The sequence below is a fragment of the Salmo salar genome, chromosome ssa28, assembly GCF_905237065.1.
Source record: "Salmo salar chromosome ssa28, Ssal_v3.1, whole genome shotgun sequence".
NCBI classification, from domain to species: domain Eukaryota; kingdom Metazoa; phylum Chordata; class Actinopteri; order Salmoniformes; family Salmonidae; genus Salmo; species Salmo salar.
Window position 1 is genome coordinate 14,976,691 of NC_059469.1, and position 72,089 is coordinate 15,048,779.

General features: G+C 43.0%; 2 protein-coding genes across 2 annotated transcripts; one reads left to right on the forward strand and one right to left on the reverse strand.

Moving 5' to 3' along the window:
- Positions 1-6,221: 6,221 nt before the first annotated feature.
- On the reverse strand, positions 6,222-37,407 carry ubald1a (UBA-like domain containing 1a). The gene is made up of 3 exons (XM_014179674.2): positions 37,102-37,407; positions 36,404-36,463; positions 6,222-8,209 (listed from the first exon to the last, which is right to left on the reverse strand). Exons 1-3 carry the CDS (start codon positions 37,207-37,209, stop codon positions 7,883-7,885), a joined length of 495 nt encoding a protein of 164 aa, XP_014035149.1. The 5' UTR covers positions 37,210-37,407; the 3' UTR covers positions 6,222-7,882.
- A 19,702-nt stretch (positions 37,408-57,109) lies between these two features.
- On the forward strand, positions 57,110-61,227 carry foxj1b (forkhead box J1b). The gene is made up of 3 exons (XM_014179675.2): positions 57,110-57,478; positions 57,660-58,321; positions 59,122-61,227. Exons 2-3 carry the CDS (start codon positions 57,731-57,733, stop codon positions 59,971-59,973), a joined length of 1,443 nt encoding a protein of 480 aa, XP_014035150.1. The 5' UTR covers positions 57,110-57,478; positions 57,660-57,730; the 3' UTR covers positions 59,974-61,227.
- Positions 61,228-72,089: the final 10,862 nt, after the last annotated feature.

Below are 72,089 nucleotides of genomic sequence, written 5' to 3' on the forward strand. Positions count from 1 at the left end.
TTTACTGTCTCCGCCTTCTAGATTGTAGCAAGCTGAACAGGCCGTTGGTCGGCTGGCTAAGGTCATTTATGATCTTCTTGGCCTTCCTCTGACACCGGGTGCTGTAGATGTCCTGGAGGGCAGGCACTGTGCCTCCGATGATGCGTTGGACTGACCGCACCATCCTCTGGGGAGCCCTGCGGCTGCGGGTGATGCAGTTGCTGTAGCAGGCGGTGATACAGCGTAACAGAATGCTCTCAATGGTGCATATGTGGAAGTTCGTGACGGTCTTAGGAGCCAAGTTTATTTTCTTCAGATAGGTCTAGGCCTTCACTCTCTGTGTGTGTGTGTGTGTTTACTCAGGCAGTACTGACATGCCACAGAACAGAGCCACAATAAACCAGCCTTTTGTGCCCCACTTAGGAAGTGGACCATGGAAGGGCTGAAGCTGCATGGGGTATTGTCATGCTACTGTAGGTTCACAGGGTGCATGTCAAGGCCAGTTAGTACAGGCTACTGCTGACTGTAGCTACTGATACTGCTGCTGTATAGAATAAATGGAGCATCTCATTCACATGGTAGGCTACATACAGTACATTGCACATAGCCATTGCACTGTGAAATGTACAGGTCCATCTCTCTAACAAACATGGATAATAAAGCACTGTACCTATTGTACTACCTTATAATGTGTATGAGTTATATATCTGTTCATGAGAGTATATAAGTGTGAGGGCAGTGAGGTGAGTAGAGATGTCTCCCTGTAGTCTTCTCTCTGGCTGAGTTTCAACACTATAAAACACTAGAATGGACCAGCGGAGAGTTGTAATAGATTTCTATGGATCCATCTATATTAATCTCTCCCTCTCTCGCTCTCTCGCGCAGTCAATTTCTCTCTTATTTACACACTCACAATCTTTCTTTTGTCTTATTTCTCTCTTTCCCTCCTTCCCTCCTGCCCCTCCCTTCCAGCATATTGCAACCTTTGTCCCATTTCCTGCTAACTCATGGACATTTATTAAGGAACCAACCGTCCTCAGCCTCACCCGGAGAGACTCAGGGGCCAGGTTACCAACACACCCAATACCACCATGCCCTCTACTCTCCCCTGCTCTCCTTTACTCTCCTCTACTAGATTGTATCTCTTTCTCTCTCTCACACTTGTTGTCTGAACCTCTGAATGCTCAGTTAAGAAAAGCAAACTGACATTAACTCCTGAGGGGCTGACTGGTTGCACCCTCTAGAAACACACTGATTATTATTTGACCCTGCTGGTCATCTATGAACATTTGATCATCTTGAAGAATGATCTGGCCTTAATAGCCATGGACTCTTACAATCTCCACCCGCAGGGGCGGAAATCCCGGGGGGGACGGGGGACACACGACCCCCCCATCCTGGGAAAAATATGATTTGTCCCCCCCAATATATCACTGAAACATAACTATGTAATTTAAATAATATTAATAATACGCAATGAAAGCAATTGTGCTGATTATAGACACTTAATAGCGCGTTTTTAAGTTTCAAAAGATTGCGATCCCCCCGCCCTTTGTCTCACAATGGTTTGATCCACTGCCAGTTCCTTAGCTTGCTACGTAACTGCCGTGAGGTTCATCCAGTCAATCGCGCACACACACACTAGCTGAATATGCAGAGCTAGCGCGCAAATATTAACTATTAAGCTAGCTAGTACCTATTCCATTTATGTGGCGTCGTCAAAGATGGAATCAGCATGCAGATGATGTAAGTTAGTGCTTCAAAGTCCCTGTGATAAGGTTAGCGATAAACTGAAGTCCAAACTGAACAGAACTACACACTCATCTACCATTGTCTTAAAATTATTTAATGGTCTCGTTGCAAAAGCTAAATTGTCGCAAGGGAACTTTTATTTATTTATTTTATTTCACCTTTATTTAACCCGGGTAGCAAAGATTATAGCAAACACCACTGAAACTGAATTGGTGCTCGCTAGCTTTGCAAATTCAGCTATTGTTGGAAGCCAGCCAATATGAAACAAACTATTAAAATTACAAAAGGTTGCAGCATATGTTGTGTAAATGGTGAACTCATACAGCTGTCAACTCTTGTCATTTTAATCCGTTTCACATTTGCTAGCTACCTTTTAGATCGAAGCCCATATAGAATGATTGAAGATGATAGAAGCCCATCTCCTACTGTAAATAACCTACACACTGTGTGTGTAGCCAGCCAGGTAGAAAAATGGCAGAAAAATAAAAGACGGACATCAGAGTATTTTTCAATACACCAAAACGCATAGTAAGAACCCTAGTAGCCTAATATCTCAAAGACTAGTTGATAAAATGTTCATAAGAAAGAAATGAAATTCTAATGGAAATGTTTCACAATGATGTCATTAGGCAGAGCAGGCAACAGATGGCACACAGACAGCAGAGTTGGGGAGAGATATGCAGGGACAGACTGGCAGAGACAGGGAGTCTCAGGTAAGTTTGTTGAGTCTTTGTTTGGCAACATTATGAAAGGTTCTCAATTTTTTTTGACTTGTAAAATAGGAACATAATTGGAAAATGCCATGGATACCCCCACTCTCAACTTAAACTGGTGACTGAACTAAGATTTGTTAAAGGCAATGGTATTGCTGTTGTGATTAGTTGTGTAGTTTTGGGTACCGGTAGTTAGGAGTACGGCAAACACCTTATTTCTTTGGTTCCTCAATATACATTTACCATATTACAATGTAGGCTATGTGTTACAGCACTACTTTTGGTGTCCCCCTCAGGAATTGCTCTTGAGAAAATTTCATGTAATTGTCCCCTCCAAAGTGGATATCAGATTTTCGCCCCTGTCCACCCGGCATAGCCAGAAGAGCACTGACCACCTCTTCTAGTCTGGTTCCTCTCCAGGTTTTTTTCTAGCCACTGTGCTTCTACATTTGCATTGCTTGCCTTTTTGGGGTTTTAGGCTGGGTATCTGTCTAAACACTTTGTGACAACTGCTGATATAAAAAGGGCTTTATAAAATAGATTTGATTGATACTCTCCCCTGCTCTCCTCTTGTCTCCCTTTATCTCTCCTGCCTGGCTGGCCTACTCAGCATATGATGAAATTACCCCTAGACACCAAGGTCAGTTTTGCGTTTCCCACCCTAGGATTAGGGGTGGGTAGGCTGATCCTAGATCTGTGGTGAAGGGCAATTTGCGCCTGAAACGGCTATCTCAGTGTGGTCCAGTGCCAGCACCAGTGAAAGCGTACACTAAAGTCCAGCATTCCTGACTGGAGTGGTTGGACTCAAAGGCTGCTTTCTAATATTGGTGGCTTTGCAAATGGTTTGCCCGCTGAATAAGAGAAGCCTATGTATGAAACTGACTTTGTCATTATTAGATTATATGCAATGTTCCTGTAAGCGTTGCTATAAGGTTTTAGTCTAACATTGGATATGCTGTATTGAGTTTCTGTGAGCAGTACTACTGTGCTGTGTAATGTGGTTGGCTGTGTCATGGAAAATCTACACCATAGCCTACTCTTCTATAGCAACCAACTAAACAGGTATCCAACCTGGGTGATCTGGTCTGGGTTACTCAGTACTGTGTTAGCACGCCGAGCTAAAGCCTTGATGTAAGTCTTCAGGTCTCATTGTCATGTGAGTGTATTTTGGCCAACTGCCTCCACTGCACCATACTGTACCAGGCTGTGCTGTTCTGTGGTGCTCTAAACACAACTGTGTGTGTGTGTGTGTGTGTGTGTGTGTGTGTGTGTGTGTGTGTGTGTGTGTGTGTGTGTGTGTGTGTGTGTGTGTGTGTGGTGAGACAGAATACTCTGGGTACTGTTAGTCAGGCTGGGTCCCATGCCTGCTCCCACAGGCTCAGAGCCGCAGCCCAGTGCCAAGTTGGCAGTGCTTTGAATCACTCACACACACAACGCTGGGTTGGGAAGGGCAGGGCACACAGGAATCAAAGGCGCTCTCTCTCATTTCCTGCTGAGGAGTGTGAAGCAAGCAGCGGTGAGCTGAGGACAAACTCAAAACTCAGTGACCTCACCGTTACTATGACGATAGGACGGATGTGTTTGTGTGTGTCTGTTTATGAGTGTGCGTCTCGCGTGTGTGTGTGTGTGTGTGTGTTGGAAACAGCTGTTGTTTGTGTTTTATTCTGGGAGGTAAAAGGAGGGATGGCTGCCTTCTTGATCAAACCCTCTATCAAATCAAATGACGCTCTCTCTCCTACTCTTTAATCTATTCTCTGTCGAACTCCACACCTTCCCTTTTTCATCTGTTGGATCAGTTGTATCTCATCCAATACTTACAGCTCAGCGTTGCTACAGTAGGTGTGTCTGTGGCTCTTTCTAATAAGGTGGTAGTGAGGAAGAAAAACTCACACAAATGAATCTCGGAGCCCAGAACCTAATCTTGCACGTTACCAGTCTGTCAAGAGAGCCTACACATGTCCACACACATCCCCTCCCCCTCCACACAGCCCTGATGACCTCACATGCAGGAGAGCCTAAACATAGTCATCAGTGCCCAGTCAGCATAGTTGTCAGACCAGTATTGAGGGACAAGCAGACCGACGGTAGCCTACTGGTTAAACGGGAGTTAGGAGTCTTTCTGTCTGACACTGGTCTGGTGGATTAAATTCCTTTTCCTCGCTTGAGTAGCCAGGCGTGATAATTAGGATTCATCCATCTTCTCTGTGTCACTGTTAACACATTTCAGTTCACCCAAGCTGACTCTCCCTTTCTTTCTCCTTCAACTCTTTTCTCTATCTATACGGAACAAAATTATAAACGCAACATGTAAAGTGTTGGTCCCAAAAGCACAAAAAGCGTATTTCTCTCAAATTCTGTGCACAAATTTGTATCAAATCAAATGTTATTTGTCACATACACATGGTTAGCAGATGTTAACGCGAGCGTAGCGAAATGCTTTTGCTTCTAGTTCCAACAGTGCAGTAATATCTAACAAGTAATCAAACAATCCCCAACAACTACCTAATACACACAAATCTAAAGAGGGGAATGAGAATATGTACATGTAAGTATATGGATGAGCGATGGCAAAGGTGCAATAGATGGTATAAAATACAATATATACATGTGATGTAAGATATGTAAACATTATTATATTTACATTTACGTCATTTAGCAGACGCTCTTATCCAGAGCGACTTACAAATTAAAATGGCATTATTTAGAGTGTATTGTATAAAGTGACTAGTGATCCACTTATTAAAGTGGCAGGTGATTGGGTCTCGATGTTGGCAGCAGCCTCTCTGAGTTAGTGATTGCTGTTTAGCAGTCTGATGGCCTTGAGATAGAAGCTGTTTTTCAATCTCTCGGTCCCAGCTTTGATGCACCTGTTCTGACTTCGCCTTCTGGATGATAGCGGTGTGAACGGGCAGTGGCTCGGGTGGTTGATGTCCTTGATGATCTTTTTGGCCTTTCTGTGACATTGGGTGCTGTAGGTGTCATGGAGGGCAGGTAGTTTGCCCCCGGAGATGCATTGGTGAGCATTTCTCCTTTGCCAAGATAATCCATCCACCTGACAGCTGTGGCATATCAAGAATCTGATTAAACAGCATGATCATTACACAGGTGCACCTTGTACTGGGGTCAATAAAAGGCCACTCTAAAATGTGCATTTTTGTCACACAACACAATTCTACAGATGTCTCAAGTTTTGAGAGAATGTGCAATTGGCATGCTGACTGCAGGAATGTTTACCAGAGTTGTTGCCAGATAATTTAATGTTAATTTCTCTACCATAACCCGCCTCTAATGTTGTTTTAGAGAATTTGGCAGTACGTCCAACTGAACTAAATACCGCAAACCATGCCAGCCCAGGACCGCCACATCCGGCTTCTTCACCTGTGGGATCGTCTGAGACCAGCCACCTGAACAGCTGATGAAACTGAGGAGTATTTCTGTCTGTAATAAATCCCTCTTTGTGGGGAAAAACTCATTCTGATTGGCTGGGCCTGACTCCCCGGTGGGTGGGCATATACCCTCCCAGGCCCACCCATGGCTGCGCCGCTGCCCAGTTATGTGAAATCCATAGATTAGGGCCTAATGAATTTATTTAAATTGACTGATTTCCTTATATGAACTATAACTCAGTAAAATCTTGAAATTGTTGCATTTATATTTTTGTTCAGTATATATCAATCTCTCTCTACCCCTCTCTTCTCTATATCTCCATCTCTCTTTCACCTACCAGCTAACGGCTAGAGTAAATTCAGTCACAACTAAAGAGACATACATCATACCTTGAAGGTCAACATACGATATTTATTTAGGAACACAAAAAATGATAAGTTAATTATCAGGTAGTCCACAAATATTGTGGAAATGGTATATCAATACAGTCATACAGGGGGAAACCATCCCGAGACTCCCGGATTCAAACAAAATGGTGGATAAGGGATGAACTGAAACATTATTTTAGTCAATTTAAAGATGGCTTACTCATAATCATTATTATATTGTCCAAAGAAGTTATTCCTAGTTTTTCTTTCTAAAAAAAGAAAAAAATATTTCTAGCTAGGTTTTATTTTATATTCTTTATTCAATTTAAATAACCCAATGACAACAGAACTGAATGGGGCCGACCCTGCATGTTAATATTGCCTTGAATCAATGGCTTTCATAGCCTGCTATAGGCAGGATCACAGTACAGGGGATAACCAGTTGTTTAATGCTGCAATACAAATGATATACCAGAGGGAATGGATACAACCATGTAGACCGTCATTGTGAATAACAATTTGTTCTTAACTGACGTGCCTAGTAAAATAAAGGTTCAAATGTATTATCCCCTGACCCCACAGCCAGAAACACATCTCGGTTTCATGTATGTTTGCTACAAAAGACAGTATACATTATGAGCACATCATGCAAAGTGGCAAGTTCTGCTTTACAGATAGTATAGTAGTCTGTTTTTTTTCTGTAGATAATTTTTTTTTTCCCTCACCGATCAGCTCTTCCTAAACACAACCTAAACAAATCCCGCCCACTCGCAAATCCTCCCACCAAGAAAAAAAACATATTCAACTATAATATATCAAACCATGATTTTTATATAATACCCAAATCTGCAGAAACCTTGCAGTGGACAGTTGTATCTTCCAGACCAGGTTAATAGCAAAACATCCCCCCTCGTTGGAAAGAAAAGCTATAGCAGTGAACAATATCATCGTCAACATGAGCAAATACCAGAGCTGAAAAATCACAATTGGTTTAAAAAAAATGTCCTGCACTGTCAAACAGTTGAGAATCCCTGATAGGCTGAAAGAAGTCAGGTGACGACTAGGTGAGGTAAGAGTCCCACCTTACGATGGGTAATGAAAACTAGGTCGCTGTTTCTTCTGCTCTGCTGTGTGTGTGTGAGAGAGAGATGGTTACACACTGCACACAAACACGTTGGTGATGAGTAGAGTATAAACACTGCACTGCCAGATCCTCTCTCTCCATGCAGTACACACTTTATAACATGTTCCCAGTACAGAAAAAACACTTGGACAGATGAAAAGAAGAGAAGAAAAGAAAGAGCAGAAACAGTTGCTGCCTTTTAAGTCCTTGTCTCAGAAAACATCAGAAGTATAATCCTTGGGCTTGAAGATTTTTTGTTCCATACATTTCTCTTATCTATGCATTTACTGAGAGAATATTTTTTTCTAAACAAAGATTTCAGTTGCTCTCTTTCTTATTACTAAGTGTGTGCGCTTGTTAAAAAACAAAAAAAATGTTTGATTTCTTATTTGCATTGTTTCCACTTCTTGAATTGTCCATGTTTAGTACTTGCTTGGTTTTTCTTGGTTTGTGTAGCTGTCTCCACCCTACCATCCTCAATTGGAAAGAGACACACCTTCACTTTTCTCTCCTCATCACTCTCCCCTCTCCTCCCTCCAGGGACGTCTAGTCCTGGCCCCTCATCTCTCGGCCTCCATGGCCACACTCGCCTTCTGTTCGGTGGCTGGATGTTGGTGTTGGTTAACGGTGACCCCCGTGGGCCAGACTGCGGGGTTGGAGGGGGGCTGCGAAGGGGGCTGCCCCTGAGTCCAGAGTCCCTGACCCTGTGGGCCGCTCATGGGGAGTGGGGGCACGCCCCAGCAACCGTGTGGAGGAGGGGGAGAGGTGGCCATGGAGGCCATGGGGCTGCTGCTGTTGAAGCTCTCCGAGGCCTTGAGTCGGGAGAACATGGTGAGGGCATCAGGGAAGTTGGGCGGGGTGGCCGGTGTGTTGGCTGGGGTGCACATCTGGAGGAGAGAGATGGAGAGAGATGTTAGGGGGAGAGAAGACGTATGGAAGAGCACATCCATATACATCACAATGTGATATAACTATCATTATCAGACTTATCACTATACGTTTCACACCATCACTGCCGTGCATCCTGTTTGTTTCACACCATCACTACATCCAGGACGAGGATGCCTGTATATCGAAGCCTGTATAAAGTCAGTCCAAAACAGAGAGGGGAATATAGGGGGATCCTGTCCTCTCTCTCCCGGAGGATCCTGAAGACATTCCTCCCCTCCTCTCTGTTCCTCCTCTTTGTTTTTTGTGTTGTTTTTCTGTACACATTACAAATATCCGGCACAAATATTAATTCTACAAATTATCAGCAATCAACAACTTACATCACTAAATCAAACATGTCTAACACAAAACAAAACACACAGGCAAAAACAACACACTTTAAATACATGATCTCAATGATTCAAGAAGATGTCATTATTTTTGTTATTAAGTACGGATAATGTCTTAACTAGATGATTCAATTAAATCAAATATTTGTCATTTTGGTATAGAATTCTGGAATTTTTGATTGTGCATTTGTGTATTGATTATGTATTTGGCAACAAGAATAAAAAAAACAAAAATCACAATTTCAATGGTCTTGTCGTCATCACAATAGTAGCATAGTATAACCTTCATGTCAAAAACATGGGTAGTTTTCTAAAAGCTAAATATGTGTTCTGCAAGGTTTTCCCAGAAATCTATCACAGACTTACACTCATACAGTAGAACCTAGTGTGTCAGATTTTCACCTTCCATTTTACAGAAAACACATATCAACATCAACAAATTTGGACAACATGGAATTACATGGATACGTGATATCTTATGTAAAATCTTAAGAGCACTTCCTTAAGTTTGTTTGGTATACAGTATTTGTAAGGCATCAACCAACATGTTCCAATATTTTGTTTTACCTCTAGGCATAAATTGGTTTTTTGAATGGAAACGTGTTATGTATTTGTTACAAGATTTCTCAAGTAAGCCCATGCTTTCCAGGCTGAGTTCTGGATATTCTCTGTGATCATCATCAAAGCTAATATTATTTTTCATTAGTGCAGTTAGACCACTGGGAATGGCTTTGATCACATAAATATACTCTCTGAAAGGTATTGGAAACTCATTTAGTGTTATATGTCCCTATTAACAAGGTGACCCTCCATGACCTCACATCATGTTAGCAGATCACCTGATTGTCACGGTCCCATCTGTGGTAGTAGCTCCTTCAGTGACGATGGTGGTGTGGGTGAGGACAACAATGTCAGAAAGAACTCCCCCATATACAGTACAAACCCCTATCCAGCCAAAAACAACATGGAGCAGCCAACCAGCACCTCCCTGCAGGTCAGAAGCCAGGTCAGGTAGACGTAAACACTTTTTTCAGAACACACTCCTCAAAGTGTTGAGGCAAAAACAAAAAGGATCTCACTCCAAGAGGCCTGGTTGGTCCAGGGCCAGTTTCCTTTACTCCACATAGATAGGCCTATTATTATAGACCTACTGTTTATAGCTGGCCACAACAACAAGCTGTTACACAGGCAGCCCCATAGACCTACTGTCTACTTCTGAAGGAGGGCTCAAAACTGGGGTGCCAGTGAAATATTTTCTGTTGGTAAAGTTTGTTTTTGGTTCGCAGATTTATTCAAACAGCAATGGGTACGCAACAATGGGCATGCAGACCAGGTTTTCAAAAAGTTTAGTCCGAAGTCTTGGTTAAATCTTTGTGACGCTCAATTCAGTCATCATGCGCTGTTTGAATGAACATTTCTAAATGCTTTCTCAAAAGAACTTCCCAATTACAGTACATTTTGATGGCAAGGTAGGCCTGCTTACCGGGCAGAATGATATCATGATGATTTGTATCAATCGCAGGGCATTTGTTTTGCTAACTCTGCCATCACACATTGTACAGTACAAAAACACCGCTAGCTAAACACAAGGTCTCTAGCTAAGCGCACAATTGAATTAAAGGGCAACAACACACTCCACATTTCTTTTGTAATGTTTCACAACCTTAAAAGTGATCTCCTTAAGCATTGTTTGGATTTAGAACATCCAGATTTTGTAGTTTTTCTATTAAAAAAAGTGTGATTTTGAGACAGAATACCTCATAAACCTAGAAAAATGTTACTACAAAAACTGAATTTATGAAAAGATCAAACACATTTTAAGGGCTCTACAACTGTAGAGTGTCTGTTTAAAAACGCTAACAATAACACCCTTTTTGAGATTGTGCAATCAATGTAATTATGATATTGTCAAGTTAAAATGTAACTATTTGTGTATGGAAGGTAGGTCATTATAGGCTACTTGCTCAGCACTCAGATTAAAGATAACATTTAAATTATGCACGCATCATCCGCTTTCCCGGGCAAGTATTATTTTCATTTGGTCCAGTAGCTTTCAGATGGCACTGGCCCTGGGTGCCACTGCCAAATTTACCTGAATGTCAAGCCCTGCAAGGGCATGCTAATTTAAAAAAGATGGCTAGTCATTATTAGCCTGGTTCTGTATGGAATGCAGGTACATTATGAGACAGTTATTATTGCCAAGTAGCGGTGAAAAATTGGTGCGACCAAATCATGTGCTGGTGCTATCAACTGAAAAAGTTTGTCTAAAGGCCTGGAACTACAACAAGCCATTATTACACAGCCTTTAACTCCCAACAGCAGGTAAACAAGGTCCAAAGAACAAAACTAGTGTAAAAAAAGCCCAACGCGTGATGAATGCTCATTTTGAGAATGTGTCATGTATGCATCCAGATTTAGCCCCAATAAGCGGCATGATATGAAGGGTGAGCATGTCTCTGTTGCCCTCTAACAGGAAGTGCTGTGTCATGTCTCCGGTCTATTTCCTGTCCTATGTGTAAAGAGACACCCTGCAGCGAGAGGTAACTTCCTGTCCTTCATGGTTACCCCCTCTACTTCCTCCTTATTTACTCTACTCAGATATCTAACACAGCCACCGTTAAACGGACCACCCCAGATTGTTTTACTGCTGAGCTCACATATGCCCTTCTCACTCACACACACTCACCAATGTCCTACACACACACACACACACACACACACACACACACACACACACACACACACACACACACACACACACACACACACACACACACACACACACACACACACACACTAGAGCTGGGACGATGAACCGAAAAATGTACGACACCAGCCATACCGATTACTTTTGTTGATATTTTTTATTTCAATAAGTAGCCTATACTAGAGAAATGTGAAGTTTGTAAGGAAACAAGTTTGCTAACATGGATGATTGTTAATGGGACAATTGATTGCTACAACCATCAAATTACTAGAAAAAAACTGTGATGCACATTAATGTTATAAACTTATCATTCTATTTATCGTTATCACATCAATTCAGACAATTTATCGCAATATGGATTTTTGTCCATATCGCCCAGCTCTAACGCACGCAAACAACAGGACAAACAGTGATTATGTATTGCTCCATTGGGAAAATGATCTGTTCTCAGTGTAGACAGCACACTGTAGAGGTCTAGTCTCTGTGCCCTCAACCTAGCAGTCATTGTCTAGGTGCTGCTGTTGTTTATCCAATGAAAAACGAAGCAGGCTTAGCCTAGATGTTTTCGGTGCAGTCCCAAACAATGTCAATATAGCCTAAGATGAAGCACATGCTCAGAGAAACTATATGTACAGTTTATTCCCACATATCACTGGTAGCCAGGCAGCACACACAGGCTAGGGCTGTGCAGACTGCAGCATTAGGGCCTGCTGTAAAGCCACAGTAGCTTGATTAGGCTGGCAGCAGATTAAAACTAGGAGGCGTCTGTCTGTGAAGGACACAGTCAGGTAATACTTCAAAGGCTGCTGGGACAGTGCGTGCGGGCAAAGCATCAAATCCGATTGGCTGAGGCGACTGGGGGCATGTGCATTTAAAATGAGAAAAGCACATGCATGCACATTTGGGGAAGGGAAAGGACATACCTAGTCAGCTGCATAACAATGCATTCAACAGAAATGTGTCTTCCACATTTAACCCAACCCCTCAGAAGACAGTTTTTTCGGTAAGGGAAATCAGGGGGAAATGTATGTTACCTAAACTAAGAGAAATGCATGTTAGCGACCGCAGCATTCATTATTTAGAGAACTGGTGAATATTTGTTCTAGAAGGAGTGTGTTCTAAACACTGCAAACACTGAGGCGTTGCCTTGGAGATGGTCCGTTGCTATGAGGAAGACAGACCTGGTGGTGATGGATAGGACTAGAGCAAGCTTAGACACATCTGTCATTAACTTTCTACAGATCTGTTTACTGAGTGCAGTTTACTGTGGACTCCTATCTGAAGTTTCACCCTGCACCGCTCTAGACATGCCCGTCTGTCTGTCCAACCAGCCCTCCACTTTGGTGAAGCTTAAGCCTCAGTCGCTCACTCCTCACTGCTCTCTCTGTGCTTCTCCTTGCAAGACTGATGAGCAGTCATTTCCAGTCTGACAGACGACATTCCTGAGTAAAACCCTGTTTACAGGGAGCAATTTGTATTGAATTTGTAAGGAGAAGCAGATATTCCTCCCTACAACTATCCAGCCTGCATTCACAGACTGGAGGGGTTCAAACGTTACCCCACTGCCTTGAAACGTCACATGAATGCTGTAGCCCTGCTGATTCAACCACATGTTACAAAGGTCTCCGTCTCTCCTTCCGGTAGCTGTTTCATGTCACCACCTGCAGGCAGATCCATTAGAGTTTAACTAGATAACCAAAAAGCTCTGGATAGAAGTTGCCCTTAGGCACAGACCTAGGATCAGCTTACCCTCCCCGAATCCTAATGCCAATCAATAGGGGGAAAACATCAAACTGACCATAGATCAGTGTCTAGGAGTAACTTCACCTTTCACCATCATTATATTTCCCTCCACCCACATTCCCGCTATTTATTTTTTATTTTATTTAACCTTTATTTAACTAGGCAAGTCAGTTAAGAACAAATTCTTATTCACAGTGACGACCTACACTGGCCATTGTTGACTTTGTTGTCCTTAAGCCATTTTTGCCAACTTTGGAAGTATGCTTGGGGTCATTGTCCATTTGGAAGACCCATTTGCGACCAAGCTTTAACTTCCTGACTGATGTCTTGATATGTTGCTTCAATATATCCAGATAATTTTCCTTCCTCCTGATGATGCCATCTATTTTGTAAAGTGCACCAGTCCCTCCTGCAGCAAAGCACCCCCATAACATGATGCTGCCACCCCCGTGCTTCACGGTTGGGATGGTGTTCTTCAGCTTGCAAGCCTCCCCTTTTTCCTCCAAACATAACGATGGTCATTATGGCCAAACAGTTCTATTTTTGTTTCATCAGACCAGAGGACATTTCTCCAAAAAGTACGATCTTTGTCCCCATGTGCAGTTGCAAACCATAGTCTGGCTTTTTAATGGCGGTTTTGGAGCAGTGGCTTCATCCTTGCTGAGCGGTCTTCCAGGTTATGTCGATATAGGACTAGTTTTACTGTGGATATAGATACTTTTGTACCTATTTCCTCCAGCATCTTCACAAGGTCCTTTGCTGTTGTTCTGGGATTGATTCGCTCTTTTCACACCAAAGTACGTTCATCACTAGGAGACAGAATGCGTCGCCTTCCTGAGCGGTATGACGGCTGCGTGGTCCCATGGTGTTTATACTTGCGTACTATTCTTTGTACAGATGAACGTGGTGCCTTCAGGCGTTTGGAAATTGCTCCCAAGTGTAACTGATGTGAAATGGCTAGTTAGTTAGCGGTGGTGCGCGCTAATAGCGTTTCAATCGGGTGACGTCACTCGCTCTGAGACCTGAAGTAGTTGTTCCCCTTGCTCTGCATGGGCTGTGGGTTCTGTGCTGCGATGGGTAACGATGCTTTGTGGGTGTCAGTTGATGAGGTGTGCAGAGGGTCCCTGGTTCAAGCCCAGGTTGGGGCGAGGAGAGGGACGGAAGCTGAAATGTTACACAAGGATGAACCAGAATTGTGGAGGACTAGCTTTTTTTTCTGAGTTCTTGGCTGATTTCTTTTGATTTTCTCATGATGTCAAGCAAAGAGGCACTGAGTTTGAAGTTAGGCCTTGAAATACATCCACAGGTACACCTCCAATTGACTCAAATTATGTCAATTAGCCTGTCAGAAGCTTCTAAAGCCATGTCATAATTTTCTGAAATTTTCCAAGCTATTTAAAGGCACATTCAACTTAGTGTATGTAAACTTCTGACCCACTGGCATTGTGATACAGTGAATTATAAGTGAAATAATCTGTCTGTAAACAATTGTTGGAAAAATTACTTGAGTCATGCACAAAGTAGATGTCCTAACCGACTTGCCAAAACTATAGTTTGTTAACAAGATATTTGTGGAGTGGTTGAAAAACGAGTTTTAATGACTCCAACCTAAGTGTATGTAAACTTCTGACTTCAACTGTATGTACGTACGGTCACAGTGGGGACGACGTCATCGATGCACTTATTGATGAAGCCAGTGACTGATGTGGTGTACTCCTCAATGCCAACGGAAGAATCCCGTAACATATTCCAATCTGTGCTAGCAAAACAGTCTTGTAGCTTAGCATCTGCTTCATCTGACCCCTTTTTTATTGACCGAGTCACTGGTGCTTCCTGCTTTAGTTTTTGCTTTTAAGCCGAAATTAGGAGGATAGAATTATGGTCAGATTTGCCAAATGGGGTCACACCCGGACCTTAGAGATCCCTTTTATTCTCTATTTGGTTAGATCAGGGTGTGACTAGGGTGGGAAATCTATGTTTTTTATTCCTTTGTTGGCTGGGTATGGTTCTCAATCAGAGGCAGCTGTCTATTGTTGTCTCTGATTGGGGATCATACTTAGGCAGCCTTTTTTCCCACCATTGTTTGTGGGATCTTGTTTTAGGTACTGTGCCGTTTGCCCTACTGAACGTTACGTTTTCTATTTGTTTAGGTGTTCATATAATAAAGAAAGATGTATGCTTACCACGTTGCACCTTGGTCCACTCCTTCCATCGACGAACGTAACAGAAGATCCCACCACCAAAGGACCAAGCAGCGTGGCCAGGGATCCTGGGCCCGGGAGAAAAGGGAGTGGAGGACATCATGGACATGGGAGGAAGTTATGGCAGGGGACAAGACCCTGCCATGAATGCAGGCGGAGGCAGCGAAGGAGGATCAGCGGCGACTCCGAAGTTCACGACCACGACGGAAGCCCGAGAGGCAGCCGGGTTGGTCGGCGAAGCCGAGAGGCAAGTCTGAGAGCGAGGAGGAATATTGGGATTGACTGAGCGAGGAGTATTGTGAGATAGTTGAGGGGGGTGATGAGGTAGAGTGGATGCATTGGTGTCTGGAGCAAGACAGTCGCCGTGAGGAGCGTGGGACCAGTCAAGCACCATGTTTTGCGGAGATACGCAATGTGTCTCTAGTGCGCATCCACAGCCTGGTGCGTTCTGTGCCAGCTCCTCGCACTTGCCGTGCGAAAGTGAGCATTCAGCCAGGACGGGTTGTGCCGGCTCAGCGCTCCTGGTCTCCAGTGCGCCTCCTCGGTCCAGGATATCCTGCGCCAGCTCTATGCACTGTGCGCCTTCACAGCCCAGTGCGTCCTGTGCCAGCGCCCCGCAATTGCCGGGCTAAAGTGAGTATCCAGCCAGGAAGGTTGTGCCAGCTCTATGCTCCAGACCTCCAGTGCGCCTCCATGGTCCAGTATATCCTGCACCGGTTCTACGCACCAGGTCTCCAGTGCGCCTCCACAGCCCAGTATGTCCTGTGCCTGCTCCTCGCACTCTTCCTGAAGTGCATGTCCCCAGTCAGGTACGTCCTGTGCCTGCTCCCCGCACTCGACCTGAGGTGCGTGTTACCAGTCTGGTGCCACCTGTCCCGGCTCCACGCACCAGGCCTCCAGTGCGCCTTCCCAGTCCAGAGCTTGCGGCGACGGTCCACGGTCCGGGAACCTCCTGAGACGGTCCACGGTCCGGGAACCTCCTGAGACGGTCCACGGTCCGGGAACCTCCTGAGACGGTCCACGGTCCGGGAACCTCCTGAGACGGTCCACGGTCCGGGAACCTCCTGAGACGGTCCACGGTCCGGGAACCTCTAACGGTCACGGTCCGGGAACCTCCTGAGACGGTCCACGGTCCGGGCAGACGGTCACGGTCCGGGAACCTCCTGAGACGGTCCACGGTCCGGGAACCTCCTGAGACGGTCCACGGTCCGGGAACCTCCTGAGACGGTCCACGGTCCGGGAACCTCCTGAGACGGTCCACGGTCCGGGAACCTCCTGAGACGGTCCACGGTCCGGGAACCTCCTGAGACGGTCCACGGTCCGGAACCTCCTGAGACGGTCACGGTCCGGGAACCTCCTGAGACGGTCACGGTCCGGAACTCACGTCACGGTCCGGGAACCTCCTGAGACGTCACGGTCCGGATGGTCCACGGTCCGGAACCTCCTGAGACGGTCACGGTCCGAACACGGTCCGAACCTCCACGGCGGAACCTCCGAGGTCACGGTCCGACCTAGACGGTCCACGGCCCGAAGCCTCCAGTGATGATCCACGGTCCGAAGCCTCCAGTGATGATCCACGGTCCGGAGCCTCCAGTGAAGATCCATAGCCCGGAGCCTCCAGCGACGGTCGGGGGTCCGGAGCCTGCAGCGGTGGTCCAGAGCCTCCAGCGACGGTCGGCGGTCCAGAGCATCCAGCAATGGTCGGCGGTCCAGAGCATCCAGCAACGGTCGGCGGTCCAGAGCCTCCAGCGGGGGTTCCCAGTCTGGAACCTTCTGCGATGATCCACGGTCCGGTTCCTCCGGCGACGATCCACGGTCCGGCACTTCCGGCGACGATCCCCGCACCAGAGTCGCCACCAAAGATGACGGATCCGCGAGCGGAGCGGGGTGTACGTCCCGCACCAGAGCCGCCACCGAGGCTAGATGCCCACCCGGACCCTCCCCTATAGAGTCAGATTTTGCGGCCGGAGTCCGCACCTTTGGGGGTGGGGGGGGTACTGTCACGCCCTGACCTTAGAGATCCCTTTTATTCTCTATTTGGTTAGGTCAGGGTGTGACTAGGGTGGGAAATCTATGTTATCTATTTCTTTGTTGGCCGGTAATGGTTCTCAATCAGAGGAGCTGTCTATCGTTGTCTCTGATTGGGGATCATACTTAGGCAGCCTTTTTTCCCACCATTGTTTGTGGGATCTTGTTTTTGGTACTGTGCTGTATGCCCTACTGAACGTTACATTTTCGTTTTGTATTTATTTTGGTTTTGTTTAGGTGTTCATCTAATAAAGAAAGATGTACGCTTACCACGCTGCACCTTGGTCCACTCCTTCCATCGACAAACGTAACAAATGGAGGGCGAGGGAGAGCTTTGTCGAACCAGGGTCTGTAGTGACGCCTCTAGCACTGAGATGCAGTGCCTTAGACCGCTGCGCCACTCGGGAGCAATGCCGTGTTCACATGCTAGTTGGAACTAGGAATCTCTGACATTTCCAACTTGCTAAATGGTTGTACTTTTACACGTGCCACTTTCAATTGGTTGTAGTTTTACACTTGCAATGTTCAATCAGGACATTTCTGAGTTTCGTAGTTCCGATTAGCACTGTAACACGGCATGAATCCCTGTCCAATGACGTCCCTCGCTCAATAAACAATTAAACAAATATTCAAACACCTCTTTGCGAGAGCCTGGCAATAAGCGGTGGAATGTGTAGCAGCATAATGGAGAATGGTGCAGGATTGTTTTCAAATTCCATTCTGTCCAATAAAGAGTCATTGCCCTGTGTTGTGACTAGAGGTCGACCGACTATGATTTTTCAACGCTGATACCGATTAATCGGCCGGTTTTTATATATATATATTTGTAATAATGACAATTACAACAATACTGAATGAACAATGAACACTTAGTTTAACTTAATACATCAATAAAATCAATTTAGTCTCAAATAAATAATGAAACATGTTCAATTTGGTTTAAATAATGCAAAAACAACGTTTTGGAGAAGAAAGTAAAAGTGCAATATATGTGCCATGTAAAAAAGCTAACGTTTAAGTTCCTTGCTCAGAACATGAGAACATATGAAAGCTGGTGGTTCCTTTTAACATGAGTCTTCAATATTCCCAGTTAAGAAATTTTAGGTTGTAGATATTATAGGACTATTTCTCTCTATACCATTTGTATTTCATATACCTTTGACTATTGGATGTTCTAATAGGTACTTTAGTATTGCCAGCCTAATCTCGGGAGTTGATAGGCTTGAAGTCATAAACAGCACAATGCTTGAAGCACTGCGAAGAGCTGCTGGCAAACGCAGTAAAGTGCTGTTTGAATGAATGCTTACGAGCCTGCTGCTGCCTACCACTGCTCTGTCAGACTGCTCTATCAAATCATAGACTTAACTATAATATAATAACACCGAAATACGAGCCTTAGGTCATTAATATGGTCAATATGGATGTCTTTGTTAGGAAGAAATGGTCTTCACAAACTGCTGCATATACCCTGACTCTGTTGCACAGAACGCAAGAGAAGTGACACAATTTCCCTAGTTAAAAGAAATTCATGTTAGCAGGCAATATTAACAAAATATGCAGGTTTAAAAATATATACTTGTCTATTGATTTTAAGAAAGGCGTTGATGTTTCTGGTTAGGTACACATTGGTGCAACGACAGTGCTTTTTTCGCGAATGCGCTTGTTAAATCACCTGTTTGGCAAAGTAAGCTGTGCTTCAATGATAAATTAACAGGCACCGCATTGATTATATGCAACGCAGGACAAGCTTGATAAACTAGTAATATCATCAACCGTGTGCAGTTAACTAGTGATTATGTTAAGATTGATTGTTTTTTATAAGATACGTTTAGTGCTAGCTAGCACCTTACCTTGGCTCCTTGCTGCACTCGCATAACACGTAGTCAGCCTGCCACGCAGTACTCGCATAACAGGTAGTCAGCCTGCCATGCAGTCTCCTCGTGGAGTGCAATGTAATCCACCAAGATCGATGTCCAAAAATGCCGATTACCGATTGTTATGAAAACTTGAAATCGGCCCTAATTAATCGGCCATTCCGATTAATCAGCCGACCTCTAGTTGTGACAGAGACATTGACTGAAGCAGGATGGTCTGTTTGAGTGGGTGATGCATCTTCTCAACAGAGTAGCTTCTGCTTCTTGTCTCCTCTCCTTCATCAGCACTGCTTTCACCTGTCCAGTCCTTTCAGGTCAGTGCAATTACAGGAACGGAGATAAGCAATAGAATTAACTTTAGACTATTGGGATGCTTCCTCTGACTATCAGGAACCCTTAGGGCTAGGTGACTAGGACGTCCTGTAGTTCATATAATATTATGGTAGTTAATGTAATTATATGGTAGGTAATGGAATAATTGATGAGTCTCTGTGTACCACCGTAAAACGACAGACAACCTGATAAGACATGATGATACACAGACTGGCAACAGTGTCTGAATGGTCGGAATGAGAGAGAGAAAAGAGAGGGGAGGGGGAGAGGAGAGTACTATATCTGTTAAATGTTTAAAGTAGGAGTGCTCAGTTCTACTATGCAGCACATTTGCAGTGTTCTTTGTTCACACACTGCAGCTCTCACTGTGCTCTGACAATCATACTGCTTATGATCATATGCAGGAGTGGATCGGTCTTCTGCTGCCCCCACCTCTCCTCCCTATGTGATGGCTGAATGATCGCTGGACTCAACATGGCTGTTGATTAACCTTCCTAGTAACATCCCAAGCGGGGTGTATTTCTTATTTCAAGTGTGCATGACAATGGGCACCATACTCCCGGCCTAACAAGAGACAGCAGATCAACAATGGGTGATGAATATACAGTAGTCATATCTAGAAACGGGAGAGCACATTACTTGTGAAAACGACAATACCAGACACTATGAGAACTAGGGATGGGACAAATGGCAGATTTTTCTTAATTTTTCTTAATCATTGGGACGCTAGCGTCTCACCTCGACAACATCTGGTGAAATTGCATTGCGCGAAATTCAAATTACAAAAATCGTAATATTAAACATTCATGAAAATACAAGTGTCATACATCATTTAAAAGCTTAACTTCTTGTTAATCCAGCCACTTTGTCAGATTTCAAAAAGGCTTTACGGCGAAAGCACACCATGCATTTATCTGAGGACAGCGCCCCGCACACAAAAGCATTACATACATTTCCAACCAAGCAGATGCATCACGAAAGTCAGAAATAGCAATAAAATAAATCACTTACCTTTGAAGATCTTCATCTGGTTGCAATCACAAGGGTCCCAGCTACATAACAAATGGTCCTTTTGTTCGATAAAGTCCTTCTTTATATCCCAAAAACGTCAGTTTCATTGGCGCACTTGACTCAGGAATCCACCGGTTTCCCTCGTTCAAAATGCATACAAATGAATCCCGTAAGTTACTAATAAACCTCTTTCAAACATATCAAACAACGTTCCTAATCAATCCTCAGGTACCCTAATATGTAAATAAACGATCAAATTTAAGACGGAGAATACCGGAGACCATTACCGGAGATAAATAACGAAGTACGCGCCCTCACCGGAACGCGCAACAAACACTACATCCAAAATGGGAGCCACTTACTAAAACTACAAATTCTAGCTAATTTTTCAAAAACCAAGCCTGAAACTCTTTCTAAAGACTAGTGGAAGCCCTAGGAACTGCAATCTGGGAGGTATTCCTTTTATATTCCCATTGACAGCCATAGTAATCAAGGGTGAGCTGAAAAAAAATTATTCTGGATAGATTGTCCTCAGGTTTTCGCCTGCCATATCAGTTCTGTTATACTCACAGACATTATTTTAACAGTTTTAGAACCTTTAGAGTGTTTTCTATCCAATACTACCAATTATATGCATAGCCTAGCTTCTGGGCCGCAGTAACAGGCAGTTTACTTTGGGCACCTCATTCATCCAAACTTCCAAACTGCCCCTTGCCCGAAGAAGTTAAACTGTATTTTTTTCTCTTGGTTTTCTGTTCAAACAATACAAAAAATGTATAAAATTCCACATCAATTCACAATGCAGCTGTGCTGCTGCCAGCAACGTTTTGGGACTTACGGTGCGTCCCTTTCAGCATTGCACCTAAACAACTACCTTCTCCTTTAACTTCTCAAAGTATTGACTTTGCTACTGCTGTTGTTCTTTCTCTGCCATTTTTCCAACTGTTAATGACAATGACGTAGTGGTGGAGAGTCAACTCCAAAATAATTGATTCCTCGACTCCTTACACATCAACTCCCGGTGTCGACTCCCATTTCTGAGTGTCAATAAATCTTAGGACTCCTAAGATTCTGTATTTTTGGAAGAGAAGAGATTGATTAGTTGCCATAATTCAGAGAACAGAAACACTCGCATCTTCCATTGCGAGCTAACTAGGGGCACAGTATAGGTAGGTCAGCCACCAGGCAGACAGAGTCAGCACCTACGCCTATCTATTGGTAATCAAAAGCTGTATCTCACAATTTCTTGGCTTGCAATGTCTCGCAACTTCAGTAAAGCTGGGCCTATCATCAATAAAAAAGCTAGGATATTCTACACGCAACAAACCGACGAACGAACACACACTCACATTATTAGCGAAGATAAATAGAATGGCAAGCCAGAGAGAGGAGGGGAAGTATTCAGACATTTTGTTACGTTAAAGCCTTATTCGAAAATGTATTAAATTGTTTTTTCCCCCTCATCAATCTACACACAATACCACATAATGACAAAGCAAATACTGTTTTATGGAAATTGGAGCAAATGTATTAAATAAAAAAACTGAAATTTCACATTTACATAAGTATTCATACCCTTTACTCAGTACTTTGTTGATGCACATTTGGCAGCAATTACAGCCTTGAGTCTTCTTGGGTATGACGCTACAAGCTTGGCACACCTGTATTTGGGGAGTTTCTCCCATTCTTCTCTGCAGATCCTCTCAAGCTCTGTCAGGTTGGATTGGGAGCATCGCTGCACAGCTATTTTCAGGTCTCTCCAGAGATGTTCGATCGGGTTCTAGTCTGGGCTCTGGCTGGGCCACTCTGGGACATTCAGAGACTTGTCCCAAAGCTACTCCTGCGTTTTCTTGGCTGTGTGCTTAGGGTCGTTGTCCTGTTGGAAGGTGAACCTTCGCCCCAGTCTGAGGTCCTGAGCGCTCTGGAGCAGGTTTTCATCAAGGATCTCTCTGTACTTTGCTCCGTTAATCTTTCCCTCTATCCTGACTAGCCTACCAGTCCCTGCCGCTGAAAAACATCCCAACAGCATGATGCTGCCACCACCACCATGCTTCACCGTAGGGATGGTGCCAGGTTTCCCCCAGACGTGAAGCTTGGCATTCAGGCCAAAGAGCTCCATCTTGGTTTCATCAGACCAGAGAATCTTGTTTCTCATGGTCTGAGAGTCCTTTAGGTGCATTTTGGCAAACTCCAAGCGGGCTGTCATGTGCCTTTTACTGAGGAGTGGCTTCCGTCTTTCCACTCTACCATAAAGGCCTGATTGGTGGAGTGCTGCAGAGATAGTTGTCCTTCTGGAAGGTTCTCCCATCTCCACAGAGGAACCCTGGAGCTCTGTCAGAGTGACCATCGGGTTCTTGGTCACCTCCTTGATCAAGGCCCTTCTCCCCCGATTGCTCAGTTAGGCCGTGCGGCCAGCTCTAGGAAGAGTCTTGGTGGTTACAAACTTATTCCACTTAAGAATGATGGAGGCCACTGTGTTCTTGGGGACCTTTTTTAGTACCCTTCCCCAGATCCTAGACACAATCCTGTCTCAGAGCTCTATGGACAATTCTTTCGACCTCATGGCTTAGTTTTTACTCTGATATGCACTGTCAATTGGCAGCTGTGTGCCTTTCCAAATCATGTCCAATCAATTGAATTTGCCACAGGTGGACTCCAATCAAGGTTTCTGCCCTAGCACTACACAGATGATTCAAATAATCAACTTATCATCAAGCTTTGATCATATGAACCAGCTGTGTAGTGTTAGGGCAAAAAACTAAACGTGCACCACTTGGGGTCCCGAGGACCGAGTTTGGGAAACGCTGGTTTAAACGTTCACACCCCTAATGAGAACCTGATTCAACGTGAGAAATGGCCTATAGATTCATTGCTAGTTAGCCTAAATCCCCTGGTAAGTCAGTCAGTCAGACCTGTAGAACTGATATTCAGTGACACAGTCTGGGATTTTCCATGATCATTCACAGACACTGTCAGCTGACCCAATGAACACTTTTACAGTTACAGGTTGGGAAAAGTAGAGTGTGCTTGTGTTTCAAATCAAATCAAATTTATTTATATAGCCCTTCGTACATCAGCTGATATCTCAAAGTGCTGTACAGAAACCCAGCCTAAAACCCCAAACAGCAAGCAATGCATGTGAAAGAAGCACGGTGGCTAGGAAAAACTCCCTAGGAAAAACTCCCTAGAAAGGCCAAAAACCTAGGAAGAAACCTAGAGAGGTGTGTGTGTGTGTGAAACCAAGGTGAACACCACTGCTCATGAACACATCTGCACCTCGCACTCCCCCACGTGTCCTCACTCGCTGTGTCGCCTGAGCCAACCAGCCAGCCAGCGTGTGTGTGTGTGCCTGTGTGTGTGTGTAGGTGTGGTTAGCCAGGCCAGCCAGGCCCAGTGTTCTGGGAAGCGGTGCTCTTGGAAACACGCAGGGCAGCACGCTGGAACATGCTGAGCTCAGGCCAAGGCTCTTCTGATGTGGCTGACTGCCTGGCACTGTGACACACACACAGAAAGGCACAAGGAAATACTATACACACTGCTTGGCCTGAATCACAAGATGGCGCCGTGTGTGTATGTGTAGGTAATAACGTTTCTCGCATTATTACCTACAGTCCTAAATAACTTTTGGATATCAGATCGCCGGTCACTCACCAGCATTTCGACCAGAAATGTGACTTTCCTGAATTGGGTCCTATGTTCTTACCCAAGCCCGAGGCATTTCCAGTCATCCCTGGGGCTACAGAATGGGCTTATAGTCCGACTCAGGAGGCGTGCATACCATCCACTGCTTCCGAAATTATTACTTGTGAATGCTCAGTCCCTGGACAATAAAGTAAACGAGCTCAGGGCGAGGATCCCCTTCCAGAGAGACATCAGGAACTGTAACATACTCTGTTTCACGGAATCATGGCTCTCTCTGGATATATTGTCCTCGTTTCATGCAGCCAGCGAGGTTCTCTGTACATCACGCGGACAGGAAGAAAGAACTCTCCGGGAAAAAGAAAGGTGGAGGTGTATGTTTTATGATTAACTACACATGGTGTGATTGTGGTAACTTACAGGAACTCATGTCCTTTTGTTCTCCAATGTGAGTAAGACATTTAAGCGTGTTAACCCTCGCAAGGCTGCAGGCCCAGACGGTATCCATAGCCGCATCCTCAGAACATGTGCAGACCAGCTGGCTGGAGTGTTCACAGACATTTTCAATCTCCCAATATCCCAGTCTGTTGTCCCCACTTGCTTGAAGATGTCCACTACTGTTCCTGTACCCAAGAAAGCGAAGGTAACTGAACTAAATGACTATCGCCCTGTAGCACTCACTTCTGTCATCATGAAGTGCTTTGAGGCTAGTTAAGGATCATATCGCCTACACCTTACCGACACATTAGACCCACTACAATTTGCATACCACAACAACAGATTCACGGATGATGCAATCGCCATCGCACTGCCCTATCTCATCTGGACAAGAGGAATACCTATGTAAGAATGCTGTTTATCGACTACAGCTCAGCCTTCAACACCATAGCGCTATCCAAGCTCATCACTAAGCTCGAGGTGATGAAGGTAGGCAACAACACCTCCACTACGCTGGTCCTCAACAAGGGCCCCCACAAGGATGTGTGCTCAGCCCCCTCCTGTACTCCCTGTTCACCCATGACTGCGTGGCCACGTACATCCCCATCATCATGTTTGCAGACAACACAACAGTGGTAGGCCTGATTACCAATAACGACGAGACAGCCTAGAGGGAGGAGGTGAGGGCCCTGGCGGAGTGGTGCCAGGAAAATAACCTCTCCCTCAATGTCAACAAAATGAAGACGCTGATTGTCGACTTTAGGAGACAGCAGAGGGAGCACGCACCCATCCACATTAATAGGGCAGCTGTGGAGAGGGTGAAAAGCTTCCAAGTTCCTCGGCGTGCACATCACTGACAACCTGAAATGGTCCATCCACACAAACAGTGCGTTGAAGAAGGAGCAACAGCGCCTCTTTAACCTCAGGAGGTTGAAGAAATTTGTCTTGGCCCCTAAGACCTTAAAAAACTTAAACAGATGCACCATTGAGAGCATCCTGTCGGGCTGAATCACTGCCTGGTACGGCATGTGCACCGTCCGCAACCGCAGGGGTCTCCAGAGGGTGGTGCAGTCAGCCCAATGCATCACCTGGGGCACACTGCCTGCCCTCTAGGACATCTACAGCCCTCAGTGTCACAGGAAGGCCAAAAAGATTGTTAAATAGTCACCACTGGCCAGCCTCCGCCCAGTACCTTGCCCTGAGCTTTAGTCACTGTTACTAGCCGGCTACCAGCCGGTACTCTACCCTGCACCTTAGAGACTGCAGCCCTATGTACATTGTCATTGAACACTGGTTACTTTAATAATGTTTGCATACCGTTTTACCCACTTCATATGTATATACTGTATTCTAGTTAAGGCTCATCCTATATAACTAATGCTGTACACCTTTTCTATTCATATACTGTCCATAATGTCTATACACACACCATAATATACATTTACACTGAGTGTACAAAACATTAGGAACACCTTCCCAATATTGAGTTGCAACCCCTTTTGCCCTCAGAACAGCCTCAATTCGTTGGGGCATGAGACTACAAAGTGTCAAAAGCGTTCCACAGGGATGCTGGCCCATGTTGACTCCAATACTTCCCAGTGGTTGTGTCAAGTTGGCTGGATGCCCGTTGGGTGGTGGACCATTCTTGATACGCACGGGAAACTGATGAGCATGGGGGGGGTTTGCATGTATAGTAAGGTATTACTGTACTGTTGGAGTTAGGAACACCCGCAATAACATCTGAAAAATATGTGTACACGACCAACAACATTTTATTTCATTTAAACAGATGTAGGCCTAGGCTTTGGAACTATGAGCAAGAACACACACACAGATACACACAGTCATACACTCACACAAACCTGGGGCACACTGCACATTCTCAATACGGGAAAAATAAATTGGATTTCAGTTAATTCCAATGAAAAAGTATAACTTGTTTCACCAGCCAAACAGACTGCCATAGACACAAAACTGATCTGTGTTACCAACTGAAAAGAATGATCTCTCTTCTCCAAATAATTCATCATCATTACCCTGTTATTACCCTACCCTGCTGGAAAACTAAGTGCTCCCCCTTTCTCTTCCCCCATTTCTCCTTTCCTTATTTCTTCCCACTGTTGCTACCTCACTTCTTTCCTCCATTCCATCTCTTGACTTGCTTTTCTCTCCCTTCTTCCCTGGTGATAAACTGACCATGGTCCAGGGCCAGGCAGACAGAAAGGGATAGGACAATTTCTCTCCCTGCAGCCATTGCAACAGTACAGTCGTTGATGTTGTGATGATTTATGACTGTGATTGTGCATCTCTTACCATCTGACACACAACCAGTTATAGCGTAATGGAGACTTCAAAATACAGTTACGTGTGTGTGCTCCTGTTCTTCTATCCTCGTGGGGACCCAAAATCCCCCAAAGTTCCCAATTCAGGGTTTCCGTTAGGAAAATGTGGCGCAGGACATTTGACCAGCAGCATTTTAATTTACCGGACCTTTTAGAAATTTACCGGACCCATATGCATTGGGTGTGTAACCTGATTAGGGCATCCACCCACGGTGCTCAGAATGACAGAAATCACATTTAGATGATAGTAAATTCATATTAACAGAACATGCAATGTGCGGTCCTTCTTACCTAATTCTGATGCACACTTTGATGTAAAAATAACTGTCCACATTTACTTTTCTTCAGCCAACAAGACGAGTACCGAACAGCAAAATCACTAGCCTATGCCAATCTACTATCCAACATAGTAGAAATGTTTACCTATTCTATTGGTCAGCTTGTCAAGAAAGAAATACCCTATTCCAAACAGACTCTGGGACAGTTGGGGGACGATAGGTCCCAATATCATACAACCAGTAGGCCTAGGCTACATTAAAAAAAAAAGTTCATAAGCAATGAGTCTGATGAAACAGATCAGAAAGTTCAGCTTAAAATGTTGATAACCTATTATTTCTTCACATTATAAATCGCAGCAAAACACACAAGGCAGTAAGCAACTTGCGACTGTTCGTTCCATAATGCAATTAGCGGGAAAACACTGTTGTCAAAAGCACATGCGAGCGGTTAGAAATTTAGAAAGCGCTAGCATGAGCTGCTTATATGACTAGGATTGTGCCTTTGGCTACTGGACAATGAAAGTTTATATAAAATAATTGCCTCCACGGCTAGGCTAGGCTACTTTGAAGCAAGGTAAGACATGCCTCATAATATGTTGTAAAACGTTCTGGTTTCAAATAATTAAGTATATCTTTTCAAAATGCAGACTGCCTCCAGCTCATTGCAAAGTGGTGTGTGATGCGCTGATGAAGGCTGTCTTCCGTTGCCTGTGCATTTGCTGTTTGAGATGCTGTAGCAGCAGCTCTCACGCTTTCTGACAGATTTTCCACTCGAAGGCTCTGTAGCTGTATGCTGTACGTGTGTGATAAATAAGATACATAACAAATATACTGTACACACGTTCAGGTTTCAAATAATTAAGTATATATTTTCTTTTAATTCCACTAAATCTGAATGAATGCAAATGAACCTATAGTCCGATAAGCATGACCAGTCAAATGTATTTACATTGACTATTATTTACATTAATTAAAGTATTATTTTGCAATGGGATTTTTTCTTCTTCTCCGGACAATTGGCTGGCGCCAGTTTTATTTATCGGCTTCTCAAAAATAAAATATCGGCAAAAAGCCTGCTATTAGCGACTAACGGAAACCCTGCTCCACAAGGATAGTAAAACAAGAAAATTCTACCTCGTGGGGACATTGCCCGATGTCCCCACGAGGACAAAGGCTATTTCAAGATTAGGGTTTAGGTTTAGGGCTACATTTAAATTTAGGGTTAAAATTACAGTTCGGGTATTTTTGTATTTTATTAGGGTCCCCAATTAGCCGCTGCCAAGGGAGCTACTACTCTTCCTGGGGTCCAAACAGGAAACAAAACACAACAAATAAAATAATATACATAACACTACATAAATGAAAAATACAATGCAAAATATATAAAAATGCCTGTCTCTTCACAGTCCCTGTTGTGCCGTAAGGTGTTCTTTTATCAGTTTTGTTCATCTTATTTTGCCTAAAATTTAATTTAAGGTGCTCCAGAGTTTTTAACTATCATTCATCTTTGTTTGGGGTTAGGGTTACGGGTTAAGGTTAGGGTAAGGGTTAGTGTTAGAGGTTAAGGAAAATAGGATTTTGAATGGAAATCAATTGTAGGTCCCCACAAAGATAGAAAAACAAGTGCGTGTGTGTGTGTTAGTTATTGACTGTCTGCTTTGCTGGAGAGGGGTACTGAAAGCAACGTCTCTGATCTATACCTCTATCTGGGCCTTACAACTGTAGTAATGTGAATGAAGCATCATGTGACCTGGGAAGAGGAAGTGGATTGACTTCCACTACAGCCCATGTGACCGATAACTAACCTAGACAACCAGCTACACTAACAACCAGGAAATACAGTTTATAAAGGCTAATAATAATACAACATAAGCCTGTGGATTTCACTACCAGGGGAAATTACTCATTCAAACACAAATATACAGTGTACAGACATGGATGTCATTGTTCATTCATGTCTGGTGTGATATTGTAGGTCTAGGGCAGGTCTAGATGATCAATGAACAAACCAATAGGCTCCATATGTCATTTTGAGGTCAAATGAACCACTCTCTACAATGCTGGCATTCACAGTCGCTGGCTAACTATCGTCTGGATACAGTGACGTAGTCAAGAAAGGATTGGACAGCAGAGCATGTTAAGAGTAGTTGAAAGATTATTTCCTGGCACTATGCATACTCTGAGGTTGTGAGGGAGGGGGCGGAGGGATGGGGGAGGGAGAGAGGGATGGATGGAGGAATGAGGAGTACTTTCTGGTAACTATACGCATGTGATTTTGTTTCTCGTGCGAATACAAATAGCGTTTGCTCTGAATAGCAGACACACACACACACACACTTTATGCGCACGCGCACATACATACACACACTTCACTGAGTCAGTGGTTTCACCATCTCCCATTCAGAAAGTCTCCCAGCTCATACCCCCAGAGACCGACACTATGGCCTCTGTCGAGGCTCTACCAAAACACAGCCAGATAGTTAGCTCTGTGTCCACAGCCTAACTAACTGGCCCCTGCTGCTCTGAAAGCGTCCATTTTGGGGAAGCCGGAGCCTGGCTTCCTGTTGGAATGTGTTGCGGTGGCACTGTTTGTATGGGCAGAGAGTGTATGGAGAGGGAAACCGCTGAGGGGAGAGCTGACGAGACACAACAAAGAGGCAAATCTAAACATGGCCGAGCACAGGCTGGCTGCTTAGGACCGGCGTCAGGAGGGGCAAGGAGGGGCGGGGGTAGTGTTCATTTTGGCAGCTATTTTAGATTTTGTTTTCATCTTAAAATACCTTTTTAGTTTTAATCACATTTTTGTCATTTCATCCTTCTTAAGTTTTAGTTATATAGAGCTTCTAATGTGATCAAAGAAAAAATAGCCTACATGAAAGTAAAAGAGAGTAAACATTGTTTCTAGTTGAGGTTAGTTACAAGTGCCCAGGCTTCGCATCAGTTCAAAAGATTGAATGGGAGCTGTGCTGGGGGGGGGGGATCAGCTCAATCAGACCGCGCAACTGAGAGATGTAAACCCTGCCAATGAGGAGACTGCATGAAATATTCTGCATGCATGCCTGCTTAGGGCTGGACAAAACAGATGAAAAGAAGCTCCATGTCAAATGAAATGTCCATTAGACTCACGTGGAATTCTCGTCTCATCACATTTTCATCAACTAAAATAAAAAGTCATTTGTAATAGTTATTGGTTTTTTTCCAGGGCGTCGCATCTCGTTATCGTCATAGTTTTAGTCAGAAAAAAATAGGTTATTGACAAGCATTTTTGGTCATAGTTATTGTTGATGAAATGAACACTGGGCCGGGGGAAGAGACAGCCAAGGTAAGGCAGGGGGGAGCAGGAAGGAGGGTAGGAAGGGCAGCATGGAGGGCAGGGGGACTACCCAAGTTTAGGAGTAAGTTTCCCCTCGCCACTGATCTGGAAGGCCTGTATAGTTCTCCTAATGGTTAAGGTTAGGATTTAGGGAGGGAAAGCTGATCCTACTTAGGCCCATTACTCATGCAAGCTCCTCACTGAGTAGTTGTCTCCTAACTCCACCATGGCTAGGCTAACTCTCACTTTAATGACAGACACAATGCTTGTCCCTAGGCCCTTTATATCAATATGAACAGGCTCAGAGAAGAGAAAGTCCACATTAAAGGGTCTGCTTCACGGCCTTTAGTCTTTGTGTTGTCAATTAGAGGATGCTTCATTAGCACAGGGAAAAAATGTATGAAATGTATGCATTCACTACTGTAAGTCGCTCTGGATAAGAGCGTCTGCTAAATGACTAAAATGTAAAAAAATTAATTAAAAAATTAAAAAATTAAAATATAAATTAGTATTCTACCCATAGCCACATGACTCATTTGAAGCCTGTCATGTTCGCGAAAAAAAATGATTGTGTACAAACACAAGCACACATACTCCCACATACCATCCCTTTCCCTCTCTCTCACACACACACCTCAAATACGTGTCTGTGCAAAGATGAACGTTTGTTTATGTTGTGGCAGGGAACAGGCAGGGCACTCCTCTGGCTTTCTTTATTCTTTGCTAGGCTAAATCTACCATGTTTCACAACATAATGCAAGGAGAAAGGGGGGGAGCTGCATTCCGCTAGTGGAGCTGGTTGATATTTAATTGGTCATCTCTGGCTGAAAAAACTCATGGGTAGAATGTGTTGATTCTAGGGTAAATCATAATACAATTTAGACTTAATAAGGAGAATATTTTATAGTATAGTCTGGAACAGTTATCATCTCATCATACTGAGGATGAACATTTTATGGGAATTCATGAGCATAGACTAAAGAAATGTATGGCGCTGAGCTTTTCCTGCATCCATCGGGTCTGTCAATCACAATAAAATGTGCCAGTCGGAGTAAATACTGGAGCAAAGTGGATTAAGTCTCTATAGCCAAGCTACGCTGATAAGCTCCAGGGAGTTGGCATTGGCAATGGCTGCAGCCTGCCATGAAGTAGACTAACACACACACAGGGATTTTTCTGCCATTGAAATCCTTGGGTGGGCGTTTTTTTCCAAGTCACCTAAGTCCAAACAGTGAAATTCATTTTTGGGATGGAAAAAAGCTTTCAGTGTAAACTTAAATTACTAAAACCAGATAAAAAGTATGTAGAAAAGATAATGGACCTATTTATTTTTTAGAATATAATCTTTGAGAATGTACAATTGTAAATTCCAAAAACAATGAATTGAGCAGTATATCTAGAACACAGCAATTAGCCATGGAAAATGCATAGAATTGAAGAAAATTTGCTTTAAAACAACAACATTTTCTCTCAACTGCATGCCATAATGTGTGGAATTGCAGGAAATTTGCATTAAAACTGCAAAAAATTCTCTCAGCTCCATGGAGAAATATGTACAATTGCAGGAAATTGGCTTAAAAATTGAAAAATGTCTCTACACTGCCAAGATGGGGGCCTCTAAAATGATCTCTAACATTCAGCCGTGCAGGTGGGCCGACCGCTCACCTTGCCATGCCCAACACCTAAGCCCCTTTTTGATCCATGCTTCGTAAACAGCAGGTGTAGACTAACAGTGAAATGCTTACATAATGGTCATTTTCCAACGATGCAGAGTTAAAAATAAAGATAAAAAGTATGTGTACAGAAATAGTGACACGAGGATCTAATACACAGTGAATAACAACAACGAGTAAAAATAACATGGCTATATAAATGGAGTACCAGTACCAAGTTGATGTGCAGGGGAATGATGTAACTGAGGTAGCTATGTACATATAGGTAGCAGTAAAGTAGGCAACACGATAGATAATCGAAAGAAGCAGCAGCCTGTGATTGTGAGTGTGTGTGAGTGTGTGGCGTCAGTATGCATGTGTGTGCATGTTATGTGTGTGTGGGTTAGTGCTGTGCGATGAACCAAAATGTTATTTTTTTGTGAGCTCAACGTACCGTTTCTCTAGAGAGAAATCAAATAATTCACGAGAGAAAGTCAAAAACTATGTGGGACGCTGGGCTGAAGGGAGTTGTCATTTTTACTGAGCAAATATTCAACCTAGTTTAGCGCAGAAACATGGTACCACAATGACCATAATCCATTGCGCCTGTTCTTTCCGGCTCGAACAAAAATGGATACACTTTTATGCCAGCTACATTAGGTTAGATAAACACAGATCGCATAGACCGCATGAGAGGGGAATGTACACAACACAACAAGGAGAGAGGGAATAGAGACAGTTTGTGAAAGTATGCCTTGTCTACTTTTAAGAACTAGGTTAGCCTAAGACTACAGTATGGGGAGCACAGAGATAATGCTGTCTGGCTGGCTGCTACTGCCTGAGCAGAGATGAGGACTTTAAGGAATGAAAAATATTAAAGTCATCAAATACAATATAGTTATTTCCTATTTTCCTATTGACATCTAACCAATGACAGAGACAATGGAATATATTCAATGTTTTGACAATTGAATGTTCACTATTTTTGGCTTTGGAATTTTCATAAAAAATAGGGATGTCGATATTTTTGGCCGGTACCGATATCCAATATTTTCCTTGCCAAAAAACCTGATACCGATAACCGATATTTAAAATTCCTGAGTCCTTTCAAGCATTCTAGTACAGTTACATAGTTGAAACACACACACACACACACACACACACACACTGACCCAAAAATGATTTTGTTATCATTTACAGTACGTATGTCCCCATCACCAGTAAAACATAATCAAAACATTTCTTCACTTACTTGCTGTGCTGTTTTGTTTGCTCAGTGATTTTTGCTCAGTTGTTTCATTCTCAACTAGGATTTCATGATACATGTCAAACAGTGAAGTTTCAGCTCTGTCTGTCCCTGACTTCTTCTGTCGTGGGTCCTCTTCCTCGGTGCGCACGGTCACCGTGTCTGTTTCCATATTGTCCAGCTGTGTCTGTAAGATTTCACGTAACCCTGTTTCTTGTCTGCATCGAAGTAGCGGTCCTTGTACCTAGCATCGAGCATGGTGGCGACACAGTAAAGAGGCTCAGAGGGAATGCCGCTGAATCGCTTGTTCACAGCCTCTAGTAGAGTACTTTTGCAAGTTTTAACCCCACGGTCTGTCTGCAGTTTTGTTGAGCAGCGTTTCAATGCCATGACAGAGGGTATCACGTCTGCTGCAGGCACAGTTGATGAGCTTATTTCTCCAGTCAGTTGATCGAATGGAGCAAGGAGTGTGTTCATGTTTCCAAGTTTCAAACACGTTCTCAAATGCCATTGAAATGGCAGCAGCTGTATGTGAACCAGCACATTCTTAAGCATGCAATACGGCTTTCCTCAGTACGAAATCCTCGTTGAACCACTATGCTGTCAGACTCAGAATGCTCACGGGGCTGACATCGCTGGTCCAAATGTCAGTCGTGAAGCTAATAGCAGTGAAGCCCATAGCAAGTCGCTCATGGATGTGGTTTCAACAATACTGTGTAACTCCGAAAAATAGCGCCTACTTGGTAGTGTGTACCGGGGCTCGAGGTGCTCGACCAGTCGGCGAAAGCCAACATCATCCACGATAGAGAACGGTTGATTGTCAAGGGCAATGAATTCCATTATCTTGCCGTTAATGGGTTTCGCCTTTGAGTTGTCTTGCTGAAATGTTCTTACTCTTTCAAATGACTGCTCGACTTGAACTTGTTTAGTTGTTGGAAGTGTGCGCTTAGTTTTTTCTACTTTTGTTCTAAGTGGTCGCTGAACGTCTGGGGGTGATGAACTTTCAAATGAGTAATTAGGTTTGTGGTATTGAAAGATTTCACTTTCTCCCCTCAGGAAATAATAGCAGCACAAACGTTGCATATGGCCTTTTTGTTATCTTCCTTTGAAACTTCAAAATAGATCCACACAGCAGACATTGTGGGCTAGGTTAGGAATGCTGTGTTGCACATGTAGCGCTGTATTTTTCGTGGCGTCATTGCATCATCTACCTACGTTATACAGGTATGCACGTCAGCTTTGACATCGGTTTTGCACATCAGCGTTAAACGAGACATCGGGCCAATGCCGATGTTGGCATTTTTAGCTAATATCGTCCGATTCTGATATGCTTACCGATATATCGTGCATCCCTAATAAAAAATCTCTAAAATCCTTTAAAGTCATTATTTCATAATGCATTTAATGTTCCCAAAAAAGATTTGAAACCAAAATTGAAAAACATTCTTATTTTTTTTAAATAATCGAACCAAAACCAAACCAACCTCAAAAAGCACTAATCACTCAGCACTAGTATATGTAGTGTGTGTGTGTGTGTTGGGGTGTCAGTGTAAGTATGTGTGAGTAGAGTCCAGCATGTATGCATAGAGTCAGTGCAAGAGAGTCAATGCAAAAAAGGGTCAATGCAGGTAGTCCGGGTAGCCATTTGATTGGCTATATAGCAGTCTTGTTTAGCAGTCTTACACAGGCCTACATATGGAAACACAGAGACAGAGAGCAAGCTGTTTTCTATTGAAATTGAAAAGTTCATTATTCTGTCTCTATGGATACAGCGATATGAAATACCCTCCACTGATATGATACAGGCTACTGTACACAAAGACGTGTGTACAACCCAGGTTCACCCATATCTGAGCCTATGTTGACTTACTAAATGAAAGTAATTTCAGGTGACACACATATAGGCTAAATAAAGGTTGGAGGGTAGACATATTGTTTCTGCACAGCTAATAGATGTTATCAGGTCTTGATTTTAATCGCTCCTACAGTGTTTTATTTTCAACCACAAAAGCTGCAGGTAAAACACTATATTCTCCAGCTTGAACATTGTTGTATGAATACACTGTACTGTGAGCAACACGCACCCACATAAAACATATCTGAAACCAATCATTGCATTCACAGACCAGCATGAACATTAAAATGTCCACTAGTATGGTGAGGCCACCTGACACCAGAGAATCTGGACAGACACATGAATGGGTTTCCACTCAACTCCAAACTGATCAACATTCCCCCAAATCCTTTATTTAGCCTATATATGTGTTCCAGAATGCAGCTGTTGCTAGATGCTGCCATGCCATGCAGCTCAACACAAAGGCTTATGTGCCACTGCGTAGGCAGTGCAGGGCGTGCAAAACCATAACAAGTGTTCTATAATATTCAGGCACTGTTGACAGACTGACTGACTGCCAATTTTATGCTTGATATTTTGTTTACACTATTCCTAAAACATCACAGCTGCACTACATTATGTGTGTAATACCGTTAGAACAACTCATAATGATGTAATAAAATAGGCAGACAAATGGAATACAACATCAGCGGGAAATATACATTTCCCCCAGAAACATAAGGACATGGTGTTTGGGGCACACAGAATGTGGAATCCGTTCACGTGTATCCACCACTAAGCAGTACACATGTCACTGACATCTTCTTCCAATCCATCTTCAACATCCCTCTTTCCATTCCAAAAATCATCAACATTCTAATCGAACGCAGGCTGTGCTGGCCGAACCAAACGTGGCCGCTGCTGCTAAACGCATGCCTCATGTGTTTATTTATGGAAACCCCGACTCCACAACATGGCCGACGTGTGCTTTGTTATTGTTACTACATCATAATTATGGGTCTTTACGCATCGTTTTCTAAGTAATTAATGAACTAAGAGAAGGCGTATCGGTACTATTGACACAGTTAGTAATAATATTGTAATAACACCGTCATATTAAAAAAAGGATTAGGGTGCATTCTAATAGGGAGCCCATACTTACCATTTGATGATGGTGACCGTACGGAATATTCGTTTCTTGAAAAAAGGCACTGAGGGCAGTCTAAAACAAACACAAATCAAATATAATTTGATCAGTTATATTTAGCCGTTACTACATACAAAATGTGTTTCAAAAATAAATATAAATACAAATTGTGTAGAGAATGATGTAATATATGTAATACAACAGTTTGTGTTTACAAAACATTCAGCACATAAACAATGGAGCTGAATCAAATTTGACGTGAAAAATATATCCCACTGTTATGTTCAGACTAAACAATCACGTGCAGTCAATACAAACGAACATTTATCTTTATTGCATAATAGCATTTTCTAGCCTCACCTAGCCGCTGCATGGGAACAGGATTAGCAATAGCTAGTATATTTAATCTCTAGAGTAAAATCTAACGGTAAACTTTTCCCAGTCCAGCCTTACTTCGTGGATACTATGGATATTTATAACATACATAAATACAACAGAACAATTATATATAACACCAATAAATAGACGCTAGAAGTTGAGTTTAAAAGTGTTGATACTGATCTCTTTTCTTAATGTTCTTATGCAACGTCAAATATCAGCCATGATAAAAACGAACATCGCAGCCTAGTCAAAACTAAAAGTACTGTCTGCCACAATGGCAGTCAGACATAAACATTAGCTAGCCATCTCGCTACTGATCGTAAACCCCTTACCTCAAATTGCCAATGTGCCGCTTGCAAAAGCTGCTTCGCCTGATCTGCCGCACAACCTGCTGTCAAGACGAACTGGTTTATCATTACTTGGTGTTTGAGTTCCTCCATTTTGCGACGAAGCTTTATTCCTACTCACGGCTCGTAGTGTTGTGTCTGGACTTCGATATTCGTGGCTTTATTCCTCTCTTCTCTGTCTCAGTCATCCACCATTACAGCCGGTTGAGCAAACACAAATATTTACTGTAAGAGCGCTGATCAGAGTGTAAGTAGCGCCGCCTTGAGTGACACCAGCCGGTAACCAATGAAGACAGAGCAGTGCAAATGGGATATGTATGCCACAAAAGTCCTGCCACAATACGAGCGCCGCTGATGAAATTATTCCATTCTCTCAAATCACAAGACAAGATGGTCAGTACAGTGCAAAAACAAGATGGAAAAGCTTGGAATTTAGACAGTTCACATGTTAATGGAAATATAAGATAGACTAATTAGGTTAAGTAATATCAAATATGAAAGGATTACCATGTCCCCCCAAAATAAGGACGTCTTCTTTTTGTTTGTTTTGGACTACAAGTCCCGTGAGCCAACGCTTTGTTTGTAAATTTCTAGCACATATAGTGGTCCTGGGGGACTGAATTTTGTGAATGACGGCCACTCCTGTCCAATTCCCATACGCTCTGTGTCGCTATCTTGCCAAATATGGTAAACAAATCTTCCACCACCAATTACATTGCATGGAGTTACATTAACGACAGTCTCCCGGCGGGTGTATTTAAAGTACATTCAGACGCGTCATGTCTGCGCAGTGAAGTCAATATTGCAGTCAAAACCACACAGTACAAGCTGTATTACCAATATACATTCACCAAATAATTTATGGCATGTTTATAAACAATGTGTTTAATATCCTGCTGTCATTTGAAATTAATCTCTCAGTGTTTTGTGCTATGAATAATTTGTGTTTATAATATGTGTATATGTTTCCACTGGCCTACTGGTTTTTTTCTCTCTCTGTCCATTCACCATGCAACTCTATGCATTGAGCCTCTAGTTGGCTGACCCCTTTAGCTCTCATAAGAATACCCAATAACAACAGGCCCTGTGGCCTGTACTTAAAATTGCATTGATGGTGATGCATGGTGAAAGGAAAATAGCACTACAGCCACAGGGAGTAGACTGTGTGTAAATAGAATCCTCAATACCATCAATAAACTGCCAAGGATTGTGGGAAACTGGACACTGTAAACATCCTGTTATTGGCCTTGTGCTTATGGGCAGTCTCTCTGTGGGGACTTTAAAACAGAAGTGTGTGTGTGTGTGTGTGTGTGTGTGTGTGTGTGTGTGTGTGTGTGTGTGTGTGTGTGTGTGTGTGTGTGTGTGTGTGTGTGTGTGTGTGTGTGTGTGTGTGTGTGTGTGTCTGTGTGTGTGTGTGTGTGTGTGTGTGTACGCGATAGGCTTTGGAAATGGAGACACCTGCTGGTGAAATGGTCCTTTCGAGCAGTGCATTAGGTCAGAGCTCAAAATAAAATAGATTCCTATTACTGTATAGCCATCCTTAGAGCACAGCCAAACCCCAAAATTATAGTTTTGGACTCTCTATGAATATGGAAAATGTTGCCTCTTTTAGTACTGTAATTCCCTTTTTGTTTGATCTGCTTACCTTTTTGAAGACCCTTTGATGACATCATAATTAGACCAAACACCCTGGCATGATTTCAGTTTCTTGAAAGAAAGTGGGCTAGACGTCATGCAGGACTAGGTGCATAATGATAGATTATAAGACATCCCCTATTACAATAGACCCCTGTCTGTACACTGTACACGTGCTGAATGCCATAGACCTCTCTTGAGAAACACTGCTGCTGCCTTTCACAACAGTAAGAACAGCTGGTCAAACATTTACCCTGTTTCACCAGGGCCCTTTGTGAATGAACTGAAACAAACCTGGAAGCATTTTGAAACCATGTGATGCCTCCTTCCTTCCTTCCGTGACAGACAGCAGCATGTGACAGCTGGATTGGCTTATCTCAGTTTTTACATGCAGTGATGCGACCCACTTCTCCTTTGACCCAGCATTCAGAGCTCTACTTTGCGCCAGATTTGTACAGGCAGCTAGGCCTACTGATTGTGAACCCCCTCTGCTATCCAGTCTTATACAGTCCTGGATGGTGCATGGACCAAAGGCTCCTTAGTACATGAATGTCCACTATTAATAGTGTAATGATTAAGAGACTGTAGTATTATCCCAGCACTGCCACCAATGTAACAAATGAGGGGGAACAGCCAGCTCGGGGTTCCAACCACCAACCCCCTGTTCTGTGTCTTGGGAGAGGCATTAGTATAGGATTCTAAGGCCAACATACAGAGATTCCGAGAAACTACATCAGAGGCTAAATTAGGTCTGTGAAAGTGCAAAGATTGTGTATGTTGTGTAACCAGTCCAGGGATTAAGAAAGGGAAACTGCCATAGAGTGTACACATGGTCCAGGGTTGAGCAGCAGGGTCACAGGGTTACAGGACAGGTCACTGTAAAGCCGTCAAGTGCATGTTGGGTCAGGTCAGGTTATGATCCGTAATCTGTGCGAACCTCTAGAAAATGCCTGATCTATCGCTGGCTCAGGTCTAGGGCCATCTGTTTGAAGGTGCTGAAACCACCATAGGGAGCATCTAAATAGTCTTACGTGGTTTCCTCTGCTCATTCCCTATACTTCATTTGCATTGATCTACATGCACGTACAGTGCATTTGGAAAGTATTCAAACCTATTCCCTTTTTCCACATTTTGTTACGTTATAGCCTTATTCTAAAATGGATTAAATACATTTCTTTCCTCATCAATCTACACACAATACCCCATAATGACAAAGCAAAAACAGATTAAAAAAAATTGTTTGCCAATTTAATAAAAATAAAAACAGACCTTTAGAAACACGAAGAGTCTTCCTAGAGCTGGCCGACCGGCCAACCTGAGCAATTGGGGGAGAAGGGCCTTGGTCAGGGAGGTCACCAAGAACCCGATGGTCACTCTGACAGAGTTCCAGAGTTCCTATGTGGAAATGGGAGAACCTTCCAGTAGGACAACCATCTCTGCAGCACTCCACCAATCAGGTCTTTATGTTAGAGTGGACAGACAGAAGCCACTCCTCAGTAAAAGGCACATGACAACCCACTTGGAATTTGCCAAAAGATGGAACTCTTTGGCCTGAATGCCAAGCGTCACGTCTGGAGGAAACCTGGTACCATCCCTACATTGAATCATGGTGGTGCCAGCATCATGCTGTGGGGATGTTTTTCAGCACCAGGGACTGGGAGACTAGTCAGGATCGAGGGAAAGATGAACAGAGCAAAGTGCAGGATCCTTGATGAAAACCTGCTCCAGAGCGCTCAGGACCCCAGACTGGAGCGAAGGTTCACCTTCAAACAGGACAACGACCCTAAGCACACAGCCAAGACCATGTAGGAGTGGCTTTGAGACAAGTCTCTGAATGTCCCTGAGTGGCCCAGCCAGACCCCAGACTTGAACCCAATCGAACATCTCTGGAGAGACCTGAAAATAGCTGTGCAGCGACGCTCCCCATCCAACCTGATGACAGAGCTTTAGAGGATTTGCAGAGCTTTAGAGGATTTGCAGAGAAGAATGGGGGAAACTCCCCAAATACAGGTGTGCCAAGCTTGTAGCGTCATACCCAATTAGACTTGAGGCTGTAATCGCTGCCAAAGGTGCTTCAACAAAGTACTGAGTAAAGGGTCTGAATACTTATGTAAATGTGATATTTCAGATATATATTTTTTTATACATTTGAAAAATGTTCTAAAAACCAGTTTGGGGTATTGTGTGTAGCTTGATGAGGGGGGAAAACAATTTAATCCATTTTAATATAAGGCTGTAACATAACCAGTGGTGTAAAGTATTTCAGTATAAATACTTTAAAGTACTACATAAGTAGTTTTTGGGGGTATCTGTACTTTACTTTGCTATTTATATTTTTGACTGCTTTTACTTTTACTTCACTACATTCCTAAAGAAAATAATGTACTTTTTACTCCATTCATTTTCCCTGACACCCAAAAGTACTAGTTACATTTTGAATGCTTAGCAGTACAGGAAAATGGTCATGCACATCCCTGGCCATCTCTGCTTCCTCTGATCTGATGGACTCACTAAATACAAATGCTTTGTTTGTAAATTATGCCTGAGTGTGGGAGTGTGCACCTGGCTATCCGTAAATTTAAAAAAAACAAGAAAATGGTGCCGTCTGGTTTGCTTAATATAAGGAATTTGAAATTATTTATACCTAAGTCTATTTTAGCAATTACATTTACTTTTGATACTTAAGTATATTTAAAACCAAATACTTTTAGACTTTTACTCAAGTAGTATTTTACTGGGTGACTTTCACTTTTACTTTAGTAATTTTCTATTAAGGTATCTTTACTTTTACTCAAGAATTACATGTGGGTACTTTTTCCACCACTGAACATAACAAAATTTGGAAAAAGTCAAGGGGCCTGAATACTTTCCGAATGCACTGTACAAGCCAGGAATTTTCTTTCACCTGTCCAGTTCTTTCATATCAATACAGATTGATTCAGCTCTCTGGGTAGAGGTGCAGGATCTTAATTTGATCCCCCTGTTGCAGGAGAACTGTCCTGCAATGCAGGAAATATAATACTTTAAGTTTATTTTAGGTTTAAAAAGGCTTCTGAAGTTTGTAATTTCCACTTTGAAATGTTAGACTTAATCTTCCCTTACGAAAAATTTATCAAGCCCTACAAAAATGTACATTAATTATAATCCACATAATAATTCACATTTCCTGTCTCTGCAGGATTATTTTCCTGCTGTAGCAAACTGGCTCAAATTAAAATAATCTGTAGGTGGGCCAACTGGAAGTGAGTCTCAGCTGCAGTACACTTTATTTCCACAGAGTGGCAGTGCATCTCTATGAGAGGAGCTGAGGTAGTTTTCAATAGGCAACAGATGGAAACAGGGTTTTTTTCCTCAGATTTTTTGTAAATTGTAAACTTATCAGTATCACTACATTCATAACAACCTAAGCACTACAAAACTTCTATTCCATCAAATAAACCACACATTTATGTTTACCATATTCAGTACTCTCATTGACCTCGCTTGGTGAGCGAAAAAAACGAAAAAACGACACATGCTGTAGAAGACAGATGTTGGGCCCAGTTATCCCTCTTGCTTTGTGTCTTCCTGTCTGGTGTGACAAATAAATGATTTACTATAGCTCTCACCTTGGGCCAATCAGTGTAATTTTGTAAATGCAGGATCTCTATGGCAAGACGCATCATTTACCCAAGTTTGTTCAAAATTGGGCCAGTGCTGTCTGAGATATGGTGTGTGACTAATGTACGAACTGACAGACAGAGACTGATCCACAGTTCCCTCACCGATTTCATCGTGGGGAACAATAATAACAAGAGGAATAAATACACAATGAGTAACTATATACATTAGGTACCAGTACCGAGTCCATGTGCAAGGGTGCTAGGTAATTGAGGTAGATACAGTTGAAGTCGGAAGTTTACATACACCTTAGCCAAATACATTTAAATTCAGTTTTTCACAATTCCTGACATTTAATCCTAGTAGAAATTCCCTGTCTTAGGTCAGTTTGGATCACCGCTTTATTTTAAGAATGTGAAGTGTCAGAATAATAGTAGAGAGAATGAGTTATTTCAGCTTTTATTTCTTTCATCACATTCCCAGTGGGTCAGAAGTTTACATACACTCAATTAGTATTTGGCAGCATTGCCTTTAAATTGTTTAACTTGGGTCAAACGTTTCGGGTAGCCATCCACAAGCTTCCCACAATAAGTTGGGTGAATTTTGGCCCATTCTTCCTGACAGAGCTGGTGTAACTGAGTCAGGTTTGTAGGCCTCCTAGCGCACACTCGCTTTTTCAGTTCTGCCCACAAATGTTCTATAGGATAGAGGTCATGGCTTTGTGATGGCCACTCCAATACCTTGACTTTGTTGTCCTTAAGCCATTTTGCCACAACTTTGGAAGTTTGCTTGGGATCAATGTCCATTTGGAAGACCCATTTGCGATCAAGCTTTAACTTCCTGACTGATGTCTTGAGATGTTGCTTCAATTTATCCAGATAATGTTCCTTCCTCCTCATGATGCCATCTATATTGTGAAGTGCACCAGTCCCCCCTGCAGCAAAGCACCCCCACAACGTGATGCTGCCACCCTCGTGCTTCACGGTTGGGATGGTGTTCTTCGGCTTGCAAGCATCCCCCTTTTTCCTCCAAACATAACAATGGTCATTATTTCTAAACAGTTCTATTTTTATTTAATCAGACCAGAGGACATTTCTCAAAAAAGTACGATCTTTGTCCCCATGTGCAGTTGCAAACTGTAGTCTGGCTTTTTTTATGACGGTTTTGGAGCAGTGGCATCTTCCTTGTTGAGTGGCCTTTCAGGTTATGTCGATATAGGACTCGTTTTACTGTGGATATATATACTTTTGTACCGGTTTCCTCCAGCATCTTCACAAGGTCCTTTGCTGTTGTTCTGGGATTGATTTGCACTCTTTGTACCAAAGTATATTAATCTCTAGGAGACAGAACGTGTCTCCTTCCTGAGCGGTATGACGGCTGCGTCTTCCCATGGTGTTTATACTTGCGTACTATTGTTTGTATAGATGAACGTGGTACCTTCAGGTGTTTGGAAATTTCTCCCAATGATGAACCAGATTTGTGGAGGTCTACAATTTTTTTCTGAGGTGTTGGCTGATTTCTTTTGTTTTCCCCATGATGTCAAGCAAAGAAGCACTGAGTTTGAAGGTAGGCCTTGAAATACATCCAAAGGTGCACATCCAATTGACTCAAATTATGTAAATTAGCCTATCAGAAGCTTCTAAAGCCATGACATAATTTTCAGGAATTTTCCAAGCTATTTAAAGGCACAGTCAATTTAGTGTATGTGAACTTCTGACCCACTGGAATTGTGATACAGTTGTTGGAAAAATGACTTGCGTCATGCACAAAGTAGATGTCCTAACCGACTTGCCAAAACTATAGTTTTTAACAAGAAATTTGTGTGGTTGAAAAACGAGTTTTAATGACTCCAACCTAAGTGTATGTAAACTTCCGACTTCACCTGTATGTGTGACTAGGCAACATAATAGATAATAAACAGTAGTAGCAGCGTATGTGGTGAGTCAATAGAGTTAGTTAAAAAAGGGTCAATGCAGATAGTCAGGGTAGCTATTTGGTTAACTATTTAGCAGTCTTATGGATTAGGGGTAGAAACTGTTCAAGGTCCTGTTGGTTCCAGACTTGGTGCATGATAGCATTTGCCGTGCGGTAGCAGAGAGAACATTCTATGAGTTGGGTGGCTGGAGTCTCTGACAATTTTTAGGGCCTTCCATTGACACCGCCTGGTATAGAGGTCCTGGATGGCAAGGAGCTCGGCCCCAGTGATGTACTGGGCCGTACGCACTACCCTCTGTAGCACCTTGTGCTCGAATGCCAAGCAGTTGCCATACCAAGCGGTGATGCAGCCAGTCAAGATGCTGTCACTGGTGCAGCTGTAGAGCTTTTTGAGGATCTGAGGGCCAATGCCAAATCTTTTTTGCCTCCTGAGGGGGAAGAGGCGTTGTTGTGCCTTCTTCACGACTGTGTTGGTGTGTGTGGACCACTTTTTGATCACGTGATGACATTCTATTTACTCTAAACATGCTAAATTCTCAGAGGAAATCGTCAGACAATGTGGACCATTGTGCAGCTGGCTGGTGAGGCTGCTGGCAATCTGAAGTACCAGGGCCAGAGAGTGCACATCTATGCGGATGTCTCTGCTGAACTGATGAAAAACAGGGCATCGTTCAACAAAGTGCGTACCCACCTGCGGGATACAAAAGTGAGATATGGGCTGCTATTTCCCTGCAGGCTGATTGTGACTTTCCGGGACATCACACTATCTTTCAGAGACTCCAGAGACACCAAGAATCACTATGGTATTCCAACCAATTCTTGGCCCAATGAGCAACAGCTCCGTCCATCTCCCATCTGATAATTTGGACAGTAGCCTAGCTCCACTTCCAGTCTAATGGAAATATGTATTTTATTTTTGGGTGCTCTCATTTGTGGATTATGCAGCCTCTTAAGATTCAAGTAGGCCTAGGCTACAGCCAGTGGCGACCCGTCATTCAGGGCAGAATGGGCTGAGCCTGTTATTGCATGTTATTTTGGAATTAATACGTGCCACATATCAGTTTGCAAATAATGTTAAAAAAAAAATATTGAGTTAATAAAGCTGCATACAAACAGCCTAGCTCTGTGCTTTCTGTGGTGGAGGGGCAGTCAGCGGAAAATACAGACCATAGGGGTTGGTACATCTCTAGTTGCACCGTGATTGGCTCAGTGTTCTGTCACTCATGGGGACATTGCCTCACCACAAAATCTACAGGGAGAGCTATAAAGTTTAAGCCCCCTTGGGTGCTGCCATAGATTTACATTTAGAAGTGTCCATCCAAGAAGGCTCAAGGTCATTGGCCACAGATAAAACTAACGTATCGGTGCTCATCGGCCATTGGACATAAACATAACACAACAAGTACGAAATCACAAATTCAACAATGAGTGGTTTGGAAGGAATCTGTGGCTAACTGCAAGCATTGCAAAGCAATCACTGTTTTGCTTCCCCTGCTATTCAGTGGAGAGGGTGTGTGGTGCAAGTCTGTGTTTAATTGGTCTATTTTCCACGTTTAAAAGGATAAACATTCACACGCAACCCCATGGGCCAGAAAAGGTTGAAAACATTGGCCATGCTGTCAATCCAGCATTCCTTCTTGGGTGTTCACAACAACTGGAAACTCAGAACAGGGAAATCTCAGACTTCAGGGAGTTCAAGACAGCTGGGAACTCGGGAAGAAATGTGCTCCGACTGGGAATATACATTTTGAACGATCATCCAACTCGGAATTCCAAGTCGGGAACTCGGGCGTCTTTCTAGAGCTCCGACCTGAAGATCACTGATGTCGTGATTCGACCTTGTTTTTTTCAGAGTTCCCAGATCTCTTGAAAGCCCTATAAATCCAGAGAATGCCAGACTTTGATGATCAAGTTTCATGACAAAATTTGGCCACAAGAAGGACCGCTGCACCACCTTCCTGTACAAGTGAGTACAGCACAATGGTAAGTCCAAAAATGTCTTGTATGCTGCTGCATAAATTATGTAATATGCCAGGAAGATATGTATACTGTAGCTAAGAAAGTAATACTAACTATATGTTGTGTAGTATGCTGTTAGTAGCCCATGTGCCTCACCCTAATAATTTGGTCCCTTTCCCCCTCATAACTTAGCCTACTGTTCTAACTTGGTGGTGCACATGTAGCATATAGCCTGTTTAGAGAAATGCAATCATCGAATATTGTAAGAGCTTTCATTGTCTGCTTATATGCCTCCTTTATATGTCCTACAGTTCTGACTTGGTGTACAGGGAGAATACTGTAAGAACAGTCCATGTTCTGAATTCTGTCGCTGTACATTTCAAAAGTGCTGAACAAATAGTTATGTTGACTATGTTAGTCTTAGCTGCGCTGTTAGGCAGGTGTAGCGGTGGTAAGGATTCACTCCAAGGTGTTAAAAAGAAAGCTCTGCTGTTGGGACAGCTTTATGTAGGCTCTAACAGTTTGTGGGCACCATTTATCACATTATAGTGCAATTCATGTATTGTTTAGTGTTGTGTTGTGTTGTGTAGTGGCTTGGTGTCATACAGCAAAAAAAAAAATGGTTTGCCCAACCAAGATTTACGTGCTAAAATCGCCACTGGCTGTTCGGCCGAAATGCTTCACAGATGCTTTTTCTTTTGTTGTATTAGCTAATTAGGCTAATGACCTATCAGACGATAGATCTAATTATTCTGTAGATTCAATCTGAGCCAACTGTCTGTTGACAAGGCCAAATGATCAACAAGCTATTTCTATTTTTGGTTGCTATTATTATCATTTTTGGGGGCCATAATGGACAATCAATTCTCTGGTTATGGACATTGGTTATGGACATTGTGTCGCTCTGTGGAATCAAGCAGACTGAGATTTGGTCTAATAATTGAGACTTGTTGTGTTTGAACGGATGATCTGCCAAGAGTGAAATAATTTTGTTTTGTTTGGTGCCCTGTTAAGTATATGGTTATAACAATTTAAATAATCTAGGCCTATACAATATCTAGTAGCGTTTCACTTTTGCTAATTGGCCGTTATACAAATGGGGAGGGAGTGAACTGGGAAAGTAAATTGACAATTTTCCCTTGGCGAGTTAAAAAAAATATTTAATTAAGGCGCTTCTCATTGGGACGCTTCGTAAGAACACTGACATGAATGAACATCTCAAGCAGGCAGCCTAAGATCAGCATTTGTGCATAATGTTTTTGTATTCGCTAATAATATAGCACTTTAATAAAATAAAAATGTTTTTATTTAGACTGCTAATTTCTTTACTAATTCATGTTTTACATTAGGAGACGGATGCTAAGCACCTTGTTATGCCACAACCCTGCATCTGTACAAGGGGGACATTCTTAGGGAGCTGCAATTGTGAGTGGGGGGGGGGGGACACTTTTTCCCCTCATGTCTTGCTTGTTATATGTGCTTATTGTGTTATGTTGTCTTGTGTTGTTATTTTGTTTGTCTTTCCTGTTTTTATTATGTCACTCCTAAGATGATTATGAATTTGAAAATGAAATGCTCAAATACAGCTTTGTGAGCCATAATGTCAATGGTTTGGATAGCACTTTGAAAAATACAAACATATGGTGTTATTTGAATAAAAAAAGAGTAGACATAGCTTTTCTACAAGAGACTCATCTCTTACCACCTGCTCATGAGCAACTTTGATCTGGATGGGTTGACAAAGTGACAAAGTTTTCTATTCCTCTTTTACATCCGACACTAGAGGTGTTGCCATCCTGATTAGACAAAATATGTATTTTTCCCCAGAATAAATTAAGTCTGAGGTCATCTTACTAAACTGCTACTTCCCTAATCATGATGACCCCAAGTGTGTGGGGGGGATTTTATTTGTATTTTGGATGCCAAATTTGATAAATCATCGACTAATGTCCAATCATTGTCCAATATGTCTATAGTACTTGTCCATAACACTCAAGATTTGGGACTTCAAGAAGTATGGAGCACAACATCCTAATGAAAGGGTCTTTTTTTATTCTAATGCACACAAATCCTATTCAACAATGCATTTGTTCTTTGTTCCATAAAACATTTTCTCCGAGATTTCAAATTGTGTTTATTATCCTAGAATTCTATCTGACCACTCTGTCCTGTTTTTTACAATTGAATTTGACGGACCTCCTGTGACACCAAAGTCTTGGAGATTCAAAATATCACTACTAGTAAATCATGAATTTATTGATTATGTTCATTTGAAGTGCACAGGAACACAGCAGTATGCCTTGAAAGGTCTGGGATACCCTGAAAGCGTACTTTAGAGGGAACAACATAGCATTTGCTTCTTCTCTAAAAAGGAAAACAAAAGATGAATTCAAATATATTGAAAAGGAGATAAAACACTTGGAGAATCTGCATTCGGTTACTAAAGAATCTATCACACTTCGCCAACTAGAGAATTAAAATATGAGATACAACACCTTGAAATACTCACTCTACAGAACTATCTATTTTAAAAACAAAACAAAGATATGTAGAACAAGGTGAAATGGCTGGCAAGTTACTGGCTTGGCAAATAAAGAAAGAAACAGAAGAAAGGATGGCTGTAACGTCTGCTTCCAACTCACACTCTCAATCACGTAGATCCCCTGTATGTCATTATCACAACTATTTAGTTCAATTCTTTGCATCCCATCATTGTGAGGTATTGGTTGTTTTGTGACACACTTCTATTCAAAGCTCAGTTTTTTTGGTTTTTTTTTAACTGTAATTGAATCCTCCCGTGTATGATAGTTTTGGCCTGCCTCACTAACGATGCCTTTTGCCTATTCCCTGCCTGTACTTTAGCCTATCGGATTTCCTGTTATCGGATTTCCTGTTATCAACCTATAAATTATTTTAAAAACTATCGGCCTATATCGAATCTTCCATTCCTCTCAAAAAATGTTGAAAAAGCTGTTGCACAGCAACTCACTGCCTTCCTGAAGACAAACAATGTATACGAAATGCTTCAGTCTGGTTTTAGACCCCATCATAGCACTGAGACTGCACTTGTGAATGTGGTAAATGACCTTTTAATGACGTCAGACCGAGGCTCTGCATCTGTCCTCGTGCTCCTAGATCTTAGTGCCGCTTTTGATACCATCGATCACCACATTCTTTTGGAGAGATTGGAAACCCAAATTGGTCTACATGGACAAGTTCTGGCCTGGTTTAGATCTTATCTGTCGGAAAGATATCAGTTTGTCTCTGTGAATGGTTTGTCCTCTGACAAATCAATTGTAAATTTCGGGGTGTTCCTCAAGGTTCCGTTTTAGGACCACTATTGTTTTCACTATATATTTTACCTCTTGGGGATGTAATTCGAAAACATAATGTTAAATTTCACTGCTATGCGGACGACACACAGCTGTACATTTCAATGAAACATGGTGAAGCCACAAAATTGCCCTCGCTAGAAGCCTGTGTTTCAGACATAAAGAAGTGGAAGGCTGCAAACTTTCTACTTTTAAACTCGGACAAAACAGAGATGCTTGTTCTAGGTCCCAAGAAACAAAGAGATCTTCTGTTGAATCTGATAATTAATCTGGATGGTTGTACAGTCGTCTCAAATAAAACTGTGAAGGACCTCGGTGTTACTCTGGATCCTGATCTCTCTTTTGAAGAACATATCAAGACTGTTTCAAGGACAGCTTTTTTCCATCTACGTAACATTGCAAAAATCAGAAACTTTCTGTCCAAAAATGACGCAGAAAAATGAATCCATGCTTTTGTTACTTCTAGGCTGGACTACTGCAATGCTCTACTTTCCGGCTACCCGGATAAAGCACTAAACAAACTTCAGTTAGTGCTAAATACAGCTGCTAGAATCCTGACTAGAACCAAAAAAATTGATCATATTACTCCAGTGCTAGCCTCCCTACACTGGCTTCCTGTTAAGGCAAGGGCTGATTTCAAGGTTTTACTGCTAACCTACAAAGCATTACATGGGCTTGCTCCTACCTATCTTTCCGATTTGGTCCTGCCGTACATACCTACACGTACGCTACGGTCACAAGACGCAGGCCTCCTAATTGTCCCTAGAATTTCTAAGCAAACGGCTGGAGGTAGGGCTTTCTCCTATAGAGCTCCATTTTTATGGAATGGTCTGCCTACCAATGTGAGAGACGCAGACTCAGTCTCAACCTTTAAGTCTTTACTGAAGACTTATCTCTTCAGTAGGTCCTATGATTAAGTATAGTCTGGCCCAGGAGTGTGAAGGTGAACGGAAAGGCTGGAGCAACGAACCGCCCTTGCTGTCTCTGCCTTGCCGGTTCCCCTCTTTCCACTGGGATTCTCTGCCTCTAACCCTATTACAGGGCTGAGTCACTGGCTTACTGGTGTTCTTCCATGCCGTCCATGGGAGGGGTGCGTCACTTGAGTGGGTTGAGTCACTGACGTGGTCTTCCTGTCTGGGTTGGCGCCCCCCCCTTGGGTTGTGCCATGGCGGAGATCGTTGTGGGCTATACTCGGCCTTGTCTTAGGACGGTAAGTTGGTGGTTGGAGACATCCCTCTAGTGGTGTGGGGGCTGTGCTTTGGCAAAGTGGGTGGGGTTATATCCTGCCTGTTTGGCCCTGTCCGGGGGTATCATCGGATGGGGCCACAGTGTCTTCTGATCCCTCCTGTCTCAGCCTCCAGTATTTATGCTGCAGTAGTTTATGTGTCGGGGGGCTAGGGTCAGTCTGTTACATCTGGAGTATTTCTCTTGTCTTATCCGGTGTCCTGTGTGAATTTAAATATGCTCTCTCTAATTCTCTCTTTCTCTCTTTCTGTCTTTCTCTCGGAGGACCTGAGCCCTAGGACTACCTGGCATGATGACTCCTTGCTGTCCCCAGTCCACCTGGCCGTGCTGCTGCTCCAGTTTCAACTGTTCTGCCTGCGGCTATGGAACCCTGACCTGTTCACCGGACGTGCTTGTTGCACCCTCGACAACTGCTATGATTATTATTATTTGACCATGCTGGTCATTTATGAACATTTTAACATCTTGACCATGTTCTGTTATAATATCCACCCTGCACAGCCAGAAGAGGACTTGCCACCCTTCATAGCCTGGTTCCTCTCTAGGTTTCTTTCTAGGTTTTTGGCCTTTCTAGGGAGTTTTTCCTAGGGAGTTTTTCCTAGCCACCGTGCTTCTTTCACATGCATTGCTTGCTGTTTGGGGTTTTAGGCTGGGTTTCTGTACAGCACTTTGAGATATCAGCTGATGTACGAAGGGCTATATAAATACATTTGATTTGATTTGATTTGATTTATTGCCTGATCTCCCTGACGACGTTACTAGCCTTTCCCCTGCCTGTACTCTTGCCTTTTTGCACCCCCTGTGTACAGTTGTGGCCAAAGGTTTTGAGAATGACACAAATATTAATTTTCACAAAGTCTGCTGTCTCAGTTTGTATGATGGCAATTTGCATATACTCCAGAATGTTGTGAAGAGTGATCAGATGAATTGCAATTAATTGCAAAGTCCCTCTTTGCCATGCAAATGAACTGAATCCCCCCAAAACATTTCCACTGCATTTCAGCCCTGCCACAAAAGGACCAGCTGACATCATGTCAGTGATTCTCTCGTTAACACAGGTGTGAGTGTTGACGAGGACAAGGCTGGAGATCACTCTGTCATGCTGATTGACTTCAAATAACAGACTGGAAGCTTCAAAACGAGGGTGGTGCTTGGAATCATTGTTCTTCCTCTGTTAACCATGGTTACCTGCAAGGGAACACGTGCCGTCATCATTGCTTTGCACAAAAAGGGCTTCACAGGCAAGGATATTGCTGCCAGTAAGATTGCACCTAAAATCAATCATTTATCGGATCATCAAGAACTTCAAGGAGAGCGGTTCAATTGTTGTGAAGGCGGTTTCAGGGCGCCCAAGAAAGTCCAGCAAGCTCCAGGACCGTCTCCTAAAATTCAGCTGCGGGATCGGGTCACCACCAGTACAGAGCTTGCTCACGAATGGCAGCAGGCAGGTGTGAGTGCATCTGCACGCACAGTGAGGCAAAGACTTTTGGAGGATGGCCTGGTGTCAAGAAGGGCAGCAAAGAACCCACTTCTCTCCAGGAAAAACATCAGGGACAGACTGATATTCTGCAAAAGGTACAGGGATTGGACTGCTGAGGACTGGGGTAAAGTCATTTTCTCTGATGAATCCCCTTTCTGATTGTTTGGGGCATCCGGAAAAACGCTTGTACGGAGAAGACAAGGTGAGCTCTACCATCAGTCCTGTGTCATGCCAACAGTAAAGCATCCTGAGACCATTCATGTGTGGGGTTGCTTCTCAGCCAAGGGAGTGGGCTCACTCACAATTTTGCCTAAGAACACAGCCATGAATAAAGAATGGTACCAACACATCCTCTGAGAGCAACTTCTCCCAACCATCCAGGAACAGTTTGGTGATGAACAATGCCTTTTCCAGCATGATGGAGCACCTTGCCATAAGGCAAAAGTAATAACTAAGTGGCTTGGGGAACAAAACATTAATATTTTGGGTCCATGGCCAGGAAACTCCCCAGACCTTAATCCCATTGAGAACTTGTGGTCAATTCTCAAGAGGTGGGTGGACAAACAAAAACCCACAAATTCTGACAAACTCCAAGCATTGATTATGCAAGAATGGGCTGCCATCAGTCAGGATGTGGCCCAGAAGTTAATTGACAGCATGCCAGGGCGGATTGCAGAGGTCTTGAAAAAGAAGGGTCAACAGTGCAAATATTGACTCTTTGCATCAACTTCATGTAATTGTCAATAAAAGCCTTTGACACTTATGAAATGATTGTAATTATACTTCAGTATTCCATAGTAACATCTGACAAAAATATCTAAAGACACTGAAGCAGAAAACTTTGTGGAAATTAATATTTGTGTCATTCTCAAAACTTTTGGCCATGACTGTATGACCTTCTGCCTGCCCCTGGACCCAGCTACCTGCCTCCTCCTGTGTATGACCTTCTGCCTGCCCCTGGACCCAGCTACATGCCTCCTCCTGTGGGCCTTTACAAATAAACACCTGCTGTGCCCTGCGCTTGAAACCAGCTCTCTGTCTCCCATCGTGTTCATTACAATAGTAGTGTTAAAAACAATGGCAGTGTTAGATTCAACAGTAGATCCACTTCAAATTAATGAAACGTTTAGACTATTCTATGAAGACTTGGACTCATCTAGTTTGCAATGTTACTCAGACTCTTTAATGCCTTCCTGAAAGATATCAATATACCAACTTTATAACTTCTTAGGGCTAGGGGTCCAGGGACAACTTCCGGTGAAACTGGAGGGCACGCAATTCATACAAATAATCATAAATAATATGGATTTTAAACATTTATGTACATATGTGTCTTATATTGGCTGAAAGCTTACATTCTTGTTAATCTAACTGCACTGACCGATTTACAGTAGCTATTACAGCGAAAACATGCCATGCGATTGTTTGAGTACGGCGCCCCAAATCAAAATATTTTTCCACTAGCACAGGTTTCATACATTCACAAATAACAATTAAATATTCACTTACTTTTTGAAAATCTTCCTCTGATTTTTCATCCAAAGGGTCCCAGCTATAATATGTAGTGTCGTTTTGTTATATAAAATCCTTTATATCCCAAAAAGTCAGTTTAGTTGGCGCCATCAATTTGAGTAATCCACTCGTTCAACTTGCAGAGAAAGGAATCCGAACATCTACCCCTAAACTTTGTTTCAACAAGTCAAAATACATTTCCAGTTACTCCTCAGATACCCTAAAATGTAATCAAACTATAATATTTCTTACGGAAAGAAGTATGTTCAATAGGAAACCGATTTTAGCAGGTGCGTCCTGTCTTCATGGCGCGCGCAAACACGAATTTCCAAGACTGTGTCCTTCTGCTAAAACTGATATTTCTTATTCGTTTTTGAAGTTACAAGCCTGAAAACTTGAACATAGACTGCTGACACCCTGTGGAAGCCATAGGAATAATTTTCAATATGCCCTTTCTCTTGAATTTATAAGAGGTTGGTCTCAAAAAAAATAATTTCTTTGGATTTTATCCTACCATATCTATTGTGTTATATTCTCCTACATTATTTTAACATTTCTACAAACTTCAAAGTGTTTTCTTTCCAATGGTACCAATTATATGCATATCTTGGCTTCAGGGCCTGAGCTACAGGCAGTTTACTTTGGGCATGTCATTCAGACAGGAAGTGGAGAAAAAAGGGGCCTAGCCCTAAAGAAGCAAGGCTAAATTTAGATCAAGACATTACTACTGAGGAGCTATCAGATGCTATGGGTTCCCTCCAAAATGGAAAAGCATTGGGATTAGATTGGTTACCTATAGAATTCTATAGGCAATTCTCTGACTGGTTGATGCCTCTTTTTCTCCCTATGATCAAGGTCTGTCTGGGGTAAAAAAAACAGCTTCCTCATACTTTACATTTTGCAGCTATAACTTTACTGAAGAAATAAAGATTAAGATCATATATTGTGCTCCTCCCATAGACCAGTCACTTTTATGTTGATTATAAATTGATTGCAAAAATATTAACTTTGCGCCTACCGTCACATCCACACAGACCAAACTGGTTTTCTGCAGGGTCGTTTTAAGTCTATTTTAAGTTAAGTCTTTCTTTTTCATGCTAATGATCTTAAGACCCCAAATGTTGTAGTGTCCCTTGACGCTGAAAAAGCATTTGAGAGTGGAATGGAATTACCTTATGTCTGTATTGTCAAGGTTTAATTTTGATCCAATATTTATCTCATGGATTCAAAATCTTTATAATTCACCAATGGCAGTACTGTAGTTAAAAACAACACCCAATATTCAACCCCCTTCCTGTTGTCTCGAGGGACAAGGCAAGGCTGTCTGGCCAGTGCAGGACTTTTTGCTATGGTCATAGAACCCCTTGCTGCCATGTTTAGAGCACATGACCAAATTAAAGGAATTACAATTGGAAAAGAATACAATATTGCATCATTATATGCTAATGATGTCTTGCTCTATCTCCAAGACCCCTCATACTAAATTCCAGTCCTCCTGTCATTGCTTGAAGAGTTTGGTAAACTATCTGATTACAAAGCCAATTGTTCCAAGACAGATATTATGTGTATATCTACCTTCAACCCCAAACCTTTACAAGACCAATTCAAATGGAAATGGTCCTTGATGTATACCTATATACGGTCTGAGATACCACAGATTTCAGTCAATTGATTATAAACTGGGTAGTTCGAACCCTGAATGCTGATTGGCTGACAGCCGTGGTATATCAGGCCATGGGTGTGAAAAAACATTTATTTGTACTGCTCTAATTATGTTGGTAACCAGTCTACAATAGCAATAAGGCACCTTATGGTTTGTGGTATATAGCCAATATATCACATCTAAGGGCTGTATTCAGGCACTCCGCGATGCGCTGTGCATAAGAACAGCCCTTAGCCGTGGTATACTGGCCATATATAACAACCCCTCAAGCTTTATTGCTTAATCAAATCCTCTGTTCTCATCGAGCTCATTCATGAAAATGTTCATATTTGAAGATGGCAAAAAGGCCAGTCTCTTTGGCACATGACATGGAGTACAGGGGGTGGATTAACTAAAGAGACTGGTACCCAGGGTAACTGCCTTCCATTTTTGAAGGCATTTATTTTCATTGTTAGAGAGGCCACTTGAGTATCTGGTCAATGTCAAGGATAATCTGTCGTCACACACTAACACATTTCAGCTATCTCAATTCGCCCAAGGGGGGCGCTACATCATTCGTTGGGGATTACATGTTTACTGTTGCCTTGTTTTTCTATTATTTATTTTTCTTTCTCTCTGCGTTGTTGGGAAGGGCCGTAAGTAGGCTAAGCATTTCCCTTTAGTTTACCTGTTGTTTACAAAGCATGTGACAAATAAAATTTGATTTGTACAACTTGAGTCATTTCAGATTTTATTTCAAAACCATTATGTTGTTTGAAGACTAATATACATGGCATGTACATTAAACTAAACAAAAACAATTCAGATTCCTATACGTTATTATAGTTTGATGCACTTGTGTAGGAATTTCTTCTCATATTTCCCTCTGCAGTTGAATGGAGCTATTTGATAGCTTACAGTAAATAAGGGGTTAGTTAAATGTGGACAAAATGTATGGAATGCTGAGGGTAAAGTGTAGCACAAGCGCGGGACTTTTGGCGCGATGTTTCAGCGCTCCATGGGAGGACTGTCGCGCCAAATCGCTCTGAACAGGTTATGGATTACGTTTGGGGTCGGGACAACAATAGCCTTTAGGAAAGAAGAACGAGATGGCCAAATGTTGTTGATTTTGTGGATATTTTTGTATTCCGAGATTTAACCTTAAAGGGGCAATAATCAATTTAAACTACAAGAAAGCGTTATCCCCGACCCTGTTTCGGTAAAAAGCTTGGGCTGAGAAATGAAACCAGACAGAGCTATGGATGCAAGGACTGACCATCCATGGCATCACAATTATAGTTTTAACCATGTTTTGAGGCTATATAGTGTTTGTTAACATTTACTTTGTTTACCAACATTGGAGTAAAACAAGCTTATATTTTGGGTTCTGAGGGGCTACTACAGTTGAACTGAACTCATGAGGCATGTATAAATTATATACTTTAAGAATCCATGGGTAGGCCTACACATCATTTATAAATCCAGAAATTGATACAGCAACTTCAGATTTCCCCCTTTAACAACATAGGCTAGCCTACTGTGGATATAATTATGCGTATGCTACATTAATTCCGAGGTTGAATATGCAGTTCAGCGCGCTCCTCATATCCCCATGAACGTCAGCCGTGTCTGACAAGCCAAGTGAAACCTGGAGAGAAAGGAACCAACCAATCAGAGACTTCCAAGACGTTTAAAGGGCTTGTGGGCAGTCTCTCCACCTTTATTATGAGCGTCCAAAAACCTTCCAGCACCCAGACTTTTTCATGTATCATTCCGTAAAGCAACTGGCCGGGAATTAAATAATTAGGATTATGCAAAAACGACTGAAATGGATGAAATAATCTGATGGATTTTTAAATGAACGGCTGGATGCTACTTTGGTGAGCCTTCCCCCTCTACTCTTGTTGCGCAGAGGATAGTGCTTCGCTGGAGTCCTTTGAGAATAGAGCACAGGGACCGATCGACAGACGGTTGCAACAGGTGCAAACTGTTCCCGAGCATCATCGCTGACCTGTCATTGAGGTAAGGATATAGGCTATCTGCTGTACTATGATCGTTTTTATTACATTTTCGAATCACATTTTGACACGTTGGCATGTTGAGCCAAATAGTCCATTTTTTTATGGTGTGTTTTTAATACTGTAATGGGGGTAGTGGATCAAATTCGAATTTGTATGTGTTTTTCAATATTTGTTTTGTGCAGGACATCTCATTGAACAGTCCTACAAAATTTCCAAATTTTTGCTGGTGACCGTCTCGTGCGTCACGCTCAGAATGCCTGTCCTGATGAGTCCGGAGATCGCCTCCAAGTTTAAGGAGAAATGGCTGGAATTACAGCCGGAGAACCAGGACACCGCAGCCGGGTCAGTGCACCTGGACGACAGTCTGACCAGCCTCCACTGGCTTCAGAACTTCTCCATCCTCAGCACTAACTCGGAAAGATCCACCGGCACCGGCTCCGGTTTCCCCTCACAGCACCTGGTCTCCTACCACCAGCGCCTGTACCCCCCGGGCACCGACTCCCCGTCTAGCCCTCCAGCCGGGGACACGGCCGCTACCGGGATGCCTCTCTGCCTCGGGAGCCCCGTTACCTCTGGCAGTAACTCCACCGACGCGCGTTTGGTGAATTATCCACACCACCAAACCACAACCTACCCTCACCTCAACCACCACATCACGCAGATCATCCCACCAGAGGAGATTGACTTTAAAACGAACCCCAAAGTCAAACCGCCTTATTCCTATGCCTCTCTCATCTGTATGGCCATGCAGGCCAGCAAGAAGCCCAAGGTGACTCTTTCCACCATCTATAACTGGATCACAGACAACTTCTGCTACTACAGACATGCTGAGCCCAGCTGGCAGGTAAATGACCCGGCTCTCCTCTGTCTCTCTATTATTGATTAGCTAAATGGTGACAGGGAGAGAAGAGAGAGGGAGAAGGGGGAGCAGAATGGTTTGCAACATGCATATTAAACCTGTTGTTTTGTTGTAAGAATATTAATGCACTTATACAACATACATTTAAAACACATTTATCCTATTATTTCTCATAATCATCCAGTCTAACAGTAAGTTATACTGTATTCTATTATGCATGACACAGCTTGACTAGCCTAGTCATGTTCATTTTGATTTACATTTCAAATCACAGAACATCTCTGCAATTTCTACCCTCCAAGAAATCTCTGTCAGGCTTCTTTCTCAGGGGGCCAGGCACAAGTGCTATACTGCTCCAGGGAGGTGTGTGTGTGTGTGTGTGTGTGTGTGTGTGTGTGTGTGTGTGTGTGTGTGTGTGTGTGTGTGTGTGTGTGTGTGTGTGTGTGTGTGTGTGTGTGTGTGTGTGTGTGTGTGTGTGTGTGTGTGTGTGTGTGTGTGTGTGTGTGTGTGTGTGTGTGTGTGTGTGTGAGAGCTCCCTTGGCAGCCAAAGCACGGCTGATCATGTTTGAAATGCACAGAACTCTACACTAGAAAGCCTCATTAGGTGCATTTGCTTTCCTACACAAACAACAACAATACCTCCTCCGCCTCTCCCTTAAATGCCTTTCTCTATCTCTTTCTCCCTCTCTCTGTTTGACACGCACACCATTCATACGTTATATTAAATTAGATACACATTTAACATGGATTTAACACATTTGTTTCTTCTCCCCTCATCCTCTCAGAACTCTATCCGCCATAACCTCTCGCTCAACAAGTGCTTCATGAAAGTTCCGAGGCAGAAGGATGAACCAGGGAAAGGAGGCTTCTGGCAGATCGACCCTCAGTACGCTGACATGTTCGTCAACGGAGTCTTCAAGAGAAGGAGAATGTCCTCCAGCCACTACAACACCCACAGGGAGAGCAAACTCCTACACAACCAGGAAACTGGCTACCACAGAGCCACTCAGCGGGGCCAAGATGGCTACCACTACCAAGGAGCTGGAGCCGGCAACAAGCGTAAACAACCTTCTCCAAGGCAAAACAGCAAGATGGTGCGGACACCCAAATCCCCACTGTTAGCCATGGAGGCACACAGCGCAGATGTAGTTCTGAGGGGAGACTTCGACCTTGCATCTGTGTTTGACGATGTCCTCAGTGGAAACTGCAGTACATTCGAAGACCTGGACATCAACACTGCTCTGAGCTCCCTGGGTTGCGAGCTGGATCTGACCCTGCAGGAGAGGCACTCTGTCGGTCTGGGGAGGTGGTGTGGAGAGGGGGACAACCAAACCCAGAACCAGACCCATGACTCTTACGGTTACATGGAGCTGAGTGGCTCAGTGGGATGTAATAGTAGTAACATAGGGAACCTTTACATTCAACAGCAGCAGCTGAACCAGGATCAGTTGTTACAGACCCACCTGCACCAGTTTGAGGAGGTGACTCTGTTCCCAGAGCAGCAGGAGGTGCACCCCTGGGAGGAGATGAAGGAGGAAGTGCAGGCCATCCCTCAGACTCTGGATCAGGGCTTTGGGCTATGTGAAGGATTCTTCTCAGAGATACAACCCTGGGAGAGGGCTGAGGCCTACCTGTGACAGACCAACCACTGTTGAACCACTGCTTACGCCAGCCCTTAACCAAGGGATTCAGGCCCTAGCCACGACTTCCTTACAGTAAATGCTGGGACAGGGGATTCAGGAGACTGCTGGTCATTCGTGTCCTGTCCATGCAGTTCCTTCAGACTATGGTTAAAGACTGTGTTGTTGTGGTTTGAAGGAGCATGTTGTATTTGTTTCACTTGACAATGAAACACTATTGGTCTTACATTCTGCTATGTGCTCCACGCTCCAAACAAATATGCACTCTATTGGCTTGTGGGGCAGACCTACATACAGACCACTATTTTTCTACATTAGCATAATGAAATCTTATATACATAAAATGTATTTTTTTCTTGTTTGTTTTTGCATTATGTTTTTGAGAGATCTATGTTTGTATGTATGTTTATGACTATCTATGTTTCTGGTTTGATCGCTGACTAGAGAAGTCAATGAAGTCAAATGCAGTACTTAGTGTTGTGTCATAGTCAAACCTATTGATCCAATTTCAATGTGTTTTTCAAGTAATCAATTTAATATATATATATATGTATATCGATTAGAGTCTATGATAAGAGCCTAGATGGCCGTGTGTCTTGAGTCATGGGCTATGGCAAAGCAGAAAGAGGGACAGAAATGAACTGAAATGCCTCAATCAGAATACCCAAGCATATGCACTTTGAGTGACAACAGGTATGTTTGAGGATAGAAAATATTTCTGCTGTGCATCAGAATGCTATTTGCCCTTGTTCCATAAAACATGCAATGACACAGATTCAGCGTGCACACACCATCATTTGACAGCAACACCACAGCCTTAGTAGGCACTGACGGTTTTGGTCAAGTTTTCCATTATTCTGCCAATCTTGCATTTGATTGAACTCTGTTAATGAGTCTGTTCAGGATATACTGAGGAAATCTGAATTCTCTCACTGGGTGATTGGCTTCCATTTTGTGAAAAATGATTACTGATTTTTGATTGATTACGTCAAACTATGATAAATATACAAATGAACAACAATGGACTGTTTTTGAAAGGACGATTCATTTCAAATGGTATGTTGTTTGGGAGAACGGATGAACCAATGAAAAGGCTTGTGCTCTTGAAAGGTTTGAATTTCTTGAGTCAATTGTGAAGATCAGATCAACCTTTATACAATGTCTTCAATGTCATTCTGTTGTTTTTATTTCTACTCTTAGAAGTTGTTAAAAATGCAATCATGCCTCAATGCAATAAATGTTGTCAATTTAGATGTTTTTATCTCATTCGTTTGCCATATTGCATGTGAAAGTCAAAGATGCAATCCATTGGTCAGTAAGGGTGAAGAACAGCTTGTTCACAGATGAGAAGATACAGAATACCTCATTCTTGGTCAGGCCCAGACTAGCCTGGTCTCTCAGAATTGCAACATCACATTGAACAAATACCTATAACTCTGTTGGGTGTCTGCCAGTATCGTTGGTCGATGTGATCTGGCCAGGATCAGTGCTAGGTTAGGTTATGAGCTGGTGAATAGAGGTTGTACAGGAGCATTATGTACAGGTGGAAAGTTTATAGAATATAATGTGAAAGGAAACCTTGCTCTCTCAGTTCAGATGCTAAACAAAGAAATCTCTTGCAGTTGGAGCATGAAGAACGGCATATAGGTTATTTTCTATTTCCAGTTGTCTAATTTTGCTGTATTCTTTCATTTGAAAGATTAATGTCTCTCAGCAGTTATGTCGATCAATATCCGATCAATATCCAGAGAACATTCTCTCAAACCAGGTTGGTTTGAACTAAGAGCAACAGTTTTCAAGGATATTGCGTCTGTGCCATACACACATAGTTTCTCCCTTCAAATCTCTTTTTAATTGAAAAAGCCAAAAAAGGGGAGAAAAATGTGGATTATCCAATCCCATTGGTTCTCCCTCCCTGCAGTTGGAGGTCAGGAGTAAAGATCTTTTGGGATCAGCCAAATAACTCAGATTCCTAGAAACAGCAGGGACTGTGCAAGGAGACAGAATCATGAGGTTACGTGATTTCACCATTTCCTGAGAGCTGATAACTATGCTATATCAGTTACATACCAGCCTGTACCAGTTATTATGTTCCAGTCTCCCAGGAGTCCTGCTTATTCTAATGATAATGATGATGGTGGTGGTGAGGGTGTGTGTGTGGGGGGGTTTGTAAATGTGTGTGTGTGTGTGAAGTTTAAATATTGGCCTCCATGTTTGAATAGATAACCTTATCTCTATGGAGGCAGGATTTTGCAGCTCTATTCACCCTGGCTCTGAGACCAGCGCTGCCCAGCACGCGGACACTATGACTGCAAGACCAGGAACAAGACTCGCCTGTCACAGTGGGCTAATGCTACGCTACTTTATAGCTTCTCTGGCAACGTGTGTGTGTGTGTGTGTGTGTGTATTTTTTTATAGCCCCCCTGGCACCCCATGGACAAACCCTGATTAGCGGGCTGCATACAGACCCCCCTAACACATACAGGACAGGAGGAGGGAATTTGAGAAGTGGAGGGGAGTGGCTAAGATAGGAAATACACCTCAATGATCTTTCTAATAGGTTGATGTTTATGTATGACATGTAAATTAGGTTCCATTTGTTCCATTTGTTCCATTTGACAATATTTGCTCTTTTCATCCATGTGCTTTGCTGTGTTCCTGTGATACAATGATTTACATTATGAAAGACTGTGCACTTACAACGGCGTTGTGTCCAAAATTGTAGTCAGAGTGTATGTTTGTGTTTGTGTGTGTGCCTACATGTCTACATGTGTCCATGTGTCTGTCTGTCCAGAACACATTACATGTAAAAGCTCTCAGCAGCCTGTGTTGAATGGGGTTTAGGGATGTTATTGTTAAGCTAAACCCAAAAGCTTTCCTGAGGCAATTAACCATTCTGTCTATGTGACTATGATTAACAAGGGCTGTGTCTTATAACTTCTTCTTCGATCAAAGATGACAACCACCCATTCTAAATCGACCCTGAGCTGTTCTAGGCAGCTGAACTATAGGATATAGATGATGGAAGCAAAATGGTGAAAAAAACACCAATTAGTATAATAGGGGTCAAGGTGAAACTATTAACATATTATGAATATACCTATGAAATACTTTCAGGTCTACTCAAGTGCCTAGCAGTTAGGGACTGGGGATCGATTTGGAATTGGGTACCACCATTGAACCACTGTATAGTAGTAGTTATGGGGTTATCTATATGCTGCAGAACCGAGAGCTTGAAATGGGAAACAGAGACATTACATTTATTTTCATGAATCTCATAAATAGCTTATAGTGCTCGCTCATTGTAGAAGATCCTCTTTTTGTGTAAAGTATCAGTCCAGTCAGGTCTCATAACTGGCCTCTAGTCTGATGAGGCAGTGCAATGCACTGTGGTGTATGATGGAGTTGGTATGTGCCATAGTGATGTGTGTATTGATGGTTTGTGTTGTTTGAGTGTGTGAACTGGTGTTCACTCAGGAAAAATTGCCAGTATTTTCCAGGGAGTGCCCCGGACTGTTTTCCAGAGGGTATTGGTGTGTGTTGCTACTGCCCATGTCAGTGAAAGGCATTCCTCTCTGTTCCCTGTGGTCACTATGATCTTTGGGTACTATGGGACTAAACTGGCTGCTCAGGGGAGAGAAGGGAGGGGGGCCTATGAGACTACAGGCTGCTGGCTTTAGAGAGGAGGCCAGCCAGAGGCCAGCATGTCTGGGGTGGGTAAACTGGGCACAGACGTGGGGGACAAGAGGGACCAGAGGGACTCAGTCCTCCTGGACCTCTGCCACACACACTGCCCCATGCCAAACACACACACTGCCCCATGCCAAGCAGCAGAGCAGAGAACAAGTCTGTGCCCAGACTGTCCAAATCCAGCATTGTGTCTGCTGTATAGTTTCTTCGTTCTCCACTCCTCAGACATACATCTCCTGGGAGGTTTTCTCTCTCTCTGTCCCTCTGGAATTCAGATTCTCAATCTATTCATGGAATGAACTCTGCACTACAAAACTACCAAAGCAACCAACATTCTAAATAAAGGAATAATGTAATACTAAACAGGTAGACCATGAGAACTGATGTAGATGGGCTGTAACTGACTGGAGAGGGTAGCAGCAGCAGACTGGTCAAATCGCCTTTCTTGAGACACTTCTTTTGGCTTTTCACAGAGATACATTGTCAATCATGGTTAGATTGTCATGGTGGAGATTGTCATAGTGGAGATTGTCATGGTGAAGATTGTCATAGTGGAGATTGTCATGGTGGAGATTGTCATGGTGGAGATTGTCATAGTGGAGATTGTCATGGTGAAGATTGTCATAGTGGAGATTGTCATAGTGGAGATTGTCATGGTGGAGATTGTCATAGTGGAGATTGTCATGGTGGAGATTGTCATAGTGGAGATTGTCATAGTGGAGATTGTCATAGTGGAGATTGTCATAGTGGAGATTGTCATAGTAGAGATTGTCATGGTGGAGATTGTCATAGTGGAGATTGTCATAGTGGAAATTGTCATGGTGGAGATTGTCATGGTGGAGACTGTCATGGTGGATATTATCAAGACAATGAAATGAATGCTTGTATAATACTTCTTGAGACTCTTGCAGCAAAAAAGAAATCAGCAGAATGTTTGTATGTGTGGGGCTCCCTAGTGGCGCAGCGGTCTAAGACACTGCATCTCAGTGCAAGAGGTGTCACTGCAGTCCCTGGTTCATATCCAGGCTGCATCACATCTGGCTGTGATTGGGAGTCCCATAGGGTGGTGTACAATTGGCCCAGTGTTGTCTGGGGTCGGCTGTCATTGTAAATAAGAATTTGTTCTTAAATGACTTGCCTAGTTCAATAAAGGTTCAATGTCTGTTCCTGTATGTCTATATAACAACTGTGTTATCCTCTTGAAGGCCCTACACTGAGCCTCTCTCTCGCCGCCATCCACACACACTCCATTCTCTCTCTCAGACTACACATACCCTGCTCTTATTTGATTGGCTGGGCTTTGCTTTGTCAAGCCTGGCATCTGGCACACCAGGAGAGCTACAGTACACCTTACACTGGGCTCTGCCTACGCACACACACACACACACACACACATCGCAGGCACGTAACACACATACATACACAATCCATCCCCACCACCACCATCATCAGTAGCATAAGCAGCGCTCCTAACAAAAAACAGGCCAGTCTAAATCATTTACATCTCTCTCACCCTGATCATGACCTCTATGATCTCACTCCATTGTTGGGAAAGCACCTCTGATTACATAAGGGTGACTGTGTAGTGTGTAACTCTATCTGTCAGGCCTTAGTTAAACTAATCCCCTGCTGATTAAATATGCATGAACTGACTGGTCACCTGTGTGGGGTGTGAATAGGCCATTATGCCAAACATCAGGTGTCTTCCCTCAACTTGCCTTATAGTGACCACATCAACATGGTCATGGTAGAATGTGTTTTTGAAGAGCTTGTTTGCAGGACTATGGTTGCATGATGACAAACCTGGCTGAGCTGAATTAGATGAGTAAGCTATGACAGGTAGAGCCTGCCTGAGAGAGCACACACAGACACTTATGCACACACACAAATTATGTACAAACACATGCAGGCATGCGTGCACACACACACACACACACACACACACACACACACACACACACACACACACACACACACACACACACACACACACACACACACACACACACACACACACACACACACACACACACACACACACACAAGGGGTTAATTAAAACTGATTGGCTCTTGTGGGACCAAACATACCGCTGACAGGTAAGGTATCAGTCTCACATGTACTATTGTGTGTGCGTCTGTGTGTGTGTGTGTGTGTGTGTGTGTGTGTGTACGCGTGCCTGCGTGTGTTTGTACATAATTTGTGTGTGTGTGTGTCTGTGTGTCTGTGTGTGTATGTGTGTGTGTGTGTGTGTGTGTGTGTGTGTGTGTGTGTGTGTGTGTGTGTGTGTGTGTGTGTGTGTGTGTGTGTGTGTGTGTGTGTGTGTGTGTGTGTGTGTGTGTGTGTGTGTGTGTGTGTGTGTGTGTGTGTGTGTGTGTGTGTGCATATATGTGTAAGCTAAGCAGTGCCTCCCCTCCCCCAAGTGCAGTGCTTCTCAGTGAGACAGGCGTGAAGCTGCAGGGAGGCAGGAATTGGTTCCAGAGTGTTCCAGTGTTCCAGAGTGTAGGCCTAATCAGCAGTCGTGCATTAGCATTCTGAAGTGACTCTGAAGAGCATGGTGCACCTCTCTGGATCCTTCTGGGACTGCTGGGGGTAAATACACAGAGTCTAGAGCCCACGAGCACTACATTAGGCCTATCACTCTGCATAAACGCAGACAGAAAGATGTACAGAAACACACACACACACACACACACACACACACACACACACACACACACACACACACACACACACACACACACACACACACACACACACACACACACACACACACACACACACACACACACACACGAGATGCACACACACACACGCGTACCCACACATACACAACGAGCGAAATCCATACAGACAAGCAAATTAAGAGCGTTGTCTTTTACTGTCTGTGCCAAGATAATGGTGTGTTCATATTAGCATGTTATGTTCTGCTCTGTCACAGGCTGGTTAGAGTTACGTGCTGTTTGTTCATGTCAGCTAAGCAAAGCAATGTTCTATAGCAGCAGCATGGCAGGGCCAGGGGACAGCCACTAACAGCACACACCTCCCTGTGCTCTGCCAGCAGGCTACAACAGTCAAATTGGCCCCTTAAGAACAGACAGAGCCACGGTAGAGATCTCCACTGAGGCTGGATGGGAACGCAAGAGAGAGGAGAGCGAGAGAAACAGGGGGGAGAGAGGGGGGGGAGGAGCCGTGAGAGCTTATTCGAGGAGCAGGGGGAGAGGGATAGAAGGAGAGAGAGAGCGGAGAGGAGAGGGATAATGAGATACGGGAGAAGAGATAGAGGGAGAGAAGAGAGAGTGGGAAAATAGAAAAATATATGTTTTGTTGTCACATACACCGGATGTACATACACAGATGCAGTGAAATGTGTTGTTTTACAGGGTCAGCTAATTGTACGGCACCCCACTGTAGCAAATTAGGAGACCCCCCCCCCCTCAGAAAAATAAAATAACATTGAATTGTATTTTTCTTAAAGGAACCCAGTCTGGCTTTAATTACTTTTGAAAGTTGTAATAGTAGAATGCAAAAGGTGCATTTTCTATATTGTTTAGTGCATCATCAGTTCCTCTTGTCATGTCAGTCATTACATACCTTAGAGAGATATTTATAACTTGTTAGAAATGTCCAGATCAACTAGCCCATGTCAGCTCATGTTTTTTAGCTAGGTTTTTTAGGCCAAAGATATTGTTGTAATGTTTGAGTCACTGAAATATCACATGAATACACATTAGACATGGCAAAATGTATACTGCAAGAAAATGTGCTTTAAAACAGCAAAATGTTCTTTGCACCCCTTGACAAAATGTGTAGAATTGCAGGACATAAGCTATAAACCTACTAAATTTTCTCCACCAACAAGAAGGGTGTGAACAGACATGGTGCGTACGCGAGCGCAGGATTTTTTCCCAATACTGGAAGGGGGGCCAGAGTGAAAAATAACCCTTGATCTATAGGACTCCAAAAGGACTTTATTCTGGTTCAGTATCAAACACTCCTGTGCTAGTCCAGTCTTTTTCTTTTTGTCAATCTCACAGTGAGTGTCCCTGAGTTTGTGTGTGTGTGTGTGTGTGTGTGTGTGTGTGTGTGTGTGTGTGTGTGTGTGTGTGTGTGTGTGTGTGTGTGTGTGTGTGTGTGTGTGTGTGTGTGTGTGTGTGTGTTGTGTGTGTTGTGTGTGCTGTGTGTGTGTGTGTGTGTGTGTGGCGAGGTGTGGTGTGTGTCTCTCGCTCTCTCTTCCTAGTCCCACTCTTGTATCTCTCTGCCATTTGGAACCACACATTCTCCCATTCAGGCGAAGAGAAAATGAGAAAATGAGATCGAAAGAGAGGAGAGACAAGTGTTTTCTCCCTAATGCCAGACCTGGGCCAGACCCTGGCCAACTCTGCTGTCATAGTGAGCTTATTATGCTAGACCACAAACACTGCCAATCAACCCAGGCAAACAGAGGAGAGGAGAGTGGGAGGGCGGAGAGATGAGAGCGGAGGAGGGAGGTTAAGTGCATGTAGTCTGTGGCTATGTGGGGAATCAATGCTACCTTACTGAAGTGTGTGAGAGGATCCTGCTGAGCGGGCATAACTGCGTTTGTGTGTGTGTCCAGTTTGCCCAGTAGAGACAACAAGATACATAGGTTTTCAGTGCAGACATGTACTATTGATTTGGTCCCTTTCTGTGTATCAGTGATTTGGTCCAGTGCACATCGGGGTGAGAGGTGTGAATTCATTAGCGGTGGTAATTACAGGATCCCTCTCTACAGTAATAATGTGTCATTAAACCCCCTCAGCCTCCCACATTGCCAATTAAGATCAGAGGGGGAGAGGTTAAATACCAACCCACAACCTACAAACTGTGTGTGTGTATTCGTGCATGTGTGTGGTGTGTGTGCTGTGTGCGTGTGCCTGCATGTGCGTGCGTGGTGTGTTTGTATGTGTTTGTATGTGTTTGTGTCATTGAAGACTCCTCAGAGGAGGAAGGGGAGGACAATCCTCCTCAGGGAATTTCATTTTTTATTTAAATAGTGAAACATTAAAAAAGTTATCATAAAACTATACTAAGTATATTCGCGTCACCAAATAATTGATTAAAACAAACTGTTTTGCGATGGTCTACAGTAGCCTCAACAGCACTCTGTAGGTTAGCACCATGGTGTAGCTGGAGGACAGCTAGTTTCTGAGTACATTGACTTCAATACAAAACCTAGGACGCTCGTGGTTCTCACCCCCTTCCATAGAAATCAAATCCAATCAAATGTTATTTGTCACATACACATGGTTAGCAGATGATAATGCGAGTGTTGCGAAATGCTTGTACTTCTAGTTCCGACAGTGCAGTAATATCTAACAAGTAATCTAACAATTCCCCAACAACTACCTAATACACACAAATCTAAAGGGGTGAATGAGAATATGCACATGTAAGTATATGGATGAGAGATGGTCGAGCGGCATAGGCAAGGTGCAATAGATGGTATAAAATACAGTATATACAGGTGATATGAGTAATATAAGATGTGTAAACATTATTAAAGTGGCATTATTTAGAGTGTATTGTATAAAGTGACTAGTGATCCACTTATTAAAGTGGCAGGTGATTGGGTCTCGAAGTAGGCAGCAGCCTCTCTGAGTTAGTGATTGCTGTTTAGCAGTCTGATGGCCTTGAGTTAGAAGCTGTTTTTCAGTCTCTCGGTCCCAGCTTTGATGCACCTGTTCTGACCTCGCCTTCTGGATGGTAGCGGGGTGAACAGGCAGTGGCTCCGGTGGTTGATGTTCCTAGACTTACACAACATCCAGAGGATGTCTTCCAACCTATCAGAGCTCTTGCAGCATGAACTGACATGTTGTCCACTCAATCAGAGAATGAATCCAGTACTGAAAGCATCATCTACAACTAGCCAGCACTACAGTGCATAAAATATGGTGAGTAGTTGACTCAAAGAGAGAGAAAGACAATAGTTGAACAGTTTTTAACAAATTAATTTCTTCCAAAATGAATGTGAAGCAAGAGAGAGAGTTATATTTTGTTGCGTTTTTATTTAACTAGCGAATGCAGCTAGCTAGTTTAGCAAATGCAGCTAGCTAGTTTAGCCTAGTCAAACACCAGCATAAACAGAGAGGGATGCTATGTTAGCTAGCTGACTATGGCTATCCAACACTGGAACTCTTCCAAGTCAAGGTAAGCTTTTGGTTTAATTCATTTATTTCCTCCGGGTCCCGCCGGAGTAACTGCTAAAGTGCTTGCTGCTGACTGTATACTGTACTGCACGATTGTAGCGGGTTTACTAACACATTCGTTCTAGTAGCTATGATGACTATGACGTTAATATGGTGACAACGATGTAGGCTGTGTGTAGTGGCTAGCGGTTATGATATGAAGGTTTGGCTTGGAAAGTTTTTGTTCACCTGGTCACAGAAAGCTGATGAGTTTTGCACTGAAGTCCACATGCAAAGGAAAAGGTGAGAGGAGAGCGCATAGATGCGAGAAGGAATACAACAATCAAAGGGATCATGCTGTTTGTATGTGGCTGCTATGAAAGTGAACTGTGTTTGCATATGATCAGGGGTGTATTAATTCTGTTGAAAAACTTTTCTTAAACGAAAGCAAACGGAACGAAACGGGGATAAACATACCTGAATTTGTGCAATAGAAATGTTAATTTGTAACTGTTGGACTAATGATTACACCCTAGATCAGCTAGATGCAGGCAAGAGTGTGCAAGGCGGTATTGAATGTGTCAATGTCTGTCACCTTGATTACTCAAATGTCTCTCGATCTGTGCACCTACGTTGTAAACTTTCATTCATAGGCTAGGTTGTTGCAACCTCATGATGGGTATAGGGAAAATTAGAGAAGCCTAAACCTATCGATGATACTTTGAGCTGGGTGACTGGAATATCATCCAATATGCTGTAATAGAAGTAAGACCATGCTCATAAAAAAAATAACAAATCTTCATCCCTCATCTTAAATGGTACCGACCATCACTGGTGTGTGTGTGTGTGTCCCCCAACTAAAATATCCCAAAGTCAGGGCTGTGTTTGAATAGACATTTGATCTCTCATTCGGGGTTATGTCACAATGACAAATGTCAAGCTTTAATTTGATGAAAAGCTGAAATGAAATAGATAATAAACTTTACAAAAATGGTCACATTATGATCCATGAGATGCATACAGTATATGACCTATGGCATTTAAATGATTTAGGAGAGGGTAGTGGATACAAAGAGACTACTGGTGTCATCTGGAAATGTTATTGGATCATAAAAGTTCACACTTGTGATTTGCGTTTATATCCATATTTCTATTTTTGACACTGTGCTCTTTATTTTACTTTGGATGAATAAACATAGGATAATGTTAGTGACTGAAAATCCAACATCAAATGATGAATATTCAAAAGGCTACAGACAAAGGACTTCATTTTCAGAATATGGAGTATATGTTCAGAGTACATAGATTGAAGGACATCTCCCAGTAGCTACCGCTTTGTCTAGCAAACCGAGCGGATTGACACAACCTCCTTTTAAATCCACATGATATACACTGAGTGTACAGAACATTGAATTCATGCCAATACTTGACATTGTTGGACATAAAAGTGTGTGTGTGCTTCTGTGCCTTCATGCGTGTGAGTGATCACTGTGTGTGTGTGTGTGTGTGTGTGTGTGTGTGTGTGTGTGTGTGTGTGTGTGTGTGTGTGTGTGTGTGTGTGTGTGTGTGTGTGTGTGTGTGTGACTACCAGTAAAACAAGAAGAGATGCCAAACACACAAGGTGGTCTTCCAAAGACCCTTACAGCCCTGAGAGACAAAGAACAAACAAACAAAGGGATACAAGAGAGGAGAGAAAAGAAAGGCTACAGGGATGAAAAGAGAGAAAGGTCATGTCAGTGAGCCTTGAATCTGACTTCCAGTAAACATGTCAAATCAAATCAAATTTTATTGGTCGCATACACATATTTTTCAGATGTTGTCACAGGTGCAGCAAAATGCTTTTTATTTCTAGCTCCAACAGTGCAGTAATGCATAACAATACAAAACAATGCACACAAATCCCACAAATTGAAAGAAAGAAATTAAGAAATATCAGAACAAAGCAATGTCAGAGTGCACATGTGTGTATATATGTATGTGTGTTGAGGGTTTGGGTTACCAGATGACCCCACAGTGTGTGCCAGAGGAGAGCAGGACCTGGTGATAATGTATTTCTTATTGTGTTGAAGTAGTACTGAGAGAAAGGGGGAACCATTAAGAAAAGGAGGAAAGGAAGAGTCAGTTTCCTCTCTTCCCTCTGTTTACTGTCATTTTCCCTCCCTCTCACCCTCTCAGTGCTGTGAGTACACACCAGGGGAGAACGACTGCCCCCTCTCATTTAGGCCACGGAAGTTCAAGGCCAACAACAGTACTGCAGGCATTGTTAGCAGAAAAAATTA

Bases quoted from the DNA above. Each gene is read 5' to 3' on its own strand.
- ubald1a (XM_014179674.2), bottom strand. From the start codon at position 37,209: ATGGAGGAACTCAAACACCAAGTAATGATAAACCAGTTCGTCTTGACA. The intron at 36,464-37,101 runs GTAAGGGGTTTA...TGTTTGTTTTAG, and splicing joins CGGCACATTGGCAATTTGAG to ACTGCCCTCAGTGCCTTTTT. The intron at 8,210-36,403 runs GTAAGTATGGGC...TCTCTCCTCCAG, and splicing joins ACGGTCACCATCATCAAATG to ATGTGCACCCCAGCCAACAC.
- foxj1b (XM_014179675.2), top strand. From the start codon at position 57,731: ATGCCTGTCCTGATGAGTCCGGAGATCGCCTCCAAGTTTAAGGAGAAA. The intron at 58,322-59,121 runs GTAAATGACCCG...TCATCCTCTCAG, and splicing joins ATGCTGAGCCCAGCTGGCAG to AACTCTATCCGCCATAACCT.